At 51.5% G+C, this 69,604-nt stretch overlaps 8 annotated features.

The window, feature by feature from the left end:
• Positions 4,713-5,219: an enhancer, noted in NCBI's record as "H3K4me1 hESC enhancer chr18:76589119-76589625 (GRCh37/hg19 assembly coordinates)". NCBI's record gives its function as "activates a minimal SCP1, AML or CMV promoter by ChIP-STARR-seq in primed H9 embryonic stem cells {active_cell/tissue: H9 hESC(primed)}" and the evidence as "EXISTENCE:reporter gene assay evidence [ECO:0000049][PMID:30033119]".
• Positions 20,525-21,035: an enhancer, noted in NCBI's record as "H3K4me1 hESC enhancer chr18:76573303-76573813 (GRCh37/hg19 assembly coordinates)". NCBI's record gives its function as "activates a minimal SCP1, AML or CMV promoter by ChIP-STARR-seq in primed H9 embryonic stem cells {active_cell/tissue: H9 hESC(primed)}" and the evidence as "EXISTENCE:reporter gene assay evidence [ECO:0000049][PMID:30033119]".
• Positions 23,846-24,345: an enhancer, noted in NCBI's record as "H3K4me1 hESC enhancer chr18:76569993-76570492 (GRCh37/hg19 assembly coordinates)". NCBI's record gives its function as "activates a minimal SCP1, AML or CMV promoter by ChIP-STARR-seq in primed H9 embryonic stem cells {active_cell/tissue: H9 hESC(primed)}" and the evidence as "EXISTENCE:reporter gene assay evidence [ECO:0000049][PMID:30033119]".
• Positions 24,346-24,847: an enhancer, noted in NCBI's record as "H3K4me1 hESC enhancer chr18:76569491-76569992 (GRCh37/hg19 assembly coordinates)". NCBI's record gives its function as "activates a minimal SCP1, AML or CMV promoter by ChIP-STARR-seq in naive and primed H9 embryonic stem cells {active_cell/tissue: H9 hESC(naive and primed)}" and the evidence as "EXISTENCE:reporter gene assay evidence [ECO:0000049][PMID:30033119]".
• Positions 45,437-45,937: an enhancer, noted in NCBI's record as "H3K4me1 hESC enhancer chr18:76548401-76548901 (GRCh37/hg19 assembly coordinates)". NCBI's record gives its function as "activates a minimal SCP1, AML or CMV promoter by ChIP-STARR-seq in naive H9 embryonic stem cells {active_cell/tissue: H9 hESC(naive)}" and the evidence as "EXISTENCE:reporter gene assay evidence [ECO:0000049][PMID:30033119]".
• Positions 45,938-46,438: an enhancer, noted in NCBI's record as "H3K4me1 hESC enhancer chr18:76547900-76548400 (GRCh37/hg19 assembly coordinates)". NCBI's record gives its function as "activates a minimal SCP1, AML or CMV promoter by ChIP-STARR-seq in naive H9 embryonic stem cells {active_cell/tissue: H9 hESC(naive)}" and the evidence as "EXISTENCE:reporter gene assay evidence [ECO:0000049][PMID:30033119]".
• Positions 53,451-54,409: an enhancer, noted in NCBI's record as "H3K4me1 hESC enhancer chr18:76539929-76540887 (GRCh37/hg19 assembly coordinates)". NCBI's record gives its function as "activates a minimal SCP1, AML or CMV promoter by ChIP-STARR-seq in naive H9 embryonic stem cells {active_cell/tissue: H9 hESC(naive)}" and the evidence as "EXISTENCE:reporter gene assay evidence [ECO:0000049][PMID:30033119]".
• Positions 64,696-65,553: an enhancer, noted in NCBI's record as "H3K4me1 hESC enhancer chr18:76528785-76529642 (GRCh37/hg19 assembly coordinates)". NCBI's record gives its function as "activates a minimal SCP1, AML or CMV promoter by ChIP-STARR-seq in naive H9 embryonic stem cells {active_cell/tissue: H9 hESC(naive)}" and the evidence as "EXISTENCE:reporter gene assay evidence [ECO:0000049][PMID:30033119]".

Genomic DNA, 69,604 nt, shown 5'->3' with positions numbered 1-69,604 from the left:
CATGACTGTTTTACAAGAACCTTAAAGCTATAACTGTGTTAGCTAAGGCTGTCCAGAGAAGCTGAACCAATAGGATGTGTATGTATGGAGAGGAGAGAGAGAGAGAGAGAGAAATAATTTTAAGGGGTTGACTTACACGATTGTGGGGACGGGCAGTTCTGAAACCTGCAGTGCTGGTGGGCAGGCTGGACACCCGAGGAAGCACTGGCATTGCAGCTCGAGTCTGCAGGCTGTTTGCTGGCAGAGCACCCTCTTCCTGGAGGACCTCAGTCTTTGCTCTTTTTAAGTCCTTCAACTGATTGGATGAGGCCCACCACATTCTGAGGCGTGATCGACGTTGCTCAAAGTCTATTGGTTTAAACGCCAATCCCATCCAAAAAATGCCTTCAGAGCAACATCTAGAACGAAGTTTGAGGGAATACTGAGGTACCACGGCCTAGCCAAGTTGACACATAAAATTCACCATCACGATAACCCTTACAAAGCAGAGAAATTGTAAGACAAGTTTTTTAAACGACAAAGCTGCCTTATTCTTTCTTTCTGGCACCTTACCTATGTCTTTAAATATGTTTTTAAATAATTAATCATGGATAAATGAGATAAGATGAAATTTTAAAAACGGTTGTAGATTTAAGATGAATCAAATGAAGGTTACACCAGTCTGAAACGGCAGCGAGGAAAAGTGCTTGTGTCGTGGGGGCTCCGGCTGGGGAGAGGGTGCCGGGTTGGCTCTGAGCACTGCTGTGGCCCCTGCTGTAGGGCTCGGAGCAGGGCACTTCTCTGTGAGTCTGTTTCTGTCTGTAAAATTGATATAATGATATCACAGAGAATTCAAATCAACGTTTAATGGAAGTCGAATTGACAGCACCCCAATCTTTCCCTTCATTACAGTTGTACTAATTTCTAAACAGGTCTCAATTATAAAGGTGTGTGCTTGTCTTAGTTTTCTAATTGCCTTTAACATTGGGACCTGATGCCCAGGACCCAGCACAGCACTGCAGGGGTGCCGTCCCTCTCACCTTCCTGGCTTAGCTAAAGCCTCGAACTCCTAGAATCTGTTCCTAACCCACTTCCCTCTGGCCAGGTAGCACTGGACTCCTCTCCTGACATCCACACTCCCCTGACCCAACACAACCTTCCACGTGCAGCGTTTGAAGCTGAGTGTGACGCCTTACACAATGAGAATGGATGACTGGAAGTACAGGATTCCTGGGCCCTAAACAGTGTCCGTGAGCTGGGACCAGGAGTGGGAGACGCAGAGCTCTGAGGACCCTGACCCAGGAAAGGTCGAGCAAGTCAGCAAAGCAGGGGCAGGAGGCCAGTTCAGAGGCTGAGAAGAGAAGAAGGGAGCCCCAGGCAGGAGGCCAGTTCAAAGGCTGAGAAGAGAAGAAGGGAACCCCAGGCAGGAGGCCAGTTCAGAGGCTGAGAAGGGAAGGAGGGAGGGAGCCCCAGGCAGGAGGCCAGTTCAAAGGCTGAGAAGGGAAGGAGGGAGCCCCAGGCAGGAGGCCAGTTCAGAGGCTGAGAAGGGAAGGAGGGAGCCCCAGGCAGGAGGCCAGTTCAGAGGCTGAGAAGGGAAGGGGGGAGCTCCAGGCAGGAGGCCAGTTCAGAGGCTGAGAAGAGAAGGAGGGAGCACCAGGCAGGAGGCCAGTTCAGAGGCTGAGAAGAGAAGGAGGGAGCACCAGGCAGGAGGCCAGTTCAGAGGCTGAGAAGAGAAGGAGGGAGCACCAGGCAGGAGGCCAGTTCAGAGGCTGAGAAGAGAAGGAGGGAGCCCCAGGCAGGAGGCCAGTTCAGAGGCTGAGAAGGGAAGGAGGGAGCCCCAGGCAGGAGGCCAGTTCAAAGGCTGAGAAGGGAAGGAGGGAGCACCAGGCAGGAGGCCAGTTCAGAGGCTGAGAAGAGAAGGAGGGAGCCCCAGGCAGGAGGCCAGTTCAGAGGCTGAGAAGGGAAGGAGGGAGCACCAGGCAGGAGGCCAGTTCAGAGGCTGAGAAGAGAAGGAGGGAGCCCCAGGCAGGAGGCCAGTTCAAAGGCTGAGGAGGGAAGGAGGGTGGGAGCCCCAGGCAGGAGGCCAGTTCAGAGGCTGAGAAGGGAATGAGGGAGCACCAGGCAGGAGGCCAGTTCAGAGGCTGAGAAGGGAAGGAGGGAGCCCCAGGCAGGAGGCCAGTTCAAAGGCTGAGGAGGGAAGGAGGGTGGGAGCCCCAGGCAGGAGGCCAGTTCAGAGGCTGAGAAGAGAAGGAGGGAGCCCCAGGCAGGAGGCCAGTTCAGAGGCTGAGAAGAGAAGGAGGGAGCCCCAGGCAGGAGGCCAGTTCAGAGGCTGAGAAGGGAAGGAGGGAGCCCCAGGCAGCAGGCCAGTTCAGTGGCTGAGAAGGGAAGGAGGGAGCCCCAGGCAGGAGGCCAGTTCAAAGGCTGAGAAGAGAAGGAGGGAGCTCCAGCCGAGGAGGGCATGGGGGTGGAGAGTGTGAGTGTGAGGGGAGAAAATGTGTGTGTAGGTGAGTGTAGGTGTGTGTGTGTGGGGGGGGGACAGAAAACATGAGGGGTAGAGAGTGTGAGTGTAAGGACCTGAGGGTGCCTGTGGGTGGTGTGTAAGAATACACGTGTATGAGTGTGAGTGTATGGAGGACAGAAGTGTGTGTGAGTGTGTGTGTGTGCAGGCACCAGAAGCTGGGGTGGACAGGGAAGGACGTCAGGAGGCATTCAAGAAACAGAATTGACAGGCTGTGGCCATTCCTTGGATGGCAAACTGAGGATAAGGATGAAATAAATAACGGTGAAAAGAAATTCTGAGAAAAAAATACTAAAAGAAAACATAAAAATAGATAAAAGGCAAAATAAGAGTTAAGAGCAAATAAGATATAATGGAACAAAAAACTTAGAAGGTACAAAGCAAAAAGATAAAATAAGCTCAGAATAGTGATAAAAAGAAGAAATAGAATAATTTCAACAGCTGGGAAAGATCCAAGGTAGATGTAAGTGTAAAGCTAAATTTATGTCAATTTAAATTAATAGAAAATAGTAATAGTGTAACTTGTAAGAAAGGTAAAATGGAAACTGTAAAACAATAAACAGAAAGAAAGTGTGAGTGAAGGTGGGTGGGCCTGGGCCCTGGCAGGGACACCCACAGACTCTCCTGGAGGCCACCAAACCTTCTTCCCAGGTGGGACTTCTCGGCCACGGGGCTGTGCAGAGCCCTTAGGGAAATGATGGCAAGGCTCCAGCGGCTGAGCTCACGTTAGGTTTCATACTCCTTGGGCTAGGAGTGGGGAGGATGGGGCAGAGAGGTCATGGTGGGCAGCCCATGACGGGCAGCCAGTCTGTTCGCCCGACCTCCACACGCAGGGCAGCGAGATGTCTCCTCAGGCAGGTTTCTCAACTGGATCAGCCCACTGGAGGTCAGCAGCCAGGGAGCTTGGCAGAATATTCACCTCTTTCGCCTGCAGCCGTTCCTGGTCTCTCCAATTCCTCTGGGTTCTTTCTCAGCCTGGTACTGAAGGGAAAAAAAGAGAAGTGAGTTAAATTTCTAAACTCACTAAATTTTCAGATTATCCATAGGACAGTTTGAGAGAAAGAAGGATGAGAAGGATTCCCTGTGCAGGTCCAGAGTGAAGGGTGTGTGCTCTATTTGGGGACAGGAACCTGTCAGATGCGTTCCTCTCATTCTCACATAACAAACATTTCACACCATCCACCTCTCCGATTGCACCTGTGGCACGGTGGGCACTGAGGTGCATGGGCGGCCTTGGCCTTGCTGGTTGTGTGAGAACCTCAGGGCCACTTCTTTAGGTATCTTCCGCCACAGTAACTTGGCTATTGATTCATAGAGATATTCCACTTTTCGGCGCAGCTTTATCCTTTGTCAAATTGTGATTAGTTTGGTATTGAGTGCATGTGCAGCCACACGCAAGGTGTTTATGTAAATTTGAAAAGAGACTAGTCCTTTATAATCTGTTGAGGGCACAAGGCTTGCACACCTGCGACACACTCACACTCAATCACACTCATACATTCACACACACACACCCAGCAAGAACACAGAGCGATAGCATAACGAAGGGCAGGGTTGGACGGACCAGGCTTCCTGTTGGGTGGGCGTTCTAGAAGGGGCCAGAGGATACATCAAGGGTTTGAAATCGAAACAGGATCATTTGTGGAGAACAGGAGGACAAGATGGCAGACTCAGGCCCATCTGCCCTTGGCTTTCAGCTGCACTCATGCCAGGAGGTGACCTTAGACAACTCATAACCTCTCACATTTATTAAATAGGGTGATTACGGTGGCTTCCTCGACCGCTCCTTAGATCAGCCCTCCCTCTCACCAGCTACTCCTCAGTGTTTGCTGTGTGTCTGTTCACGAGTGGGTCTGTGGGGCTCAGAGTTGGGCCTCTGCTGTCCTTTTCTGTATCCCTAACTTCAAGAATGTGCATGGGCCGGATGCGGTGGCCCATGCCTGTCATCCCAGCATCCTGGGAGGCTGAGGTGGGAGGATCACTTGAGCCCAGGAGTTTGAGACCAGAGTGGGCAATATGGTGAAACCCCCTCTCTACAAAAAATACAAAAATTAGCCGGGCGTGTTGGCACACACCTCTGGTCCCAGCTAATCATGAGGCTGAAGTGGGAATCTCGCTTGAGCCTGGGAGATCAAGGCTGCAGTGAGCTGTGATTGCACCACTGCACCCCAGTCTGGGTGACAGAGCGAGACCTCGTCTCAAAATAAAATAAATAAATGAAACAACCAAATATGGCTGCTGCATGACAGGGTCCCAGTAAGTACCGGTTGATGGAATAACCAGATAGACGGGATGAAGTTTGCAAACCCTGGACATAGCTCACGCTCAGTGGATACTCGCAGATTTTGTTGTTGTCTGTGTATGGGATTACTGAGTTAGGCTATGGAAGACGGGGCTCTAATGAGATCCGCTGAAGTACAAGCCCCACAGACCAGGAAGCCGTTTTGTTCTTGGTGCATCCTGAGCCTGGCATGGAGCCTAGCCTGTGACGGGCGGGTGCCCAGGAAGTAACTGCCGAGTGAATGAACAGCGTGAGCCTCAAGCTGTCTTCTTGCTCAACACAGGACTGGGCAGCACTGGTCCTCTTGCCTCTCATGGGTTGCAGGCTGGTTCTCCCCATGCAGAACCGCCCTGGAATGCAGGGGACCAGCAAAGGCCACGGCGGGGAGTGTGCAGACGACTCAGCCTGTCCCAGAGCTCAGTGCACCTCCTTTGGCGCCTGCCGACGCAGCCTGTCCCAGAGCTCAGTGCACCTCCTTTGGCGCCTGCCGACGCAGCCTGTCCCAGAGCTCAGTGCACCTCCTTTGGCGCCTGCCTTTGAGAGTGCCGTGCCCCCCGCAGGGGCTCAAATTGGCTCTCAGAAAACCACACAAGGTGTCTTGAGCGGCCTCCAGTTCCTCAGTGCATTTATCTGTGTGGTGTCAGGGTGTGGATGGCTCTTTCCTCGTCGGCTCTGATATAAAACTTCACGATGCCAGTGACCCTTATTTGCACAATAATTTTATGCAGTCAGTGCCTGACTTGGTTAAGCAAACTGGGCATTCAGTAGCTGAGTGGCATCTCACCTGCCTGGGGGCCACTGCTCAGCATTCCTGTGTGCAGTGGTGGGCTTTTGTAAGAACTCAGTGAGTGGAGACCTCTGAAAACTCGTCCTGCTCTCTAAAAATTGGGAGAGCTTTTTTGCAAAGCAGTGAGTGAAAAGACATATTTTTGAAATCACTGCATTCTTAGACTTAAGCTACTATTTTTACAAATTGTCACGTGAGGCTGGAGCTACCTTGTTCTTTTCTTCTTTTGCTTGTTGAAAAATAATTTTTTCCTTGGCTTGCAAACACGAATTATAAAACATCAATTCTTTCCATTGCTTTTCTCAGAAGAAAAGAATCAGCAAAAGCAGATACCTTGTTAGGAACAGATTATGCATAAAAGGAAGGAACAAAGCATTGAGATAAAAAGCCCTTCACATCATTGAGATGCTTAAGTTAGCCTCTGGGATAAGGGCCTCTTAGGTCATTTCAAATGGGGGCCCATTCTTGGGACTCTCTGTGGGTTAAGAAATAAAACAACGCCCATTGTCCTGGTCCATTGTAACCACACTCGTGTTAACTTGGGTTAATTGAGACTTGTGCTCCCTTACATTTAGAAACTTTGTGCAGGGTATTTGAGTGTCTTGCTGTAGCTTTTAAATGTGCAAACTAGATAAAAGTTGCAGGTGGTAGCTTTACTCTCCCAGATAGAAAGAGAGCACGCTCAACAGGAAAAGTGTTCTCGGAAGTTCTGAAGTTCCACAGGTATAAAAGTCAACATAAGTTTTCAAGATGTTAAACATGGAATTATCATGCGACCCAGCGATTCCACACCTAGGTTTCCACCCATAGAAATGAAAACACTTGTACACAGGAAACTTGCACAGGAAAGTTCCCAGCAGCAGTATTCGTAGCAGTCAAAGGTGGGAACTCCCGAATGTCCATGGTGAGTGATTGGAGAAGCAAAGTGTGGTGCAGTCACATAACAGAGCATTGTTTGGCTGTAGAAACCAGCAAAGCACTGACGGGCTACGAGGTGGATAAATCTCGAAAACATTTTGTCGGAGGAAATAAGTCAGACACAGAAGACCCATATGATTCATTTACATATGGTGTCCAGAGTAACAAATGGGTAGAGATGGATGTGGATCGGCTGTTCCCTGGGGAGGTGGAATGGGGGTGGATATGAAGGCTAATAGGTATGAGCTGTTTTTGGGGTGATGAAAATATTCTAAAATCAGGATATGGTGATGGCTGCATAACTGAGAATACACTAAAAACACTGAATGGTGCACATTAGGCTGAACCTATGGTATGTAAATTCTATTTCAATAAAGCTGTTAAAACAAGAACACAGTCAACGCAAGTCAAGGGTGCTGTTCTCTGCTATCTGGGCCACAAGGCTGCATGTGTGCATGGAGCTCTGAGGCCTGTGCTTTGGAAGCGAGGAGGTGGCGCCTCTGCCTGGGCACCTCTGCGGGGTTGTTGCGTGGGGCCGGAAGAGGGAATTCCTCCCGGCCTTCTTCACCCCGGGAAGAGCTCCTCGTTCTGTTGATAATTTGAGGAATATTGTGCTCTGTGGCACCTTCCTGTCCAAACACGTTCACAGCCATTTTGATGGGCTTCTGGGTGAAGGAGAGAGGCCTCTCCAAACATTCCCAGGGGGACAGCTCACCCCACCTGGCTCAGGTGCCCACATGTAGATATAGATTGTGGAGGGTGACATCCTTCAATCAGCAGACTGAAAATGGGACTCAGAACTCTTGTGCTTGGGACAAAGAATCTGCAATTGGTTTTTGGAAAGAGCAAAATGAGGGTGGATTCAGTTGAGGTTACAGAGTGGGCCTCCCCCTGCTGACTCCCATGAGGTGGGAGCCAGGTGTCAGGTGCAGAGCTGGAGAAAAATGCACTGGAATGGGGCATCAGGTGCAGAGCTGGGGAGACATGCATTAGAGCCACAGCATAAGGAGCAGAGCTGGGGAGACATGCATTGGAGTCATGCCATCAGGAGCAGAGCTGGGGAGAAATGCATTGGAGTCGTGGCATCAGGAGCAGAGCCGGGAAGAAAGGCATTGGAGCTACGGTGTCACCAGGAGGGCCTGGAGCCCTCTCCCTCCTTCCACCCTTCTGGGGACATAAAGGACTTCAGGAATGCTCGATAGAGGGATGGTTTTGCAACATGACTGTGTAAACAGAGCTCAAGGATGGCTCTGCATTTGTCCTTCTTGATTCTGGTGTTGTCTTCACAACCAACACGAGCTGTGCATTTGCTAATGGATGCTTATGCTGAGGTTTGCATCTGTCAACAAAATCTGGGTTCCTAAGAGCATGGATATAAAACCAACATAAATTATCTTGACTTTGCAGTCACAGCTGTCCACAGGGTCCAAAGCCGATGCACAATCCCGGTCTCTGTCCTTTGCTCTGCCTTGTGGACTCCATACACCAGGGCTGTGGGTTTCTTTTCGAGGGGCTTAGGTGCAGAAGAGAAGCTGGAAGGGGCACGCAGTTCTCCAGCTGTCTCTGCAGAACCCGTCTGAGGCTGATGTCTGTCCTGAGGTTCAGAATGGCTGCCAAGCCACGGCTGAACCAGGGTGAGCATGGAGGAAACTTCCGGTTGGTTATGGGCATCTCACACTCTCCTTGCATCATTTGTGTGCTCATCATTTGCTGGCTGCTCACCTTTGAGAGGGGGTGGAATGGAGAAGAGAAGGTCCTGGGTCCAGAAGCTCTGGCGAGTCTCACCTGTGCTTTCTGTGGGAAATCCCACCTCCCAGCCCTTCCTGTTTTCTTTCTCTGCCCTTCCCACCTCTTCTGAGGGAAGAAAAGTGCAGGGAGGGGCCTTCTTTCTGAACTTCTGCAGTTTTCTTCTTTTCCTCATTGCTCCTTTTACTTTCATGTTATTTATTGACCACACAGTGTTTGGGCGTCTGAGGCCCTGCTTGCTGAGGGCTGGTCTGTCCTGTATTGTGGGGCCTAAGAGGAGCTCACTGTGTCCTGGGAAGATGCCTCTTTCATTGATTTTAACTGCTGTCTCTCAGGCTAGAAGAAGGCAGAACTGTCCCTGGAAATGAGTTGCAGGGTGATTTTTAAAAATGCTTACAAGAAGGATGAAGAGATAAAAGCTCATAAACTGAAAAGAAGTCACGTGCATGATGGAATGGCGGAATCTGTTCAGAATCACAGAGCTGCACCCTGCACTGTGGATCAGGGAAGTGTGTGCTCTGAGATGGACGTGGTCCTGTGCCTCCACCATCCTCCCTGCTCCCCACCTCCTGCCCTGGTTGCAGGGGATGTCTCTGTGCTCAGACACAGTCCACTCTGAGCCTGTATAGTTTCTTCCTCAGAAACAAACAATTTAGGCTGACCTAGAGTTTAATGTGTAAAAGAAGAGATGGTCGATGACCAGTGCCCCACTGTAGTAATAAAATGTCTAGACAGCAATTAACACTCATTTCCCCTAAGAATGTCACTGCGTCATCAGAAAATCTCGACTGCTTTAAAAGGAAGCAGTCTAGGTATATTTCATCATTAATCAATTTCTAAATCTGATCAGAATTTGCACAGATTGCAGTCGTAGGACCAGACCTGCCCCCACTCCCAGCACCTCTGGGCCCCTTACCTGGGGTCCGAGCGTCCCTCATCCTGGCAAACAGGGCTGGAGATTTGTTTGGGAATGGGGGGTCCGGGCGTCCCTCATCCTGGCAAACAGGGCTGGAGATCTGTTTGGGAATGGGGGGTCCGGGCGTCCCTTATTCTGGCAAACAGGGCTGGAGATTTGTTTGGGAATGCTGCCTGTTTGAAGGAGGCACTACTTTCGGTTTCTCCGTTTGCTTTCTGTTCAACTGCTAATCCTTTTGTACTTGGAGCTAGAAGCCAAGCCTGGGACCAGCTGGCAGGTGGTTTATCAGGACCACCTGAGTGCCCTGTCCTGCTCTGTGCCGGGTGGAGCCTCAGAGCAACCTGTCTGTGCCAGGCTCCCCCAGCAACATAACACCCCATTTCCTTTCTGCTCTGTTCCCTTCTAATCACCACCTGAAACTTCCCCAATTGCTTCTGTTCTCAGTTTCCACTTCTCATCCTTTCCCCTCCCCTCCCCGCACCCTTAAAGCACCTTTGATGACTGTTGCTGCTGGGGCTGTGCTCTGCTCACTCCGAAGGGCAGAGAGGAGAATTCTGTCTCTATTTTTTAGCAACCGAGCACTAGCAATCCAGAAATCCTCGGGTTTTTACTAAAGCAGAGACAAGAGAAAAAGAGAAGTCACTGGACTGTGAGGAGAGAGACGCCTTTCACAACACAAATCCAACAAGAACGTTTATTTCGCTTCGTGCTGACTACCAGTGCAACGCATCTCTGTTGGAAAAAAAAAGTGTAGGAATGTAGAAAACTACCAAGAAGGAAGTGACCATCCAGGGATATGAACCCTTGAGAACCTGGTGCATTGCCTTGAAGCCTGTTTATGTGCATATGTCTGCATTCCTCACGCTTTTGTAACATCGGGACCGTAGGTACCTGTGTAACCCTCTTAAGCGCAGAAGCACCTCCCATCACTGAGTATCCCTCTGTAGCATGGTTTTTAATGGTTATATGGTGAGGGACCATGCTCCAGATAATAGAAATGGCTTTGTACGCACTTGGGGAGCTCCCAGACTCTTTTCTGTTTAAACCACATAGACTCCTCCGTTTCCAAGTTGAGGCTGCAATAAAGTAAATAAAAAATGCAATGACACTTTACAAATGATGACATTGCTGCTGGTTTATGGACAACCCTTCTCTGAAAAGCTCAGCAACTTTATACCTCTCATGGCAGAGGCCACTGTAATTATTGAGCTTGGGACAATTGGACCCATTTCATAGATGGACAAACTAACCCACAGATTCCTATGAATAGAAATACATTTCTCCAAAGGGCTTTGTCCCCTGTCTCTCATTCCAAATACACACACATTGTGGCAGGAAGCATAACAGTAATGTGTGCAATAAATTATATGAAGTGTAATCGATATATATCAAATTATATAAAAAGTGTGCTTTTCAAAGCTGAAATAACAAATTATTTAAAATATGATCTTACATGTGAATGCAAATTTGGTTGTTGTTTGGTGACTTAGCTTTCAAATATCTAGCCTAATCCTCACACCCACTGCAGACTTTCAGGAGCGTGGTCCTCTCCGACCCCACTGAAGGGCAGGTCTTGGCCACATGCTTAGCTCTGGTTCCCATCTTTGAGGGGGAGGGACGGGAAGCAGTTCCTGTTGCTTTTATTCTCATCGTCACCTATGGGTCCTGCCACGTGCCGATGACTTTTTTTGGGGGTGATTTCTTCATAATTCAATAGTGTCTTTCAACATTTCACCACATGGCAGAGTTGTATGAATCACTTTGGGAGGTAGAGTAAGTGTGAAATATCATAGGTCAGTGCTGCCATGATCATGCAGAGGAGCTGATGAAAAAGAGCTTTTGAGAAAAAGGAGAGAAAAGAATCAGACAGGGATGCGAAAGTGACTCAGAGCCCGGGAAGGAGGCTTTGGGGTTTGGTTTCTGCTTTCATTTTTCCCGGACGTGGTGGTCACGCATCTGTGGTAAGTGCCTTGCTGAGAAATTGCTGGTGTGGAGCGAGCTAGTGGCCTCCTGTGGAAGTGATACAAGTTTGCCGGCCACCGTGGCATGGCTCCGTGGCTCTCAGGATGGCGCGGTGGCCCCAAAGGTTCTTCTGTGTTGTCTCCTGAGTCTGACTCGGCCTCAACCTCAGACAGTCGTTCCAGCTGTGGAGCCTGCCTGCACGGTTTCCTGAGACATTTACATAACTGTCCATTATTCCAGCCTCTGCCTTTCAATATTTGCCCCCTATGACCACCGCGCCGTGTATCCATCACTGCCTCCCAGCTTCAGAGTGATTGCTGTCTTGGAGACGTTCTTGAGCTTGTAAATAAACGCCAGGCATCAGGGCGCAGACAAGATGGAGCCTGTCCGAGCTGGGAGCCGGCAGCAGAGTTATAATTACAGTGGGGTGGTGCGAGGTGGATTCCTTCCCCCCATAGATTTAATTGTCATCAGCTGCCGAGGACAGGGTGCAGGAGACGAGGGGGGTGGGTGGGGGTTGGAAGGAGGCCCCGCCTGGGTGGCCTCTGCACCCCCTCTGATGAGCTCACCAGCGTGTCTCCCACAGGACAGCAGGACAGAGACACCAGCCCTGGGAAGCCACTAGGATTTCTGCAGAGGGCCGTTTCCACATCAGAAAACTGGGAACCCTTTGTGCACATAACGCTTGACACGAAGAAGGACCTCGGAGCCAAGTGGGAACCAACACTGTTTAAAGGCAGGAAGCAAAATCCTACAGTGTCCAAATGAAATGTGTGCTGCGAAAGGCGTAATCTGTGTGTGTTCTCTGCGGCTCACTCCCAGGTGTGCAAACTTGCAGAGTGGGGAACCTTGTTGCCTTCCCCCTACGCTAACTGCCTTTTCGTGACTTTTTCGCAGCTGGCAGTGAGGTGTGCGGGCTCATCTGTGGCCAAGTGCCCAGGAAAGAGAGGCAGCCCAGTAGATCGTGCTTCCCGTGAGGGAGACTCGCTGCTGCCAATGACAGACTCAAAACATCGTGACCCGGCCACAGGATCATGGGTGAGAACGGCTAGAATCAGAAAACGAGTGACTATCCTGTAGCCCCAGTCGGACTTGAGGTTCACATTTCTTGCATTTTTATGCTTAATGACAATAGTTTTATTAGTGAGAAGTGGCCTTCTGGAAGTAGAGTAGAATTCATTTTGCCCCCTGGAGGTGTGCATTTTGTGTCTGTGTGCACACACCCTGCTCTTCATCCGACTTTCTGAAGCGACAGGTCCAACTTGCTGTTTTCAGGGACAGGACAATTTTCCCACATGCATGAAAAGGCAACAGACCCAACGCTGAGCTCGGGCAGAACATCCTGGTTATCAGGACCCTGTGATTGCAAACGAACCCACAGACCTCTGCGTGTCATGCTGAGTATGTCTTGATGGGCACCAAGAACTAAAAGCCACTTTCCTAAACCTAAGACGGGGTTTCCAGCACAGCCTGTCATTCAGCCTCCGAGGGGGGCTGCCAAGGAGGGAGAGTGCTGGGGAGTTTCCTGCCTCGGCACTGGTGACTTCAGACACGTGTTTCCTCCGAGAGATTTGGGTGGAGACGCGAAAAGCACCTCTAAGTTCATGCACCCTGATAAAAGTGGGGTTTACCTGCTCACAAGCACATATAGCCACAGATGTTGCCAAGAGCCTCACACCCCACAATCACAGCCCAGTTAAAAATGGGCTTGGCTGATGGGAGGTTCTGAGTGAATGCAGTGTAGACAGGCAGGTCTCCTCCAAGCCTTCTGGGGGTGCAGCTTCCTGAACGGGTTGTGGAAGAACCAGAGAGTTAGGTCTGCTTCTGTCGCAGTGGGGCACCCAGACAGCGTCTTTCCCCGCAAGTAAAAGGGTTGCTCATAGCCCTGTTTTGTTGTTCGTGTTGCTTTGCCGATGCAGTGCTCACACCGAGCTTTGCTGGCCCGCTGGCTCTAAATTCTACAATTTCATCGCAGTTTCTCAGGGTTCCTGCTGAGCGCAGCAGGTCCTTGCAGTAAGCGAAATTTATATAGACTTCATGGACGCAGGGACAGTCTTCCACTGTGAATTTCCTCATCCAAGGACAAATATAAGGGCTCCTCCGTAAGGACTTGCAGGCTGCTGAACTTCTGCAGCTTGCTGGGATCCAACTTAACACCCGTCCCCACTTCCAGGCCTTGGGGAGGTGCCTGTGTACAGGGGGTGCTGGGTAGAGTCTGTAACAGAACGAAGACCTAAAGCAAAACACAGCTCCCGTTCTTAGAAATTAAAAAATCCCGTAAGATTGTCTGGTATCTGATGATCCCCAGCTCTTCAGTCATAGATGGTCATTATATTCCTACTGAAAAAGCCACAAAAGGGAAGGAATTAGATTCTAGATGCCTTTTAAAAAGCACTGTATCATGTTTCAATGAAAAAGAGAAGATTAAGAAAGCTGGGGAGTAAAGTAGGAAGCACAGGGCACAGGGTGTCAGAATGTCTCTGCTCATAAACAGAATGTCTGCCCACAAAGCCCGTGGGTGGGACGGGGCAGAAGTGATTGTGTTTCCAAATCAGAATTGGGTTAAATATTGCAGAAAAAAAAAGGGTAGGGAAAGCCATGCACGTGTAGCTGAACAGATTATAACCAGTGTCAGGGGCCGCCGTAATCTGCACTGCACAGGGCTTTTGCAGATCTGGTGCAGGTGAGAACAAACTGGCATTTTCCAAAGTTAAAAAAAAATTGCACATCTCAGATTTGGACCATTGTAACTACTGCTCTGACTAATAAGTCGGTAAAAAAAAAAAGTTTGCATTCTTTTTTCCCTTGCAGAGCTCTTCGCTCATCGCTGTGGGTGCCGGGACGTTGCATGTTTTTTCCCTTGCAGAGGCCATCGCTGTGGGCGCCAGGACATCTGTCCTTTGTGGGCATGTTGAGGCTTCTCTGTGAAGGACCCACATGTAAGTGGTCCCAGTGCCCTGACTTAGGATTGGAGGCAATTGACCCTCAGTGAGCTGGAAGGGAACCCGATCCTGAGGCTGCTGTGCCGTGGCCTGAATGGGTTTTCCTGGGTTTCTGGAACTGAATCAGCCAACGGTAATTGTAGCCCAGGAGCCTCTCTCCCCCTGTTTCTCCATTTATTGGGCATCTTCCTCGAGCTCGGCATTTTGTGAGGCTCTTTTAAAACATCCCACTGAATTCTTGTGAAATTTATGACGCGGGTGCTTTGTTTGTTAGGGTGTCCAGAGCGGGCAGCTGGGCGAGCCCCCCTTGCTGTACAAACACCTGCACTTCCTGCAGAGGGTCCCCTCCTCCCCCTCCTGCAGAGGGTCCCCTCCTCCCCGTCCTGCAGAGGGTCCCCTCCTCCACGTCCTGCAGAGGGTCCCCTCCTCCACGTCCTACAGAGGGTCCCCCTCTTCCCCGTCCTGCAGAGGGTCCCCTCCTCCACGTCCTACAGAGGGTCCCCCTCTTCCCCGTCCTGCAGAGGGTCTCCTCCTCCGCATCCTACAGAGGGTCCCCCTCTTCCCCGTCCTGCAGAGGGTCCCCTCCTCCCCGTCCTGCAGAGGGTCCCCTCCTCCCCGTCCTGCAGAGGGTCCCCTCCTCCCCGTCCTGCAGAGGGTCCCCTCCTCCACGTCCTACAGAGGGTCCCCCTCTTCCCCGTCCTGCAGAGGGTCCCCTCCTCCGCGTCCTACAGAGGGTCCCCCTCCTCCCCGTCCTGCAGAGGGTCCCCTCCTCCCCGTCCTGCAGAGGGTCCCCTCCTCCCCGTCCTGCAGAGGGTCCCCTCCTCCCCGTCCTGCAGAGGGTCCCCTCCTCCACGTCCTGCAGAGGGTCCCCTCCTCCCCATCCAAGCTGGACTGCTGAAGTGACTGCCAGCCTCCCACGGTCATCAGATTCTGCATCCCCCTGTACTGGACCTGCCCCCCCACCCCCCAGGGGCTCATCCCCCCTGTACTGGACCTGCCCCCCCACCCTCCAGGGGCTCATCCTCCCTGTACTGGACCTGCCCCCCCATCCCCCAGGGGCTCATCCCCCCTGTACTGGACCGGCTCCCCCACCCTCCAGGGGCTCCCTTCCTGTACTGGACCTGCCCCCCACCCCCCAGGGGCTCATCTTTGTGGAAGTTGATGGGGACGAATTCTGTCTGGGGCAAGCTGATGTTGACCAGCACATTGGGGGTGTTCCTGCACCTTTCTTAAAGGACTGGGTGACCAGGACCCCTAGGGCCCCTTGCACCAGCTCCTGGCCTGCATCTCCCTGGCCAGTCTCCATCCTTGGGGTCCTGGTGTTTCTGCACAAGGTTATCAGCCTCTGGGGTCCTGACTGTTCTCTCCTCTCCACAGGGAGTCAGGCTGCTTGTGGCAAGAGGCCCTGGCTTAATCTTCACAGGTGGAAGAGACCTGAGGGCTCATCTCACCTAACCCCAAATTTTCTAGACAACGTTCTGCTTGAGTTTCAGGAGGTGGATCTGGAGCCAGCAGCCCTCCTGTGAGAACACTGGCCTGAGCCCCTCAAGCCGCCCCTCGTCTCTGAATGGGGGTCATTTTGGCCCTTGGTGGGCAGCTTCTTGGGAGATGGTTTGGAAATGGAGGCAAGTTTTGGGGTCTGCAAAGGGGAGGGGACATATGTGGTGGCCCAGCCTGTCCTGCTGTAGGTAGACGCCCTCTCCGCTCACTCCAGAGTGGACTGTTTCAGACAATAGGGGTCCCACCAGACCCCTCAGAAAAGTCCATACACCTTCACATTTTGGCTGTAAATCATCTCAGTCCTATTCCACTTGACTTTTGACCTGAAGGACACAAACTGTCAGACTGGCCAGACCACCATTAGTGGAGGAATTCCTTCCTTTAATTGTAAAATCTAGAACTCACAGACAGTGTGGCTCTGGAAATGGATGGCCCCAGCTCCCAGGGACTCCAAGGCCCCCAGCTCCCAGGGACTCCAAGGCCCCAGCTCCCAGGGACTCCAAGGCCCCAGCTCCCAGGGACTCCAAGGCCCCCAGCTCCCAGGGACTCCGAGGGCCCAGATCCCAGGGACTCCGAGGCCCCAGATCCCAGGGACTCCGAGGCCCCAGATCCCAGGGACTCTGAGGCCCCAGATCCCAGGGACTCCAATGCTGGCACCTCCTCCTCAAGCTGAATGCACAGAGCACCCTCATTTCATGAAGAGCACGAAAGGCATTCTTCTTTTTGATCAAGTTTGGGTTTCAATTAAAAGCTGACCTTTTTGACAGATACTTTGTTGAATAAACGATTATACTACAACTTCTGCTATCTTCAGACATACATGGAAATGCACCGCACAGATCACACTGATGTGGACACGCCCACCTCCTGCCAGGTATTTTTGTTTTTCCTTTGACTGCCTTTGGACCATAGAAAATTCTGTCTCTTTCAATAAACTTAAATCATGGTAAGTTACAGTTTATGTATTAATCCTGTGCTTATATTTTAGGGTTGCAGAATTAGTTATGGAGTACACACACACACATATTTCTGTATATGTCAGTGTTTGTATAAACTTCTATTGAGCTTAGCAATTTTTATTTTTCTCTTGTGATACATCTTCAGGATTTGGTTTATTCTACGGTCTTGATGTCTATTTAAGGGGCATTTATACGACTGAATTCATCATATGCTTTTCCCCTAAAGCTTTCTCCCTAAAGAAAAACAACTACGATTTATTGAGTGATAATAGGGGTAACTATGTAGTTAATTGTTACAATAACTCTAAAAATTGTTATTGTTATAGAACTTCAATTTTATTCCTGCATATGAAATTTAAACCTATGTCTGTTAGGACTATGTCAGTCAAATACAATGTATCATTAGTTGGCAGAACTCATTTAAAAAATTGAGTTAATAACCTGCACGTAGGCTCAGAGAAGCGATCCCTGGTTTCTGTTTCCACTTCACCAATAGGACAACATTCCAGCACAACAGATGGAGAATGGTCAGGCAAAACCGGGGTGGGGGGGGCGAGAAATGAACGCCTGTCACCTGGAGGAGGCTCAGCTCCTGCACACAGTAGGCGCCCAGTGAATGCGCCTGGGTGAATGTGTGAAACTCTTCAGAAGATCAACCACAGCAGCATCAGGGGTCCCGCAGCAGGAAGCCCGGAGCACCCACAGACCGGGGGTCCCGCAGCGGGGAGCCCGGAGCACCCACAGACCGGGGGTCCCGCAGCGGGGAGCCCAGAGCACCCACAGACCGGGGGTCCCACAGCGGGGAGCCCGGAGCACCCACAGACCGGGGGTCCCGCAGCGGGGAGCCCGGAGCACCCACAGACCAGGGGTCTTTCAGGGATGCAGTGTGAGGATGGATGTAGTCTGAGATCAGGGGCATAAAATGTGAGGTCAAGACACAAAGTCAGCATCCAATCAGAGAGACAGGAACGTATGAAAGAAAGAGGCCAACGTCGAAGCTGTGAACTACGGGAGATACTGTCAGCCTGGTGGGCAGAAGGGCCACGCCCTGTGGCTTCCTTCCTGAGATAAACGATCAGCAGTGTGGGTTCTGGAAGGACAGGGCAGATTGGTAAGCTCCTTCTCCCAGGGAGCGTCCCCTGTTCCTGTAGACGCTGATGGTCTGGGACTACTCCCTCCCTCCCTTGGCTTGTAAATGGGAGATTTTGGAGACAGAAGTAGGGCAGCTATTCCCTTATGAGCAGAGCAGTTTATTGAATGTATTTTGACAGCAGCCTCTGGGTTCAAACGCTGGGTTCAAACGCTGGCTCTGCCACTAGACACATGACCCCTGTGAAAGCCACTGGCTGGTACATGCCTCAGTTTCTCCCTGTGTAAAGTCAGAACAGCTGTACCTGCTGTGTGGGGCAGCTGTGAGGACAGAGTGAGAGGACACCCAGAAAGAACCTGGGCTGAGACCCAGTGGGCGAGGGGTCACCGCCTGCTGCTGTCTGGTTCTGAAGTTGTGTCCATTGCAGCTGCTCGTGGTCATGATGTGGATGAGGAGCTGAGTCACGATGTGGACGAGGAGCTGAGTCGCGATGTGGACGAGGAGCTGAGTCGCGATGTGGACGAGGAGCTGAGTCCCGATGTGGACGAGGAGCTGAGTCGCGATGTGGATGAGGAGCTGAGTCTTCTTTTACCCCTTTAAAGGGGGAATGTGGGTTTCAGGAACACGTCAGCTTGGAGTCATTTCTGTGTCTGAATCTGCTTCATACACACGTCTCCAAATACTTAAAATGATTGAAAAAACCTTTGAATAAAAGCTTGGGAATTTCATCTTGGACATGAATTGGTCTCTGAAAAGAGTCTGGGGGTCTTCCCAAATTTTGGGGTGAGGCTGGGTGAGATGACCAAGGGGAAATCTGAGTAGTCAGAACTCTTTATCAGTGTTGGAGGAAAACTGTCAAATTCCTTCTGGTTCCCTCAGGAGATCCAGGGTTACTTCTTCCTCACTTGTAGTTTAGTTTCGAAGTCACTTGGAACTGGTGTTTAGAAGCACCTCAAGGCATTATTTTTACGGAATTAATTTTTCCTGCTGTCCATAAGTGTCCGAGCATCAGAGGGCTGCCTGGGATGGCTCCTGGGGCCCCTGCCCTGCTCTCTTCCCTTCCTTGTTCTTGTCCTCCTGTTGGCAGAACCTTCTAGATTCATGGGGCTTTCAGCCTCTTCCTTCCTCTCTGTTCAGCTAGAACAGAAACATATTCTGAAACACTAGGCAGCTGTCACAAAGCAGAAAACCATCTTTCCCCGCAATATCCCACTGCCAGAGCTGCACTGTGTGTTAACTGTCAGTCCAGGAAACTAATAGAACGTTTACAGTGATAGACTCCATTCAAAATTCTTTTTTTTTTTTACATACACTGCGGCAATGTGCAACTCTGTTTCCAAGCAATGTGGGTGATCTCTGTCCTTTTTAGAGAAAACACAAGTAAGAAATAAACCTTGCCTGCAAGACTTACCAGATTTAGCGTTGAAAAATAACATTTCCAGGCTATAGCCTGACGGGAGGTAGTGGCTCTTTTAAATTCTCTATATTGAGAAAGGCAAGAATTTTGAGTGAAAAAGAGCACATATTTTCCAGTTCTGAAATAGGGTAAAATACCAGTCTGCCAAGTGATCCTCTGAGCTCGGGTTTCCTTATCTATAAAAAAGAGGGCAAATATATCCCGATGTTGAACATTAAGCAAACGTCCTAGAGGGCACCCGGTGTCTGTGGGTCACGGGCAGTGGTGTGATTGTTATTATTGTGATGCCACGGATGCCCACATACAATTTCCCTGCGCGGCGTTCATTTCTAAGCCCTCTCTAGCAGCCGGAAGCACAGAAAGGCTGGACATTCAAATCTTTGCTGCTGGCTAGGGCGGGAGGAGGGAGTGGCCGTGACTGTTCTCCTGGGAGCGAGTGGCTCCGGGCCCTCCAGTTCCTGCTGTTTGGGAGGTAACATTTAAATGTATTTACATTCTATTCCTAATCAAGGATGTTCATCAAACCCATTTGGGCAACTTGATATTAAAAGAAGGACAGAGTAATCTTTATGGGAATCATGCTCTGCAGAAAGATGAAGTCAAGATTGTGGCATGCTTAGGCGGAAAACACTAACAAACCCTCCGACGGGCCAAGCCTCAGGATGCGGGGGAAGGAGTAACAAGGTGGCCCCGAGTGCTCACCGAAGCCTCGTCTCATTCTCAAGCCGTGCCCAGCCAGGCCACCCGTGAGCTGCGAGCCCATTAGGAAAACAGCTGCCTCCAAAGAATCCGGCTGCTGCTTACGTGAATGATCTGGAGAGAGGCACCATCATTCGCAGCAATGGGGCTTAAGTGTTTGCCGGGCAAGGGGAGAGTCCCGTGAGCGCCCTTTGAAGTGTCTTTTACTGAAGGTAAACATCTAAAGAACGTAAAAGCGGCTCTTCTTTCCAATGAGTCACTTTGTTGGAGCGGATGGGAGGGTGGGGGGCCTGGGGAAAGGAAAGCAATAAAGGAATCCTTATGACAGCAATTTGCACATTCACTGCTCTTTGATATGTTAACTAGATTTTTAAAAATGCAATTCTTTGTCTCCTAGAGGTCCTGGGCAGTGATGGCCATGGTGAGCCCTAGACGGGACTCCTCTTCCAATGGACAACCTCTGTGAACCTGTGACTTCGTCGAAAGTGATTTGAGTGAACCGCTGCTCCTATGGAAGGGAGGCTCCTTACTGCACCAGTGCAGTAATTGACAGGGGTGGGGGTGAGCGTGGGGACAACAACCAGCTGATCAAATGTGGGATCAGTGGGTGGTGAGCTCTCAGCTTCCACAAGGCCTCTGTGAATCTTGGATTTTTTTTTTTTAAAACAGAATTTTTCCATTCTGAAAATTAGCAATGCTGTAAAGTACGAGGCTTTAAGTACTTTATTCTATGTCATGGATATCATCTGAAGACCAAACAGCTCTGGATTTCCAAATTTAGCACTTTTTCCTCGCAAGGAGAGGCTGATCCATCCTGTTAAAATATCTGACTGGCATGTGGAATCCAGTAATTTACGTTACTGAAACGCGGTGTATGACAGAAGCCAACAGCAGGCTGCACAAATCAGAGAAAAGCCACGTCTTCAGGAAGTTGTTGAGTTGAGTCCGGAGGATTGTTTTCTGCAACTGTATCTGGTTGCTAAAACTCGAGCCACGACACACCTTTGAAACATCATTAGCTTCCCAATGGCAGATGAAATGAGGCCGATTTTCAAACTGCGCCCTCAGAGTTGGTATTTATCTCCCTTGCAGGCAATAGGAGCCAGGCCTTTGAGTAAAGAAACACCACCAGGCAAGTGGAATCGCAAAGAGATCTGCGTGTGTGCGAGAGAACAGGGCAGCGACCGGCATGGTTCCAGAAGGAGTCAGCGCCGGATGGAAGGAAGGCGGGCGCAGAGCCATGGCCACGCTGGCCCAGGGGTCGGGAGGAAAGGGAGGCGGGCGCAGAGCCACAGCCAGCCAGGCCTTCTCCATCCCCTGGGGCTTCCTCTCCCACTCCTCTGCAGCAGAGGGGTCGCAGGCCCGGCAGGTCGGGTCAGGGCCCCAGAGCTTGTGTGGTGCCCAGGGCACTGGACCTGCTCCCGGGGAGCTGCGTGCAAAAATCACATTTAAACAAGAGGTGCTTTGAATTCCCTATTTACTCAGGAAGCTTAGACATACTTTTAAAAGAACTTAGAGATAAATACTGTTTTGGGGAATAGAATCCCTTTGCAGTGCGCATGGTTATTCCTGGTTTATCGTTTTCTTACGTAGGCTTTCCATGCAGCAGCGTTTTCTTTCCCCTTCTCATATCTGAGGCATATTTCAGAAGGAGGTATACGGTAAATATCTTAAGTTCAGGATCCACATAGTTCATAAGGTAATTACTTATTGCTGTTAGATTTTAAGGTTTCGAATAATGTAACCTGTCTCCCTCCCTCCCTTTCTTCCTTCTTTCTATCCTTCCTTCCTTTCTTTTTCACTTCTTTTCTTTTTAAATCTTATTCTGACGTTAATCCTTTAAGTATCTAGAGCAGTCCTTTAACTATCCATGTAGAAATGTCATACTGTTGAATTAATGACTAACCTGGGTCATAAACAGGGCTCCTTGTTTTCCAGCCAGCTGGTCGTGTGCCCCCACAGATCAACCAAATTACCTGGTTAATCCGTGCCCTAATGCCTTCCATAAACATTTGCTGAGTGCCCACTATGTGTCAGGCACAGCCCTGCCCTTGGAAACACAGGAACAAGTGGGATCCAGTCCCTGTTCTCAAGGGGCTGATGGTCTAAAAGAGAGGGAGAAGTGGAAAGTGTTGGTAAAGTGGGCACGTGTGACAATAAAGATACTTGGTTTGGTGGAGCGAAAGGATGGAGTGACCCTTTCCTGGGGTGTGGGGGTGTCCAGACAGGGAGATGTTCTGCCTGGTCCTGAGTGGCACATGCTGGTGGGTTTCAGGACCGAAAGCAAGAGCGTGGGTCTCAGCAGCTGTGCAGACACTGTGCCTGCAGGGAGGAGGTGGGAGAAGGGGGGCCGGGAGGGAGCGGGCTGTGCCCACAGGCACCAGGAGCCCACAGCCCGCCCTGCTCTACACGCAGGACCCGGCTCCCTTGGCGTGTGGGGCCTCTGTGCAGGGAGATTCCTCTCTTCCTCCTGAAAGTGGCCCAATATTCTGAGCAGCTCACTGAAACACATGACTAAACACTACTTTAAAATGACCTTGTTTATAATTTTCCTTTCGACAGTCGGATAGCTTTCTGCTTATTTGCATGGGGGTGGTGCATGGTTCACAGGTTGCTGTGTCTGTGAACCTTCTCTTTCTGCTGATAGTGGGCTTTGATTAGAGGAGCTGCACTGCCTTCAGCCTAGAATCCCACCCTGCTGCATGAATGGCTTCTGAGCCAACTGCCGCTCTGTGCCCAGGAACTCCGACCTTATCCTCCCCGAAGAGCCCCACAGTGGTAAGGGGTGCAGGGCTCAGGTGCACCTGCTGGCGTGGCTCCAGCCTTGTCCTCTTCCTCTGAGGTGGCTGGGCAGGTGGTCCCCAAGAGTTGCATCCAGCTGTAAGGGTCTAGGATCATAGCGGGCTTTGGTATGTTTCCTTGAATGCAAATCTTTGGCAAATTCTTTTATTCCGGGGTCCCCCACCCCCTGGGCCATGGATGCATACTGGTCCATGGCCTGCTAGGAACCCAGTGGCCCAGCAGGAGATGAGCGGCGGGTGAGTGAGCAAAGCTTCCTCTATATTTATAGCCGCCACCTGTCACTCACATTACCACCTGAGCTCCACCTCCTGTCAGATCAGCGGTGGCATTAGAATCTCATAGGAGCGCGAACTCTGTCGTGAACTGCGCATGTGAGGGATCCAGGCTGTGCACTCCTCATGAGAATCTAATGCCTGATGACCTGTCACTGTCTCCCATCACCCCTAGATGGGACCGTCTAGGTGCAGGAAAACAAGCTCAGGGCCCTCACTGATTCTATGTTATGGTGAGTTGTAGAATTATTTTAATTATATGTTACAGTGTAATAATAATAATAGAAAGTACACAATAAATGTAATGAGCTTGAATCATCCTGAAACCACCCGCACTGCTCCCCATCCATGGAAACCCAGTCTCCATGAAACTGGTCCCTGGTGCCAAAAAGGTTGGGGACCACTGTTTTTATGAATGAAATTCTGGAACAATTCTCAGGTTGAAGAATTTGTGTACCTGTCAGGATAACACTTCATAAGTAAAGCTTAAAGCTGGCTTAAGCTCCCAGATAACTACTGTGGGCTCTTTCCCTTTCCCCGAGAGATGGCGTGTGTCACAGTACCTGGTGGCTCAAACCGTTAGTGAAGTACGACTATGTCAGGACGCTGCCCGGGACTGGATCACGGTCACCAAGCCGCCGGGGGCTCGGCGATTCTGCTCCTGGATGGCTGCATTTTCTCAGGCTTCCCGTAACACGCGCTGCTGTGTTCTGGACTCCAAGGTGCTGTCCAGGTACAGGGCGTTGTTTCAGAAGCAGTTCTAGGCAGTGACAAAAAGTGATGGAAAAAGCGGTACAGGCAATTTTGAGGTGGCGCCGTCTTGATCCACTCATGTGCCCTTTAAAGTTAAGATTATACATAAAACGTTTCTTACTAGAAGTCCCATTTCTCAGGACAATTTTTTCTTTTTCTTGAGATAGGGTCTTGCTCTGTCATCCAGGCTGGAGTGCAGTGGCACAGTCACAGCTCACTGCAGCCATGACCTCCTGGGCACAAGCCATCCTCCCACCTCAGCCTCCCAAGCAGTTGAGACTACAGGCCTGCACCACCAGGCCTGGCTAATTTTTGTATTTTTTGTAGAGGCGGAGTCTTGCTATGTTGCCCAGGCTGGTCTTGAACTCTTGGGCTCAAATGATCCTCCCGCCTTGGCCTCCCAAAGTGCTGGGATTGCAGGTAGGAGCCACCACATCTGGCCAGGACAATTTTTGAAAGCATCTGACTCAACTCTGGCCAATAAGTGTGTGAATATGCATGCACATGTGTGTGTGTGCATGTAGTGTCTGGGCCTGTGTATGTGTGAATGTGCACATATGTGTGCACCTGTGTGTGTGCATGCATGTGGTGTGTGTGAATGTGCACGTATGTGTGCATGTGTGTGTGCATGCGTGTGGTGTGTGCATGTGTGTGCATGTGTGTGGTGTGTGCATGTGTGTGTGCATGCGTGTGGTGTGTGTGCGTGCATGCATGTGGTGTGTGCGTGTGTGCGTGCATGTGTGTGTGCGTGCATGCGTGTGGTGTGTGCATGTGTGTTTGCGTGTGGTGTGTGCATGTGTGTGCATGCATGTGGTGTGTGCATGTGTGTGTGCATGCATGTGGTGTGAATGTGCACGTATGTGTGCATGTGTGTGCATGCGTGTGGTGTGTGCATGTGTGTGTGCATGCGTGTGGTGTGTGCATACGTGTGGTGTGTGCATGTGTGTGTGCATGTGTGTGGTGAGTGCATACGTGTGGTGTGTGCATGTTTGTGTGCATGCATGTGGTGTGTGCATGTGTGTGCGTGCATGTGTGTGGTGTGTGCATGTGTGTGGTGTGTGCATGTGCGCTACTGGGTTGGGTTGATTTAGCTGCATATTATCTACCTTTGTGTTGTTAGTTATTGAGAAAATAATTTCATCTCAGAAGTAAGAGCTTTACAGGAAGTCACACTGACAAGCTGATGAATATTGAGGTACCTTATAAATAGCCCCACTGCCATCACAAGAAGGGGGTATGCTATGCATCGTTGTGATTTGTGTGATATTCCGAGTCCTGGGAGATTGGGTAAGGCTCAGGATCTTAGGTGCAGTGTGGGGTCCTCTGAGTGGGGTCCTCTGTGGGCTGTCTCAGCTCCTGTTTGTGAAGTGGTGTGAGATCCTTAAAAGCGAGTTTCTGCTGATGTGACAGTGATGGCCATCAGGATTGCTGTCTGCCGTAGTTACTCTCGGGGAGTTTGTCTCTCCGTAATGACCACTTCTTCATGCCCACATTCTCATACTGGGAACAGCTGAGGAAACCTGAAGCAAAGTAAGACTAACCACTACAAATCCTGTTGGTAGTGAGCCCTTTTGGGTGGATAATTCCAAAGACTCTATTCTCCAAATAGCCTTTCCATTGGAGTTTGCAGATTTGAGTGATAGACAATGGAGAATTTATTTTTATTTTTTAGTTCAAATCTTCATTGCACCAAATAGCTATCAGATGGCTCTCTGTGGAAGATGGGATTAAAATGCAGGTCCTTGTTCAAGCAAGAGGAATAATCTCATTTAAATGGTTAAAGAATAAGCACAGCATGAATGCTGTTTCATCATTGTTAAGCCCAGCTTTGTCCTCATTACTGAAGAGAAGACACCTTAATTTTTGCTGTGAGAAGCCAAAGAATCAAGTGGTTGGTCAAATTAAGAAGAGGCCATCCATCCATCTATCCATCCATCTGTGCAACTGCTGGGGACTGAAGCAGCACGGCCGGGTACTGGTTACCAAAAGCAAACTTAATTGCCAATTATGGGATCACAGACACCTGAAAACCCTGGCGCCGGGAAGTTCACTGAGAAACACCTACCTCGGGTGTTTTAGTGAAGGAAACACTTACCTTGGGTGTTTTAGTGAATTTAAGGACTATAATAAAATTGAGGCAAAGGACAAATATTCTTTTGCACGTATGTGAAATCTCTAAGTGGTCTAAGGAATTAGAGTGAGCTGCAGGTGCTGTGTGTGTGTGTGTGTGTGTGTAAGGATCCTTATGAGGACAGTTAGGACTGTTCTAAAAGCTTTGCAGGGCATTTTTCCTGTTCTTTTTTTAGTGACTTGTTAGGAAGGGGCCCTGGTGGAGGCTCAGGGCCGGCCATTCAGCCCCCAGCTCAACCCATGCTTTCCTTCCTTATCTCTACAGAGGAATTCATCCATGCTCTGAGCCACAGGCCTTCCATGTAACGAAGGCCACACGTTTGCATAACACAAACACATGTCTTTATGCATCTATGTAAAATGCGCACTACCAACAATTGTTATGGGGGTAATTCTGCTCTATGAAGTTGTAGCCAACACTGAAATAGTGAATCTGGAGCCATTGCTCCTAGGGGAAATACAAGTTCAGGTTCCTGAGAGCCTCCAGTCACAACAGTTTCATCAGCCAGTCAATATATAATTTTGTTTAGTGTGTGTTTTTGTTTGAAGATGCTTTATTTAGTATCTACTGTTGATTCATTAGCATTGAACTCAGGGCCAGCAGCACTGTAGCTTGTGCTGAACGAAGCTTCTCTACATGCGTGTTTTCTCTACACCAGGCAGTGCTCCAGCACCGCACTTGGGGATGTTTTAAACAGTGAAGTCTGCAACAGCACTAAACAGATGGGGAAAGGACACTTGTTTGGAGTCTGACAGCTGAGAGAAGGCTGTGTGTCACCCTGCATGGCCTCAGCTGGGAGCGAGAGCATTGGTGACTCATTTTCTGCTGCTCTGTGCATGTCCTCCACTGACTGCAAAAGGGCCACAAGTATTGATTTTGGGGTTACAGATAAATTTTAGAGAGTGGGCACATTTGCAAATAAAGAATCCGCAGATAATGAGAACTGACCATATCTGATTATATGTAGGAAGTTCCTGAAAGGTAGGTGAGGTCAGATATTATTTCTGTATGTAAGGGAAACACTAAGTGCATATCTTGGCAAAGGCCAGTGGGAAGTAAGCTCACATGGTATAAAAGGCATCTCACATTCTGAGAGTTGGCAACATTGAGGATTTTGCTTCTGAACATTGCAGTTCTCTTCTTTCCCCATCTTTGCAAAGCCACTTCCAGCCTCTGCATTGGGGTTGCCATGTGACCCATTCAGGGAGAAATACTTATTTCTGATCTAAGCGGGTCTCCCAGACATTTACCAACGTTGTTTTCCGTTGCATTGACTCAGTTAAAAAACTGAGCCTGCCTGGCTCCTTCTCGATTCTGCATTTCCTCAAGGTTTGATGTCTGGTGTGGTTGTCAACTATTTTATAGCTAAGGAATAAGACAGAAAAGTACATAACTATGAATATCTGTGGGTTCTACTGAGCTCCCGTTACTGTTTGGATGTGAGTCTGAAGCAGATGCACAGGACAGCGACTCACATCCCTGTTAGTGACACAGTGGATTTTTCTGTTGATTTGTTATCGTTTTTTATTATTGGCATTAGCATTACTCTCCAAGATAATGAATATGCAATAGGAAAAATGTCCTGGCCTCATTGGCAGTGCATTATTTTTGAGAATCCAGCTCCGCAGCATTGAGTGGAGCCATTTCCATTTTACCCACATTCCATCAAGGGTTTGTCTTTTGCATCCCCGAGCAATTGCATAACTCTAATATTGACCTTAACTGAAGTCCTTTGTTTTCACCCTAACAGCCTGAAGCATTAAAAATGCGTGTTTACTTAATTTGTCCTGGCATGCAGTGTAATTACAAGCAGTTTGTTTTCTCTGTTGTAAAATATGGTCTGGAGAAGGAATAAAGGAATGTGGAAAATTAACATCGTGATGTACTGTATAGTGGAATAACACTAAAAACACTTAGCAGTGTTAGTACTGGAGGTGCTATTTGTGTTGTGTGCAAGAGCCATAAAGAATTAAATGCCTCCTTCTAAACTATATTTGCATGATTTTCAACTGCAGTAAAATTAATCTGATCTGCCTCTAAGAATAAGCAACACAACAACAACAAAATGAAAGACCCACAGCGTTGACTGGTGCTGTTGTACTCTGAAGTGATGCTTCTGTGTTTGTGCGACCCCACATTGGTTTAATGGGATTCACTGCAGGACAGCAATTCTTGGTGGAGTCCCAGAGGCGGCTGAAGGGCTTGTGCATCTGTGTGTGTGTCCCTGGGACTCCAGCAGGGGTGTCCTTTGGGCCAGTTTGAACCGGGTGTGTCCAGTTGGAAATGTGGTTGGCAGGGCCAAGCTTTGTCTCTTCCGGCTGTCCTGTTGCCCTCATCCCTGTTGGCTGGAAAGGTCTTGCCTTCTTGGCAGAGTTTACTGCTTCTCTGTCTTGTTCTTGCTGCAAAACGTTTTGTGATGCTCTGTATGAAGGATACTGTATAAATAATAAATTGCACTGTATCATTTATCCAACTTCAGGTGATCACAGAGAGAAACATAATAAGCCTCTTAAAAGAAAGTGAACCAACTCCCCCATTCGCCTGTGGGGCACGCCGGGACGTTGTCCACATGCCTGAGGGTCTGTGCACGTGTGGAAAGTGGCACTTTTGTAGTGAGGCAACACTTCTATTACACACTTCCTCCCAACCTCGATTTGTTAGTTTTAAATAGCCCAAGGGATCCGGGTGGCTGAGCGCCACTTCCTCCTTGGCATTTGTTCTTCAGCTGCTGACCTGCCTGAAAGTGGCCTTATTCAGGGAGGGTGGCTTTTAACATGGGCTGCTTTAAAAACCTGGGCTTCTGGGGCATCTGAGGCCTTCTGGACCTGCATTTGCTGTGAAACGACAGTGGAAGAGGCTCCTGAGTCCATCACACGCTCAACTTCTCTTGTGCAGAGGGTGGACCTCACAGATCCCCATGGGGAGACCCCATCCCCGAGGAAAGAGGCCTGCTCTGTCCCCTGAAAGAGCACATCCACTCTCCTCTCTCCTCGAGTGGCAGCCACAGGCTTTATCTGGCTTTATCCCCACACCGTCTGACTCCACTTCATCGTACTCAGGACGGTGAGGTGACTGCAAGGAAGGAGAATGCTTGTTAATATCAGCCAAAGAACAAGAGTCCCCTGAACCTGACAGTGGCAGGAAAGTCATCAGGACAGGTCAGGCTCAGCAAGGACCTTAAGAACAATTCCCTCTGTAATTTATGGCCTTTTGGGAATATAATCAATAGCATTCAAGAAAACCCATCACCCCGATGGCTCTCGCTGTTGGGAGGGTTTCCTGTCTTTGTCATGGTTGTGTTCTGTCTGCCATCCCTGGCTGTGGCCACCTCACTCCCCTCTCTCAGTGTAGGAGACACGTGTGTTTTATCCTCAGCGCTCTGTCTCCTCTGCTGATGTGCACAGCATCTGATGCCTCCTTGAATGTGTGTGTAAATGTGTTGGCCCATGAAGGCCTCAGCAAACGTTCCTGAGGCTGCCGCTGGACGAAGAGCGCCTTGGACATTGTCATCACACTGTAGACCCTAGCCCCATATTTATTTTATTCTTTGTTTTGTTTTGAGACAGAGTCTTGCTCTGTCACCCAGGCTGGAGTGCAGTGGCATGATCTTGGATCACTGCAACCTCCGCCTCCCTAGGTCAAGTGATTCTCCCACCTCAGCCTCCCGAGCAGCTGGGATTACAGGTGACTGCCACCACACCTAGCTAATTTTTGTATTTTTAGTAGAGACGGAGTTTCACTGTGTTGGCCTGGCTGGTCTCGAACTCCTGACCTCAGGTTATCCGCCCACCTCAGCCTCCCAGAGTGCAGGATTACACGTGTGAGCCACCACGCCCGGCCCATAGCCCATATTTAGTCACAAATTCCCACCAAGGGCCGGCTCTCAGGGGGCTCCCATGCTGGGCACTCCTGGCTGTCCACACGGTTTGGTTTTGGTGGCTGGCCATGAAAACAGAGGGTGCGGTAGCCTCGTCAGGCCGGCGGCCAGCCCCCTGCAGCCTCCCTCTGCCCCTGGCTGCCATTGGCATGAGGACAGCACAGGCGGAGTCCTGGGGCCAGCGTGGAGGAGGAGACCCCTGCCCGTGCTGTCTCGAAAGGGTCCAAAGAGCCACCAAGTGAGTGCTGGGCCTGGGGAGAGTCAGGAGGCCTGGCCCCGGGGGCCTGTACTGCAATTTGTAGAAACCCAGGGCACTGTTGGGATGGCCCCTGCCGAGGCTTCAGCTCATGGGGTGGGTCTGTGAGACCATGACTGCAGTTTGCTCAGCAGAGCTGGCAGGAGGGCTGCCCCAACAGAGGCAGTGGCTGCGGCTCAGCTGGACACACCTGAAGGGCCTTCTGGCGACGCAGCTTCAGGTCAGTGTCCTCTCCGTGTCATGGAGCAGATGGCCACACCGGGAACAGCGGGCCCTGTGGCCCCTCCCCAGATCCCACCTGGTCCCGCCAAGCTCATGACACTCCCCAGCTCGGTGGGACGTGTAGGCAGAGCATGTCTGGATGCCCCATGGCCCCAGAGTGCCTGGCTCTCCATCTCCTTCCACCCACAAGCTGCGTCCCCCTGGGCTGCTTTCTTCAACCTTCCCAATTCTCATCTTGGTCTTGGGCTTATTTTGAGTTTCATGCCAGGTGGATCCATCCTGGGCACTTCCTCGGAGCAGCTTCACTGGGGTCTGCATGGGGTTTCTGGCACGAGTATCCTGGGAGGAAAGGTGAGTGTGGACCCTTTGGTGGAGGGAGAGGCTGGAAGGAGAAAGACTTCTGTGGGGTGGGGCCTCCTGCCCTGAAGCCCTGAGGTTATACAGGTGGCCTCTGTATTCACCCGGGATTGGCCCCAAGACCTCCCTCGGATACCCAAAGCCTCGGATGCTCAAGTCCCTGATATAAAATGCTGTGACGTGGTGGGTCCTTCGTATCTGGGCTTTCAATCTAGGGCTATTGAATCCGAGGATATCAACCCAGAGGACAAGGAGGTCGTTGTGCCTGTGGCTTCCGCTCTGCGCCTGGCCATTGCTCCCTGGTTAATTTTCCTCACAGCCCTTGGAGCTGCCAGGCCCATCGGCCGACGGTCCATGTGCAGCGAGCAGGGGTGATGTGTGTCATTGCCGTGACACTCAGCTTGTTAAGGAGAAGCTGGCAAAGACTCTGATGAATGAATTAATGATTCCCAAGACGTGCTTTCCAGGGAGGTGACTGCTGGAGAGATAGACAACCTAAAACCCGCCATGCACCCCGCCCTGGGAGCCCCTTCTGCACTCTCCCATGGAGGCCCCTTTTGGGGTTGGTATTCTTAGTAGGCGAGTAAGAAACAAACACCACAGAGGCACAGATGATCTCTGTGTGCCCGGCTGGTGAGCTGGCTCAAGTCTCTGCATGTGGGTGCCTTTCTCACAGACGGGCCCTCTGAGGGATCTCAAGGGGTCATCCATAGAGAACCCGAGTTGGAGGAGAAGAAGCCAGATGGCTGGCCTCCACCCAGGGCCTATGTGTGGTTCACAGAAGAGTCGCACTTCTCCAGGTGGCAGAGGCCTGCCCTGCAGAGGACCATGAGGTCGTCAGGCAGAAGGGAAAAGCCGGTGAATTTTTTTTTGGCTGCTAACAGCTGGAGAGGGTGGATAGATTTTTGGCACGCTCTAAAAGGTTGTTCATCCATGTCCCTGCAAAGAACATGAACTCATTCTTTTTTATGGCTGCATAGTATTCCATGGTGTCTATGTGCCACATTTTCTTTATCTAATCTATCATTGATGGGCATTTGGGTTGGTTCCAAGTCTTTGCTATTGTAAACAGTGCTGCAATAAACATACATGTGCATGTGTCTTTATAGTAGAATGATTTATAATCCTTTGGGTATATATCCAGTAATGGGATTGCTAGGTCAAAGGGTATTTCTGCTTCTAGATCCCTGAGGAATCACCACACTGTCTTCCACAATGGTTGAACTAATTTACATTCCCACCAACAGTGTGAAAGCATTCCCATTTCTCCACAGCCTCGCCATCAAACATCCCATGTTCTCACTCATAAGTGGGAGTTGAACAATGAGAACACATGGACACAGGAAGGGGAGCATCACACACTGGGGCCTGTTGGGGGCGCAGGGGGCTAGGGGAGGGAGAGCATTAGGACAAATACCTAATGCATGTGGGGCTTAAAACCTAGATGACGGGTTGATAGGTGCAGCAAACCACCATGGCACATCTGTAGCTATGTAACAAACCTGCATGTTCTGCACATTTATCCCAGAACTTAAAGTAGAATAAAAAAAAAAAAGTTGTTTATCTGCCCCTTTAACTATTGCTGAGTCTCCCTGGGGCAATGTGGTCATATCTCATGAAAAGGAGTGTGACTGTCCTTCCATGGAAGAGGTGCGAGGGCTGTGTCTTTACTCTGCCCATCAACTGTGCCCCTCCAGCCTCCGTTTCCCCTCCCCCATCCCTTTCTCCTGTAAACACTGTCCCATGTCGCAGAACCACGTAAAGCTGTGGACGGTGATGGGATGGGCTTTTTAGGCAACCGAGCTGGCACTCCCCATCGCTTCCTGGGTTTGCCTGAAGGCATTTTGATTGTTTGAGGTTCCACAAACGGAGAAAGCCTTGTCTGAAGTTTGGGGGTTGTCACTTTAGCTTCACTTTTTGGTGTCTTGGGATAGCGGAAAGAATCTGGAAGAAACGACATTTGCGTGTGGATGAGATCACTCAAATACACAAACATCTGCAATTGGAGGGACAGGAATGAGTTTGTTGGAAGTGATGCTTCCTGCCATTTGATCTCACAGGTTCTCTTCAACTGAACAGAAAGGGCAGGATATCCAGGCTTTGCACAGAAAGCTGTGGTCGGAGGTGGGCCATGCCCACCAAATGCTCCAGGAGTGCCCCACACCTCCCAGCCTCCCTTGGCAATGAAGGTGGAGAAAAGGCAGTCATTGCCCTTTCAGGGAACGGGCAGGCAGGAGCTGGAGACCCTGCCTCTCCTCCCAGATGGTGATAAACATGGGATCCTGGGTGCCAGATGGAGCTGAGTGAGAAATTTCCATGCTCTGGGTGAAGCTGCTGAGATGTAGGGTGCTCGTGTTACTGCAGCACAGCCTACTCCACCCTGACTAATCTGAGGAATTGCCACTTCTCCTGCTGCCTCTCACTGTACCTCGTTCCTGCCCTACCCTCCATTGTGATACCAACTCCCCATTTTTGTCCCTGGAAACAACTTTAAATTTGTTGGTTGTTTTGGGTCAGGTAAGTTAATATCTGATAGCATCTGTGAGACCTCAGTGGCCAGAGAGAAGCACCCAGATGGCTCTTGTTGGCCTGGTTGTGTCCTGACAGGGTGGGTGACCGGGTTGTCCACGTGATGTGATGATCGTGTCTTGGTTCTGTACCTGTTGGGCCAGGCAGCCTCAGCAAGTGTCCTGGGGAATGTATGCCCTGCATCTGGTGAGTGAAGCTGGCCCCAGCCAAGTCCTAGCCACCCCCGGGCCTGGCGTTCTGTAACTCTGGGATCCGTTCTTCCTGCAGCCTGGGGGCCGGGGCAGTCACAGAGCAGTGGGGATGAAGCAGCTGGCTCCAGGCCTCCCAGCTGCCACCACAGCCTCCAGGAGACCACCCCTTTCCCATGCCAGGAGATTCTATTAATGTCATCCATTCAGGTGCTGGGTGAGACCAAGCAGACCTGGCACTGAGACATATTTCCAAGTTCAATGAGGTATCTTCCAGTTCGAATCCCACAACCTGTGCTATTTAAAGGAAACTGACCTATAAAAAGCAAAATAAAAATGTTCTGAAAATTAGATGACAGTGATTCGCATTTGTGTTAAAACTGATAAATAAAACAGAATTTTGTAGCCTGATTTGAAGATGTGGCTATTTGGTTATTAATTCTGTGAAAAGTGTATTTGGTAGGAGCACTGAAATTCGGCACCAATTCAGACTGCAGTAAGTGTGTTACTGAGGACACACAAGGAACCCAAGAGTCCTGAGGCGGGAAGAGGGAACGCAGCAGGTGGGACCAGGTCTGGTGTTGAAGAGACACAGTGGCCGACCAGTCAGCAAGGATGAGTGCAGGGAGGGAGTGAGGGAGGCTGGTCAGTAGGATGAGTGCAGGGAGGGAGTGAGGGAGGCTGGTCAGCAAGGTGAGTGCAGGGAGGGAGTGAGGGAGGCTGGTCAGTAGGATGAGTGCAGGGAGGGAGTGAGGGAGGCTGGTCAGCAAGGTGAGTGCAGGGAGGGAGTGAGGGAGGCTGGTCAGCAAGGTGAGTGCAGGGAGGGAGTGAGGGAGGCTGGTCAGTAGGATGAGTGCAGGGAGGGAGTGAGGGAGGCTGGTCAGCAAGGTGAGTGCAGGGAGGGAGCGACGGGGGCCAGGTGCCGGCCGTGGGGCTGCTACCCCTTGGCTGGTTAGGGAAGACATCATCGAGCTGAAATCCTGATGAATGGGGACTAATTAGAGGAGGAGAGTGAGAGAGGCACAGGCGGGGAGAGGAGATGGGAGTTAGGGGAGGTGGCGGCAGGTCCCAGAGTCTTAGTCACAAAGTGGAGACGGACATCCGGGATTTGGAGAGACAGCGGCTTAGTTGGGATGGACGAGTTTGAATATCAGCAGGTGGACACCTCCAAGGTCTCTTTCTTTCCTTTCCAAAGTCCACTGTGAGTCTGCAACGATCCGAGGCAGCTGTCCTTTGTGGGCGACTCTGTGCCCGGGTGGAGTTTCCGACCTTGGGAGTCCACATCTGCCTGAATGGGACGGCGGGACTCACACCTAGAGCCAGTGCTTTTTCCTAGAAGTGGCCGCACCACTTTCTTGAGGCCTGCATGCTGGAGCCGGCCAGCTGGCCCCGCTAAATGCAACGGAGGCTGGGGCGTGGCTTCCTGAGTTGTGGATGGACATGGGGAGAAGGACGGTTGTCCCCTAGGGCAGGTAGGGGCTTGGCTGTGCAGAAAGCAGTCATGCAGGAACTTGGGAAGTTGCTGAGATTTGTTAGCGAGTGCGTATGTGTGCGTGTGTGTGCGCATTGTGTGTGGTGGGACATCACTGAGATTTGTGAGCGAGTGTGTGTGTGCGCGCGCGCGTGTGCAGTGGGAAGTCACTGAGATTTGTGAGTCGTATGTGTGTGCGTGTGGTGGGGATGTCACTGATTTGTGAGCGAGTGTGTGTGCGTTGTGTGTGTGGTGGGACATCACTGACATTTGTGAGCGTGTATGTGTGTGTGAAGTTGCTGAGATTTGTGAGCAAGTGTGTGCGTGTGCTTGCATGTGTAGTGGGAGGTGCTGAGACTTATGCTGCTAGGATGAGCTGAGACACAGGTTTGAGGGTGCCTCTGGCTGAAGTATGGATTGAAGGGGTGGCTGTGCGTAAGGGGTCAGTCTAGAGGCCCCTGCCATATCGCAGGGTAATGAGGCTCATGGAAGCTGGAACCAGCAGTGTGGTGCTGGTGAAATGGATGGATCCTAGGGCCCTGATTTGCACCAGGGACGGACTGGGTGCTAGGAGCTGAGAGGCCCCCTTGGCGGAGCGCTGCCTTTGGTGGGAAGGAGGTAACTCCGGTTTGGGTTTGAGCTGAGGTCGCTTTATACTAGGGTGGTAAGGACAGCATTTCACCTCTAGCAGCCCCTCAAGAGTCCTGACCAACGCCTGGTGGGGAGGTGGTGTGGGGTAGGAGCAGAGTGCAGCCTCAGAGCGGGTCAGGCCCCCACGGGGCTCAGAGCCAGGCACCGACCCGCCGTCCTCCTGCATCGCCTTCCTCCCACTGCAGGCTGTGGGCAATAACACAGCGCCAGGTGAGCCAGGGACCCGCTGCTCAGTGGGTGCTCAATACATGCAACCTGTGGGGCCTGGAGGCCACGGACGTTTGCTGCGTTCATAATAACTTCCACAGCTAATGAGTCTCACAGCTTGTTTACTTCATTTTAAGAAACACTGATATTTCCCTTAATATAATTTACCCCACATTAACTTAAGCATGATGGGGTCTGTGTTTCGGATGCGCATGTGGAACTCTCATTAAAGCTAATTGGAGCTGTGTGCGTGCGTGGAAAACGCAGGGTCCTCCTGCCTCCCGCAGCAGAGAGGCCGGCTTGGGAGTCGCCGACTTGACAGGCTCTCCTTCAGGAGGTTCCCGCTCTGCTTTTGAAGAGGACGGGGGCCACCACTGAGTCTTGAAGCGATGTCAAGGGTAATGACCAAAAAAAAAAAAATCTGTAGTGACACAGTGTGGGGTCACAGAATTGGCAGAGCCACGGTTTTATGCTTTGCTCATTGATAATTATGAAAATCTTTTGGAGAGGAGAAAAATATTTCCTGAAAAATTTCAACAGACATCTTATCTTCACATAATTAATACACTACAGGAATAAAATTCCAGTGTAAAACGTAAACATGTTTTTATTTTGGCTTTCCGTGTAATTTACAATTATGCATCTATCACATAATAAATGACAGACAATGTTCGTAAAAGAACCCAGAGGCCTCGTGTAGCCCAGGCGGGAAATGGTAGCCTATAAAATATTGAGGGCGGCTTTCAGGTTAGTAGCAATGTGAAAATGCACGTAATCGAAGCGGGCACCATTAGTTAAGTTTCATATTCTATTCATATAAATATTTCAGGCTTCTCTCTTTTGCCATCCTATGACATTAGACACCTGCAGAGTAGCAGCATCTCTTTAAAATCCTGGATAAACTATGACACAGGCCTCCATGGAAATGATTTTCCCTTTAGTGATGGACTCATAGGCATTTTACTTAAAGTATCATTTCTCGGCCGGTCACTGTGGCTCACACCTTAACTGCAGCACTTTGGGAGGCTGAGGTGGGAAGATGGCTTGAGCTCAGGAGTTTGAGATCACCTTGGGCAACATGGTGAAACGCGTCTCTACCAAAAATGTAAAAATTTTCTGGTCACGGTGATGCACCCCTGGGGTCCCAGCTACTTTCGGAGGCTGAAGCACGAGGATGGCTTGAGCCCAGGAGGCGGAAGCTCTAGTGAGCCGAGATCTCACCACTGCACTCCAGCCACTGCGCTCCACTGGATCTGAGCAACAGATCCAGATCCCATCTCAAAAAAAAAAAAATTGTTTTTTTCCTTTTGTTTTAATTCACACCATAAATGTTTCATCTCCTCCTGCCTGTGCCGGGTGGCAATGCGGCTCTGACACTCATCACCGGCTGTCACATGCTCTGGGCTGCACGGCCACACAGCAGTTATGATTTCTGTAGCTTCCCTTCTGGGGGAATTTGAATTCTTTTGGAAATGATATTTTTGAGTGTTGATCTCAGAGTCACTGTGCCCGGTTTTGGAAACGTGGCCGGCTTCTGGGCAAACATTTAACACAGAGAGTGGCTCTGCCCTGGAAGGAGGCCTGTTGGCAGCACCAGCCGAAAGGATGCCCCGTGGTCCCTCGTGCCCAGGGCGGGCCCAGCTCTCCTCGGTCCGTGGTCAGTCACACGGGAAACCACACGTGGGCAGGGCTTGTTGGAAACATGCTTGCGGACGTCCTGGGAGCTGTGAGAGCCTCGGCGATGACGCGCTTTCGTCCCGCCTTCGTGTCCGCTTCCCTTTATGGGCTCATAAGGTCCTGGGAGCTGTGAGAGCCTCGGTGATGACGCGCTTCCGTCCCGCCTTAGTGTCCGCCTCCCTTTATGGGCTCATGAGGCCGTGAGCGCTGTGAGAGCCTCGGTGATGACGTGCTTCCGTCACGCCTTCTGTCCGCCGATGATGCGCTTCCGTCCCGCCTTCGTGTCCGCTTCCCTTTATGGGCTCATGAGGCCGTGAGCGCTGTGAGAGCCTCGGTGATGACGCGCTTCCGTCACGCCTTCTGTCCGCCGATGACGCGCTTCCGTCCCGCCTTCGTGTCCGCTTCCCTTTATGGGCTCATGAGGCCGTGAGCACAGTGAGAGCCTCGGTGATGACGTACTTCCGTCACGCCTTCTGTCCGCCGATGACGTGCTTCCGTCCCGCCTTCGTGTCCGCCTCCCTTTATGGGCTTATGAGTTTCTGCCTCAACTCCAGGCATTTTTTTTTCTTTTGCCTCTAGCCCAGTTTTAGAAAGGACTATGTCTTGGTCCTTCTTAATGGTATAAAAGATATCCTCAGCCCGCCAGATGCTCCTGCATTTGAGTGACGACACGCTTCTCTGGCTGTGACCAACTTTTCTCCCTTTCTTTTTAAATGACAGGACTTCTTGTTCAATACTTGCTGGATATGAAGTGAGTGGGATGGGAGTGACGTTCCACATGGAAAACGTGGGGACATGAGGAAGCCCCCGTGGTACAGCCGTGCCCCCAAGTCTCCCTGACCTTCGCATTTCCATCACCTTTTAATCTTACTGACTTATTCACTGATCTATACAGCTAGCACCCTGCCGTCGAGATGGGCAGGGTTTTTTTGATGGTGGCATCAGGAGAAAGTCTGCTGTTTGAGGAAAGACCAGAAGCCCGAAGCTTCAGCTGAAGTTTTGGTGGGAATTTGATCAGAGACTACTGGGGGCTCTTCTCTGCAGGCTCTCTCTCTCTCTTTCCCCCCACCCCAAATCAGGTGTTAACCTGTTTCTCTTCCAAGATAAAGTCCTGTGATGGTGATTCCTGCGGTTACGTTGGACAGACTAGGAAAATCAGCATGACTACAGCGGGAGGTTTTTGGACAGTTTAAAAAATTTTTTTGAAATAGTATTAGATTTACGCAAAAGTTGCAAAAATTGTACAGACAGTTCCCATGTGCCCTTCCCCTACCTGTCTGGTGTCAGCATCCTGCATGGCCATGGGAGGACTGTAGAATTAAGAAATTAGTATTTGCATAATGCTGTTGACTAAGTGGCAAGCTTTACTCTGATTTCACCAGTTTTCCCAACAAGGTCCTTTTTCTGTTTCAGGATCCAACCCAGTGCCTCCCATTGCATCCACTCCTCACACCACCGTCTCCATGGCGTGACAGTTCCTCAGTTTTTCTTTGTTGTTCATGACCTTCACCTTTTGGAAAGGTACTGGCCAGTCACTTTGCAAAATGTTCCTCAATTTGTGTTTGCTTGATGTTTTCTCCTGATTAAAGTGATGCATTTTGGGCAAGAACATCATAAAAGCAACGATGAATGATTTTCAACACATCATATCCAGAGGTGTGTGACGTAGAGGTGCCTTATCCTGGCGATGTTGCCCATGATTGCTTGGCGAGGTCTCCCAGGGTTACAAAGTTACTGTCTCTCCCTCTGTACTTAGTAAATAACTCCAGGAAGCAGAGATACTTTGAAAGTATTTAAATATTCTATTATATTTAAACTTTTGCTCACTGATTTTAGTATCTCTGGGTAGACTGCCCACAACAGTTCTAGTGTGGTTATCTAGTTCCCTCATTTCTTTTACATTTAATTGGAAATTCCAATAAGGAAGAATTTCCAAATTCCACTTGGAAATTCTCCATAAGGAAGCTCTGTCCCTTCCACCCATTATTTTACTTTATTTATTTCCATGTTGGAATTTGGAACATTTAGACTGATCTTACCATGAATTCACGTGGTTCCATGTATAAAGCTTGGCTGAAAATGTCCACTGGAATTAAACCTTTATATTGGGATTTATTTAGGACATCTTCATAGGTCTGGTATCATTTTATTTTCTCTTTGAATTCATGACATTTTGCCCATGTATGTGTCCACCTCAATGCGCCATTTTAAGACTGTTGACCACTTAAGACAGTATCTTGTGATTCAGCACCAGGTACTAATCAAAATTCTTTGAAATAATAACACAGGGTCAGTATAAATTCACATGTTTAAATATAGACAATGAAAAAAGTTCAGAGAAAGCAAACAATTTATTAGCGGAAGCTACTAATTCAAAAACGATGGAAAAAACATCTTTCCAGGCACTATATGTCTTCATGCTTCCGTCTTTCTGAAAAATGGTGCATGGATATTAAAGGAGGTTTTTGCAGAACGGGATGATTCGGATGTCTGTCTTATGCATGTAAATGTTTTACTGCAGCTGGTGTTAGCCAGGAAACCAAGATAGTTCTTTCTAAGCTTTAAATCAGTTGTTTTATAGAGCACAAAGAATTTTTTATTATAACATAATTCTGTGCATAAAATATCACATTAAAAGAAGAAGATAAAGTTTTGTACTTTCATTCTCCATTAATTTGACCAAAAACAATTTGCAGAGAAATATAACCAATCAGAATTCACTGCTGCAAGGCCAGTAGGACTTGAGGTCTAGGTCCAGGGGCAGCTAGGGGAAGTCCTTGGTGACCAGACCCCAGGGCCGTAGTGGGATATTTTGGTGGCTGCCATGAGAAGGCCGTTTTAACAGCGGGGAAAGCACTTGGGGGCTGACGGCTGTCAGAGTCATGCTCTGTATCAGATGCATCCCAGGCACAGACCCCTGCAGGCACCCCTGCTACACGGGTGTGGCTCCTGAGGACTCTGGGCTGCGTCCTCCAATGCCATGCTCTCTCCCTGGGGTGGCCCCATCTGGGACCAGCTGCCAGATGCTGACTCATGCAGGTTACTCATGCCTGGCCCACTTGCCTCGTGGGGAGATGCTGAAGGATCCTTAGGTTCAGGGGCCTCCTGGGTCGGGGCCTCTGCTCTGTGGCCCACCCTGCCCCACCTGCTGGCAGGAGCACGGCCTATATGCTTTTGGCTCTCCCATCTCAGGGTCTGAGTCCTGGGGAGTCTGGCCTATGACAGCTGGAGAGAAGATCCGGCTTTCTGAATATCCCAAAATGCCCTGTGAAGGGCCAGTCTCCACTCGCTCATATCCTGCATGTAGTGTAAGCAGGCTGAAACGATACACTTTGGGAATGAGAAATGTCTGCCCTGCACACGTGTGCTTGCTCTCCTTGGTGATTTCAGCTCATCTGATGCTCTCGTCAGAGAGCCTCAAGTGTCTACGCCTTTGAAAACCTGGCTGTCAGGATAATTAAAACTTCCTATCCTATTTTCCTCCTGCTTCGATGATGAATAGCAAATCAACTTTCTAGGAGACCAGCTCCTCAGGCACCGGCAGTCATCTCTGCTGCGATCTGGCCTGCACGGAAGCCCTCACTAATGGTTTTCAGCACTCCATTCCTTGTATTAGGGGAATAAATAATCACGTTTTATGCACAGAAAAGTTTAGGTGAAGCCTTAAGTCAGTACTCCAGAGGATGTGCCCAGAGAAGGCCAAGACCACGGACAGCTCCACGGCTGGAAAGAGGATGGGAAGGAAGCCCCCGCTGGAGATGGGCATGGATGCTTCCTTACATCTGCAGTCACCTTAGGGAGCCGGGACTCTCACTGCCCCATCTGCCTCTGAGAATGGTGTTAGTGTCGCTAATCACAGAGAAGCCCACCGAGACACAGGTACATGCTGTGAGCCACCCAGAGCCGGGAAGGTGTGGTTGCTGACGGGCCAGAAGCAATTCCTTGTTTCTATTTTAGTTTTAGGGGCCATGTCCTCCTTATTATAGCACTATGCTGTTCAGAAACAACGAACAAATGACAATCTGCTCCTCCCCATTCCTGTGTTGAAACCAGGCACTGCTCCGTACGTGCTCGGTATGTGTTGTGTGAAGCCTCCGAGGCACTCCTGGGTACTGATCATCACTGGAGGAGCCAGCATGCCCTTCCTGTGTGGGCAGGGAGGCTTGTGGTGCCTCTCACATGTCACCCGCTGTCTACACACCACCTGCTGTCCACACGCCATGCACCGTCCACACGCCACACGCCACCCACCACCCGCCGTCCTCATGCCACCCACCGTCCACAGGCCATGCACCATCCACAGGCCACCCACCATCTTCACGCCACTTGCCGTCCTCATGCCACCCGCCGTCCACAGGCCACGCACCATCCACATGCCACCCGCTGTCCTCACACCACTCGCCATCCTCAAGCCACCCGCCAATCTCACACCACCCGCCAGTCTCACGCCACCCGCTGCTCTCACACCACCTTGCCTGCTGAATCCACCTTGCCTGCTGAATGGCTTTCCAGAGGCAGAAGCTGTCTCCGCTTCTCTTTCCAGCCCTTTTGGGTTTAGCACCGGGTTGCCTACTTGGTAGGTGTTCATTAAGTGCTTGTGAAAAGTTTTGATGTACTTCAGAATTCAAATGTTCTAAACTGAGCAGCAGCTGTTTTTATGAAGATGTATTTGTTTAAAAAATGTTGACCAAAATTTGAGCAGGATGTCTGATTTCTCAGTTTACTGTGTGTGCTGTTTTGATTTTACTGGTGAGAATCTTATCCTGCAGGCATCAGGCTTGCAAATTGAGTGGCTGTGAGAGATTCTGTTCCCCGGGGTCCCACGATGCAGAGCGGGGCGACTGGAGGCTGTGCTGGGCCTGCTGAGGATGGGGCACCGCCAGCTGGGTGAGCCCCCGCCTGCTAAGCAGTGGCATTCACCAGCCCGTCTCCCAGTCTCCTTCAGGTTCCTGCTGCTTTGTTTCTCAAGGCGCCCTTGGCAGGATCTTCCAGGATGCTGGTTACAAATGCAGGCTCCTGGGGCCCCGTGCCTGGATCTGTGGAGACCCAACTGCAGGGTGGAGGAGCTGGGAGCCACATTCTTTTTAAAAAAATTTTTTTTTAAAAATTTTATTTATTTATTTATTGAGACAGAGTCTCGCTTTGTCGCCCAGGTGGGAGTGGAGTGGCGTGATCTCGGCTCACTGCAACCTCCACCTCCTGGGTTCAAGTGATTCTCCTCTGTCAGCCTCCTGAGTACCTGGGATTGCAGGCATGCACCACCACGCCCAGCTAATTTTTGTATTTTTAGTAGAGATGGGGTTTCACCATGTTGGTCAGGCTGGTCTTGAACTCCTGACCTCGTGATCCGCCCGCCTTGGCCTCCAAAAGTGATGGGATTACAGGCATGAGCCACTGCTCCATGAGCCTGGGAGCCGCATTCTTATTTGGCTCCCTGGGGCGATTCTTGTGCATGGAGAGGCTGTGGAGAGCGTGCCCAAACTCTTCTGAGTCTTTTCCACGCTCATTGCAGAGATGGCTTCAAAAATTTGGTTTCTTCCTCCATGGTATGAATCTGCTGCCCAGATAGGGAGGCATCTTGGTCAGCCCTTTGTGCCTCAGTGGAACCAGATGGCTCATCCTCACTTGTGGAATGGGAGTGGAGTTACATGTGTCACTTCTGGGCCAAAGCAGTGAAGAAGCTGTTGGCTATTCCCCTGTCTGTGTCTGAATGCAGAGAATGCCAGAGCCAGGAGGGGGTAAGCCCAGGATGTGAGGAGCCTCTGCCCTAGCGTGGCCGTGTGTACAGCACCGATGCTGATAGGAATAGCCATGATGGGTTGCTAGGTGAATGAGAAACAAGCTCTTCACTGGTGAAGCCAATGAAACTTGAGGACTTATTTGCTGTTGTTTTTGGAAGAGGGTGCAGGTGTAAGAGGAACCTCAGTCACAGTGGTGTGTGCAGTCTGCGGGTGGGCAGCAAGGAATTGACAATGTGCTGGAGGCTGGAGAGGCACAGTCAGTGCTGGCAGTGCCTTTGGGGAAACCACAGCTGCAAGGACTTGGACGGCGACCTCCACGCCTGCCGAGGTTCTGACGGAGCCGAGGCCCAGTGCGTGACAGCTGCCCGGGCCACTGCTGGCAGGTGCTACAGGAAGCATGAACTCGGCCATGGCTGGTGGATTTCAAGCAGAAATAGGAGACATGACAAGTTTAGAAATCAAGAGCCTTACAGAATTGGATGAAATGGTTGCGCCTGCATCCTAAAAAGAAAGAGATAAGATTGAAACATATTTTGAATTGCAAAGCCTTCTCTATTGAACCAAATGAGTCAGCCCTGCTCAAATCTGAGGCTGAGGGAGTGGCCCTCCCCACAGCTGGCGGGATTTGGGGATGGATGTGATCTGTGCCTGGGAACAGGGGTATACTCAGTTATTGGGTGAGCAGAAAGATAATGGCAGAGACAACTGACTGTCCCCCAGCGCTGTGCCCCTGTGGCCCACATCTCCCTGCCCCTCCTCCCGCTCCCCATCTGTGTGTCCACCTTTCTGGTGCTCCCGGCGGACTTGTGGCACAGGGATGCCTGTCACCTGTGGCTGAGGTGAGACCTGCAGGTGCAGGTGTGTCTCCTCCACCCTCTCCTGTGGCCTCATTGGTTGAATCAAGAGCAGTCTGGGGCCCTGCGGTAGGTCAGAGCCACCCATGAATGGGAGCAGAGGCCAGAGCCACACCCAATGACCAGAAGCAGCCACATGGGACCACAACTGAAAAGAACCTGGTGTTCAGCCAGTTGCCACTGAGGTTTGTGATGAGAGGCAGCGTCCCCCGCTCTTGCCTGCTACCTCCTTTCAGTGGCGGGGATGGGGATCTCACATTTGTCGCAATAAAGGCACGGACGTGGACCCTGGAGCTCCCAACGCCCTGGGTTCCTGCATTGCGGTGTCTCCTGGCTCTCTTGTTAAATTCTTTCCTGTCCTCATCTTTAATGTGGCATTTTCTCAAGTTTCTCCTGTCCACCTCCCTCCACAGCCCTCACTGTGGAATGACCTCAGGAGGGAGCAGGGCTGGGAGCAAGCAGGGTGGGGCCAAGATGGGCTTGTGAGTGCCGAGCCCCTTGGGAAGAGTTCTAGGTCATTGCGTGATGAACGTCAGGCGTCATCCTTGGTCTTGCTGGCTCCGCACCCTCGGAGTTCTTCTGACTGCCAAGCTCTGTGGGTGCTGGGTGCAGCGGGAGAGATTGGGAGCCTGGTTCCCGAGGGCTCGCCTTGCAGGGGAGGACGGGGGGTCACTGCCCTGCCACTGAGCAGTGAGGAGGCCTGGGGCAGGCTGAGAGCAGCCTCCTCTGATCACCAGGATGAGCCATGGCCACTTCAGGTGCTGCCCACTCCCGGTCTAGGCAGAGCGTGGTGTCGTGTGGTCTCTGGAGTGAACGAGGGGAACCGGGGAATGGGACATCTGTAAAAAGTTTTGTGAAAAAATGTGTTTTGTTTTTACTTTATGAGAAAAACAGATTACGAAGTTCTAAGGAATACATTAAATACTGGATTTGTTCAAAACCACCAAATAAAATATTTTATATTTCTGTTTTCATGAGAAACTTGAGCCAACTTCTGCCAACAGAACTTGTTTGCATTGGATTTAATGATGGAAATAGCTGTTTTCCTGGTGGTTTCCTGGCAGACAGCAAAATATTTGGACTTCATTATCAAATTATCAACAACAAATGCTAAATATAGATGTGATATATAGGTGTTCTAAGCCTTCTGGCCTATTTTAAATTTATCATAAAAACTTTTGAAGAAAAATAGAAACTGTAATTGGTGGAGAACCCAAAGCTGTAAGTTGATAAAATGGCACAGAGCCATTTTCCCGGGAGGAGTCGCGGGGCCGAGAGGTGGTGTCTGAGGCACCTTTCTTCGCACTGCAAGTATTTCTGCGGCATCCACAGTAACATGATTCTATTTTAGTATGTTGCATCTGTGAGGAAAAGATATAAAATCTGTTCTGGAGAATAGAGAGTTGAAGTTTTCTCTCTAATAGTGAGAGTTTTTATGAACTATTTGATTTCCTAAGAGGAAAATTATAACTTCAAAAACAAAACATATTTTTCAGGATGACTTCAAAGACTTTATGTATTTCATTTTGCTATTAATTTTACTTTGGGCAAATGGAATGATGTTCTGCATCTCTTCTCGGCACTCACTGTGCGTTATGGTTTGCATTTTATCACCAAACTGCAAATTAAATATTGTCTTTGTTGGGGAATGATTCCTCTGTAGCCCTGCTATATGACCTGCATGTTTTTTTTCCTGTAGAGCCTTGAATTTCTCCCTATTAGAAATCCAAAAAATCAAATTTATGTTCTACTGCTATATTTCGTTTTCTGTAGGGACTGCAGCATGAGGAGGCAACTGTAATACCTTTGAGCCTTTTATTTTCTAAAATAAAAGGATCACATCAGCCACTTTAAAAGATAAGATTCGGGCAATCTCCATGAGTAGCGTGCACAATTTGTGCTACTGGGGCTGGGCTGTGGGCTGGACGCTCCTCTCCCACAGTGACATTCTTGTTTGAATGCTCCACACCTCCTTTTTTCCTAGAGGCAACTTTGACCAGAAGTTCTAGAACACTTGGGAATAACTAAGTATAACAATAATGAATCACTCCAACGAAAATAACCTAAGAGAACATTCACCCCAATGTTAACCATGTCCCAAGCCTCCCCCAGCCAGTGTCTCCAGCTGTCCTGCCCTCCCTTCCTGCCCCGTCCTGTCCACACGTGGCCAATGAAGCTGGCTGTTCAGGCGGTGACCCAGGTGCAGGAGTGAGCGCGACCACACTGACCAGGCTTGCTGGGCACAACCAACAAGCAATTGCAACGGTGGCAGCCGGCCAGAGAGCAGGAGGAGGTGCAGGGGCACTGGGAGTGGGAATGGGGTCCTCGGCTTCTCTGAGAGGAGGCCGGGGAGGCTTAGCTGAGTGGCTGGATCTGAAGCCAACACGTGAGGGCCTCTGCAGGGGACACAGCAGTCGACTCCGGGGATGGAGGCCATTGTGTGAGGCGTGTCTCAGCTTTGTGGGGGGCGGGGGTCGGGGGGGCCTGCAGAGCCAGGAGGTGGATGGGAGTGGGGTGGCCATGGAGGAAAGGGTGGGCCAGGTTGTGCGGCCTCACAGGCTACAGTAATGGCTGTGGATGTCACCTCCGGGGCTCTGGGAAGCCACTGCAAGGTCACAGCCGAGTGTCAAGATGGGATCTGTGCTTTGGGGAGCTCACAGAAACGCCATGTGCAGGAGGCAGAGTGGACTCGAGGCAACCTATTAGGAGGCTGTGAGGTGCATGGCCCAGGAGCTCAGCCAGGTCCTGGAGCTGGGCTGGACGTTGGGCAAGGGAATTTGAGGAGCTGAGGGCAGCACCAGGCATGGCAGGATGGGCTCCATCCGGAAGGTGGGAGTTGGGAGACAGCAGGGGACGGGCAGGAGGGGCTGGGAGAGTGTGAGCCTGGTTCTGGGTATGGCAGAGTTTCAGTTATTGGGGGAAAAGCCTTATCGTTTGGTTAATAAACACATTTAGTTAAAGGAAGGAGGCACAGGTGCTCTCGGGTGCAGAGGCTGAGGGTCGGCACAGGTGCCCTCGGGTGCAGAGGCTGAGGGTCGGCACAGGTGCCCTCGGGTGCAGAGGCTGAGGGTCGGCACAGGTGCCCTCGGGTGCAGAGGCTGAGGGTCGGCGCAGGTGTCCTCGGGTGCAGAGGCTGAGGGTCGGCATAGATGCCCTCGGTGCAGAGGCTGAGGGTCGGCACAGGTGCCCTCGGGTGCAGAGGCTGAGGGTCGGCATAGATGCCCTCGGTGCAGAGGCTGAGGGTCGGCACAGGTGCCCTCGGGTGCAGAGGCTGAGGGTCGGCACAGGTGCCCTCGGGTGCAGAGGCTGAGGGTCGGCACAGGTGCCCTCGGGTGCAGAGGCTGAGGGTCGGCACAGATGCCCTCGGTGCAGAGGCTGAGGGTCGGCACAGGTGCCCTCGGGTGCAGAGGCTGAGGGTCGGCACAGGTGCCCTCGGGTGCAGAGGCTGAGGGTCGGCACAGGTGCCCTCGGGTGCAGAGGCTGAGGGTCGGCACAGGTGCCCTCGGGTGCAGAGGCTGAGGGTCGGCGCAGGTGCCCTCGGGTGCAGAGGCTGAGGGTCGGCGCAGGTGTCCTCGGGTGCAGAGGCTGAGGGTTGGCACAGGTGTCCTCGGGTGCAGAGGCTGAGGGTTGGCACAGGTGCCCTTGGGTGCAGAGGGTGAGAGTTGGCACAGGTGACCTCAGGTGCAGAGGCTGAGGGTCGCACCGGAACACCCAGGAGCGGGACAGGAGGGTTGGTGACTGGTGACAACGCAGCCGCCTTCCTTCCCTCTCCTGCACGTGTGGCGTGTGCGGGAGATTGGTATGTATATTTACATCCATGTGTACACATGCATGAACACGCACGGGTACATAACTAAGGAAGAAACAGATCTAAAGGGAGAGATTTCGTTTTTACAGGCCATGAAGGCAACCAGGAAAATGACATGAATATGAGTGTTATGACTGTGAGCTGTCTGTTTACTAAAATCCCAGCCCATCTCTTTGTCTTCCAGTTACACGGGTGTAGGAAGCCATAAATGTTTAATGGAACTGGGGGCCAGGAAGTAGCAGTGATGTAAGTTTTATCTCTCTGTGGTCAAAATACCATCAAATGCTAGCGGGGGTGGGAGCCCCCACGCTGTGATTTTGTATGTCTTTGCCTCATAGGTGGGATAGTTACTCTTCTTCTCCATTTTCTAAAGAATGAAACTCAAATTTCCCCTTTGAAAGTTTTTTCTTTAATGTTAAAATACACATATTTACTTCTGCACAAAATATGGGCTCAGTCCTCAATGGTGGGAATTATTTTAAGAAATCATACATGGCCTCATAGACTTTCCAAGGGGTAGAATATTTTCTAATCACATTTTCCTGAATAAGGGCACAGTTCGGGGTTTCTCTGGCTCATTTTTAGTTTCTCCAGGAGAGACAACAGAATTTCTCTCTGAAGACACTTTGAACAGTGCACAGTTGGGTGTACGCAGAGCTTCAGGGTGCTGCGGCACCCACTCCTCCCCAACTCCTCACTGCTGGGCCAAGGTATGTTGAGCAAGTGAGAAACTTCCTCAAAGAGTGTAACAGCTCCATTCTCCGATTTCTGAAATCTTTGCTTCTTCGTTCTTTCCAAAACATTACATGCCTTTTGTGATACCAACAATTTCATTGGAAACTCCCATTGTGAAAGCATTTGGGAGTTGCTTGAGGGAACAGTAATCGGCCATGTGATGGATGGTTGCCGGTGTGAAGGATGGAGCTGTGGAGGTTAAGGTCAAAGTAGGCGGCTCTTCCATCTCCAAGAACCTTATCTGAAGAGCTTCTGGGAACACTGCCACACAACAATATCTAGCACCTCAGTCATTTTCTTTTCTAAAATAACATTATGTTCTGAATTTAAAATAATTCAAGTTCATTTTAGAAAAGTTGGAAATTAGACATAAAAATGATAAAGGAGAATATCCCACTGTTAGATAATCCTGAGACAACCACTGTTAAAGTTTTGCGCTATTTTCTTACAGATATCTATACCTACCTGCACGTCCATACCTAAGACTATGGTATTCTGTCAAGTGTAAAACTTATGATTTATGCAGCAAAATTTGAAACACAAGGAATGTGGCATTGTGTCTTGTTTTTCCATATAATATTATACTGTGAACATTTTTGCATGTTATTAAATTTCCTTCACCAGCACAATTTTTCATGGTTACATAATATTCCTTCAGTGGTGAGTGGGAGTTGGCTTTTAGCAGCTTGGGGAAGAGAAAATGTGCATATCTTCAAAACTCTGTGTCCACCGATTCCATGGTCCTAACTGGCACCACAGACCTCGGCAATCACTACAAATCTGGGCTTTAAAAACTTTTTCGTTTTTCTTGAGCCGGGTGTCATGGCTCACGCCTGTAATCCTAGCACTTTGGGAGGCTGAGGTGGGTGGATTGCCTGAGCCCAGGAGTTCCAGACAAGCCTGGACAACATAGTGAGAGATCTTGTCTCTACTAAAAATAAAAAAAATTAGCCCGGAGTGGTAGTGCACACTGTAGTCCCAGCTACTCGGGAGGCTGAGGTGAGAGGATTGATTGAGCCCAGGAGGTTGAGGCTGCCGTGAGCCATGACCGCACCGCTGTGCCTCAGCCTGGGAGACAGATTGAGACCCTGTCTCAAAAATTTTTTTTTCCCAAAGGGACAATTAATAACCATTTATCAGCACATCACTGGTTCTGTTATAGAAATGTAGCTTAACTAATTTAAACATTTGCTTTTCTGAAATGTAGGATATTTCCAATGCTTTTATATTCTTATAATTGTGCAGATCTTGTACATAAATCTTTATCTGCATGTCTGATTGTTTTCTTAAGACAGAATTCTGAAAGTGGAATTTTAGACTCAAAGGATATAAGCATTTGTAAGGCCATAGACACATAGTTTCAAATTGCTACCCAGAAAGGTTGAGTATCTTTGTATTTATATGAGGAGGTACAAAAGTGTCTGTAATACCAAATCCTAGTCAACACCTATTATTGTTGCTTTTAACAATCTTTGCTAATTAGGAAGGAGAAAACGACATTTCACTGTTGCTTTAATTTGTATTTTTAAGTCGTTAACAAAGGTGAACGTTTAAAAAAAGTGTACATTGGCTGGGTACTCACTTCATAAGAGGGTTTCATGATGTTTTGTTAATTTGTCTGCTCCACGCAGAAGGCGCTTAGATTGTGTAGACTGCGTGTGAGTGACCTGACTCTTGGCAGATCCATTGGTGACTCTTCAAAGTCATTGAAGACTTTTCATAGAGTAAATATGGGTGTGATAAGTTCCTGCATCAATGATGAAGTCGTGCTCTCAGGATATACATCTTTCTCAGAAGCCTTGTAATTGGAGGTGGAATACAGTTATGTGGGAACCTTCTCTATCACATGAAGAGTCATTAAAAACAAGTGAAAACAATGTCAGATTGCTAGAACCAGGGACATGTGCCTCCAGGGTCTTAGGGCAGAAAGAGAAAAACAGGAACTGGGTAAAATAGAGTTGGGATAGGTGATTTGCCCACAGCCCAGGCAGCAGCTGCTGAGACTGTGAGTGCGTGTGTGTGTATGTGTGTAAGCATGCGTGTGGACATGTGTGCACCCATATGCATGTGTGTAGTGTGTGAATGTGTATATGTGCATATTTACATGTGTGGGTGTGTGCCTGTGTGTGCCTATGCGTGTGGATGTGCATGCACCCATGTGTGAGTGTGGAGTGTATGGGTACGAATGTGCCCATGTGTGTTTTCGTCACAGCGAGAAGTTTCCGGCTCCCAGCTTTGAAGAGGGCAATGAGGAGATTTCCGAAGTCTCCCCCATGGCCTGTCCCGCATTTTGGGGCCCTAGCAGTCCCTCGTGGATCCCTGCTGGCCTGTGGGAAGGGGGTCCCATAGCCCCCACGTGCCCTGCCCTGCCGGCTGCCTTCACTTCTGGGTAGCTGTGGCTGCCCAATCCCTGTTCCTGGGACTTCCTCTTTACCCACAATTGAAGGGGCTATAAGTGCTCGTGGTGGCCTCACAGTTCTTTATGGGAGGCTTGCAGGAAGTCAGAAGGAACCAGGCCGTTTCTGAAGCTGTCTGACCCTTCACTCATTCTCTGCATGGGGAGTGCAGAGAGGAGGCTGGCGTAGGGCGCAGGGGGGATGGCATCCCTAGAAGCACTGCCCGACCCTGAGACAACCTGTCTCTCAGAAAGGCCACCGCCTCCTCCCAGGCATGGGGCCGCCTGGGCTTCTCCCTCTACCTTGCCTACGTCCAGCAGGCCACAGAGCCCTGCGGTTCCACTTCCTCAGTCAGCTGTCCTTGCCACCCCTCAGGACCTGCACCTGGGTCTCCAGCCAGCCCACCCTCCGGTCTCTTTGTCCCAGGCTGCACCATGAAAGTTCACCGCTTAGAAAGTACCCACAGCCAGCGTTCAAGATGCCTCGCCATTGCCTTAGAAATAAAACCAGAACTGTCCTGAAGGCCTGTGGGGCCCAACATCGCACTGCTCCCTCGTGCCTGGACACCCGGGGCTCCCCAGCCTCCTCCTCTCTGGTGGCAGAACGCACATGTTCCTCTGTGATGAGCGGAGGCCTCGCCTGCACCCTCCCCTCCACCCCGGACACCTCTGTGATGAGCAGAGGGCTCCCCTCCATCCCCGGACACCTCTGTGATGAGCGGAGGCACCCCCTCCACCCCGGACACCTCTGTGATGAGCGGAGGCCTCCCCTCCACCCCGGACACCTCTGTGATGACCAGAGGGCTCCCCTCCATCCCCGGACACCTCTGTGATGAGCGGAGGCACCCCCTCCACCCCGGACACCTCTGTGATGAGCAGAGGGCTCCCCTCCATCCCCGGACACCGCTGTGATGAGCGGAGGCACCCCCTCCACCCCGGACACCTCTGTGATGAGCAGAGGGCTCCCCTCCATCCCCGGACACATCTGTGATGAGCGGAGGCCTCCCCTCCACCCCCGGACACCTCTGTGATGAGCAGAGGGCTCCCCTCCATCCCCGGACACCTCTGTGATGAGCGGAGGCCTCCCCTCCACCCCCGGACACCTCTGTGATGAGCAGAGGGCTCCCCTCCATCCCCGGACACCTCTGTGATGAGCGGAGGCCTCCCCTCCACCCCCGGACACCTCTGTGATGAGCGGAGGCCTCCCCTCCATCCCCGGACACCTCTGTGATGAGCGGAGGCACCCCCTCCACCCCGGACACCTCTGTGATGAGCAGAGGGCTCCCCTCCATCCCCGGTCACCTCTGTGATGAGCGGAGGCCTCCCCTCCACCCCGGACACCTCTGTGATGAGCGGAGGCCTCCCCTCCATCCCTGGACACCTCTGTGATGAGCAGAGGGCTCCCCTCCATCCCCGGACACCTCTGTGATGAGCGGAGGCCTCCCCTCCACCCCCGGACACCTCTGTGATGAGCGGAGGCCTCCCCTCCATCCCCGGACACCTCTGTGATGAGCGGAGGCACCCCCTCCACCCCGGACACCTCTGTGATGAGCAGAGGGCTCCCCTCCATCCCCGGTCACCTCTGTGATGAGCGGAGGCCTCCCCTCCACCCCGGACACCTCTGTGATGAGCAGAGGGCTCCCCTCCATCCCCGGACACCTCTGTGATGAGCAGAGGGCTCCCCTCCATCCCCGAACACCTCTGTGATGAGCGGAGGCCTCCCCTCCACCCCGGACACCTCTGTGATGACCAGAGGGCTCCCCTCCATCCCCGGACACCTCTGTGATGAGCGGAGGCACCCCCTCCATCCGCAATACCTCGGATAGGCCTCCCGAACCCTCCGTGTACCCACAGGACTCGCTGACGGACGGAGTCGCCGGTCCTCGCCTCCCGCGGCACGGTCACCCCTACGCTCGCAGTGCCTGGCCCGGTGTGGGCACTTCACAGATCTGCAGAGAGTGTGATTCCAAGCGCAGCTTTTCCCAACCATGACATTAAAATGCTGTTATGGGATTAAAACAGCCACGTGGAGTCCAGCGGAGAGCAGCGGCGCCGAAGCCGGAGGAGCTGCCGTCCTGTTCCACGGCCTGCGCTTTGAACTGGATCGGATCCTTCAGGAGCGGCTCCGCCTCACCCAGAGGACAGCGGGAAAGTGAGACACTTCGTCCCGAGCCTGGCAGCACAGGTCTGCCGTCGGAGAAAACCCCGCCTGAGAGTCCAGCCCACGTTTGTGGAGAACGTGGATCTTCAGCTTCCCCCGAGCACCTGGCACTGGGCGAAGCCGCGTCTGAATGAAAAGAGGGGACTGGAGCTGAGCATGCCTGAGCTTCCCCGACGGCACCAGCCCTTTCCCTGCAGGTCCGGAGCACTTCTGACGGAAGCCGGGGTCCGAGTGGGACCCCCTGCCCGGCACTGAGGGCACCTGGGCCTGTCGCAGTCAGGGTGCAGCTGCGCTGGCTGGCATCCGTGATTTTGGTGAGAAAGGAGCTAAACAGGTGACTCGTTCTTCACCTCACCGCGTGAGAAACATCCAGCCACGGGAACGCCTCGGAATGTGCTGAGGCACCACCTGCAGTTTCCATTTCCAGGGAAATCTGAGATGCCGGGTGGGCGCCTGCTGGACTCCGCATGAAAGGCCGGGGAGATGTGTGGGGCTTTCGCAGTGGATGGAACCACACTCCCGACGTGGACGCCAGATTTTGTGAGGCTGGGTTTTCCGTGGTTGCTGTGATAAGGATCAGGTGCTGAGTAAGAACCAGTGGAGAACAGGCAGTGAGGGCACCCTGAGACCCGAGGCTCGAGAACTCTGCCAGGTGTTAACAGTGGCACACAGCCCAGGATCCAGTGATTGTGGCTAAGGCACACACAGATGACACAACTATTTTTCTTTACAGTTATGTAGCTTTTTTTTTTTTTTTTTAATGTGGCCACTAAGTTGTTAAGACATAAATAAATACTTCCTGAGCTCTTTGGAGCTGTCTTAATAAATGAATTGATTCGGCGTTTCTCAGCACCTGGGGTGCCATGAACAAACCTCTGAGCACCGAGTCGTCTGTCTGGGCCCCTCTGCTGGAGTGCTGGCCTGGGTGGGCAGACAGATCTGCCTCGTGCTGGAGGCAGTCGCGGTCTCCGTCACTCTGAGAAGTTGGCTGTGAAAGCTGGCCCAAGAGCTGCTGGCTGCCGGGGAGCTGCGAGGAGGGCCCAGGAGATACTGTTTCAGCCTCTGCTCTCTGGGCCTCTCCTTCACTGACACGGATCACCTGTAGGAAGATGTGGCCACTGGAAGGTCTGGCGTGGCCAGGGCCACCCGACACCGTGCCTGGCCTCGGACGCTTGCCACGTGGCCAGCTCCTCCATCTGATCCTGCCGCGGTCTGGTTGCCTGGCGGCCTTCCCTCCAGTACTCAGGCTGATTGGCAGCGCTGGTCATGCCCTGCTCTCTGGGTCTGACGTCCAACACTGAGGTTGCAGACATATAAGAGGCGCTGGAGAGGAGCTGGATAGGCAGGAGCGTTTTCCGAGAGGCATGTCACCTCCCTGCAGGCGCCTCTTGGTGTATCCTTGGCCATTGCAGGAGTGGCGTTGGGAAGGAGACCTGGAAGGGGGCATCTCAGGTCCGGGGCTCAGAAGCCACTGCACCCTCGGAAGCCACTGCACCCTCTGACCCCAGCCTCCTCCAAGGTCACCATGAGCCATCTGGGGGTGCATCCATCACACTCACCAAACACTTTGCTTCCAGCTTTAAAATGGGTGACTTGCTTCTTAAAAATAAAAACGCCGACCCATGAAGACATCCTATGCACTTTGTCAGGGGTACATCTTCGGCTGAGGATTAGCCCAAGAGGGACAGAGGCCTTCTGGGGTCTGCCGCAGGGGGTGGGGGGACGTGCAATTCCTTCTCCCCAGACATTTCCTCTGGGTCGTGGAGCTTCCGTAAGGGTGGTGGGGATATCTGGCTACTGAAATGCTTGGGAATGGGATTTTAGTAAACTTTGAGAAGATACAAATAGGAATATGTTCAATTAAGTACAATCGACCATTGAACAACATAGGGGTTGGGAGCACCGACCCCCACGCAGCTGAAAGTTCAAGTGTAACGTTTAACCCCCTCCACGATGAGCTACAAATAGCCCTGGACCAGAAGCCTTGCTGAGAACATGAAGAGCCAACGTTTTGTACACTCATGGGTTTGTACAAAACCCATGTTTTGTACGCTCTGTGTTATATACTGGATTCTTACAATAAAGTAAGCTAGAGAAAAAAATGTTATTAAGAAACTCATGAGGAAGAAAAAACTCATCTACTGTTCATTAAGTGGAAGTGGCTGATCCTAAAGGTCTCCAACCTCGTCGTCTTCAAGTTGAGTAGGCTGGGGAGGAGAGAGGGTTGGTCTCACTGTCTCAGGGGTGGCAGACATGGAAGAAAATCTCCGTGTAAATGGACTTGTGCAGTTCAGACTCGAGTCGTTCAAGGGTCAACTGTAATTCCATCATCAGTAATTTTATTAAAATGGTGAAAATAGTCCAAATTCTTCCAACAAGACAGTTTAATTTTGTAATTAAAAATCCAGGCTGAGCCGGGTGTGATGGCTCACAACTAATCCCAGCACTTTGGGAGGCTGATGCCGGTGCATCATTTGAGGTCAGGAGTTCGAGACCAACCTGGTCAACATGGTGAAACCCTATCTCTACTAAAAATACAAAAATTAGCAGGGCGTGGTGGTGCATGCCCGTAATTTTAAAAATCAGTGGGATCAGAGTCAAAGATATGTACAGGCCATTTAAGAGAATGATCGACTTCTGGCCACCCGGTGCCTGCCTGCTGCGGTGGCGCTGTGCCGGGCCCAGGGGTCCCAGGGACTCCCGCCGTGCTGTCAGCCTTGGAATCTCAGTGGGGACCTGTTGTGTGGAAACTTCCGGACAACAGTCTTTCCCATGGAGAACCTACGTCTTCACAATGTTACCACTTCCCGTACCCCGCTGCTGGACTTCCCACCTCCGTCAGCATTTCAGGTGAGAACAGAAACCAGGGAGTGGGAGAGAGTCATTTGGATTAAATGCATATTTCATAGCAGAGACAAAAATTATCCCGAAACCATTAAATTTTGGGTTGACACTGGTTGGAAGAACTGATATAGTTAAATTAAAAAAAATTAAAATTATAGCATAAACTTTATTTCTATTTTAAAATATGCCAAATTGTATAATTTTGCTCAGAGATAACCAGAGCTAGAAAGTATCCATCCTTTGTTGCTCACAGTAACTGATTCCTTGGAAGCAAAGCCACTGCAGATGCCCACGCCCCCAAGACTGGGTCCAGGGGCCTGACACTCCCCTCGGGTAACAGCTGCGCCCAGGTGCTGGGCAAGGAGGGGGCCGAAGGGCACGCACAGTCTCCTACAGCCCGTCCTCCGGCTTCATGGAGGGCTCGGTGAACTCGGTGCATCTCTGTCAAAGCAAAGTGGGGCTCTCCTCGTGGTGCTGTGTCTAGGGTGGGGGTTGAGGAAAAGAAATTCTGGGAGGCCAGAGGTGAGAGCCCTGGGTGCCATCTTCTCTGAGTGGCCACTGCAGACGGGGATGGGTGCCGCCTTCTCTGAGTGGCCACTGCAGACGGGGGTCTCCCCACCTGCCGGGGAGCAGCTCCAGCCGCCGTCCCCTGACCTGTTCTGTGCACCAGCTCCAATCTCCCAGCCTCGCCCGTGAAGATGGAAAGACCAACTCTGCAACCTATGTAGACCAGTTTAAAGGTTTTAAAAAGGTGATGACAGGGTTTCCAAGAAGTCTATTTGGTGTGTGGATGTGGAGGAAGACAGGGGAAAGACTGAGGCCCTGAGTTTTCATCCAGAAGTGTCTCCTAAGAGCACCGCGTGCCACATGGAGCCAAATCCCAAGTCCTTGGTCATTCCAGGCTGACAAGGATCCTTCATCCAAATGCCGTGATCTGCTTATGGAACCAATCACGCCTCTCCAGAAATGCCCTGCGCACAGACACACCACAAGCCTTTGCAACCTTTTCTCTCTCTCGGTATTTTTGACTGCTCTAAGAACAAAATCCCCATTTCTCCAGGACCACCCCGCACTCTGTCACCGCCAGTTCCTCTCTGCAGCAAATGTCACCAGCCCTTTGCTAAAACGGCGTTGCTCACCAGGTCATCTGTTTACCTGTGTTCCCCATGCTGGAAACACAACCTGGCTATTGTGCTGATTAGCAGAGTCCAGTGTCCTCTCACCAACAGGCTGGGGTTTCCGTCCATTCAATTCAAATGACAGTGCCGTGGTGGGTCTTGAGGCGTTTCATAGAGGATTTTGCCATGCAGATATGCTTCATATTCATGAATAAACTCTGGAAGCAACAAAAGGGGTGGAGAAATGAGAATAAAATAAAAAGGAATCTTAGCATCATTGTGAAAAGTTTATGGTGGGTGGCTGGCATGGGAGTCTATAAACCAGAACTGGCTCCAACGAGCCCAACAAGAAGAGCGAGCACTTTCCTTCCTGCTGCTTATGAATTATTGTCGCTGAGCGCTCCAGTGTTTACTTCTTAGCATTGACCCTTTTGCAAAACTGTGATCCAAAGCTGCACTGCTATTAATTGGAAATGCCCCTGCCAGGCCTGGAGAAACGACTCTTCAGGAACAGAAGGAGGCGGCTCCCCAAAGGCCAGTTAGCTCTGCGATCTACCGAAGGGCGTCTGCACTGGCCTAGATTTTATTCAGAATTCACAGCCGGGGGACAGAAGGAAAAAAGAACAGGTTTCTTTCAGGTTGCTCTGTGCACTGGCATATATATAATTTAAATATTTACCCACTGGGAGAGGCTGTAGTGCTCGGGCCCACCGCTGCCAACGGGTACTAATCCTGGGGCGTGAGCCTCTTGCTGGCAGAGGCCTGTTTTATGCCGATTGAATAACACATACCACTTTTCTTGAGAAACCCCCACTATGATTTCAAAACACATCAGTTTCAATTAAACGCGAAGGAAAAAAATGTGCTCACTAATTCTGGGCTGCAGTTACTTATTGTGGAGCTGGCTGCTTTGAATTTGAAAAGAGTTTGATGGAGACTTAACCAAATGACATATAATCATGGAATATTTTTTTATTATACCTGGAGTGATAAAATTGCCAAATGGTGTACTGTGTGACTTTTAAAATAAATTACACCAAAACCTGTGTGCTGGAGTAAATCTAAGACGCAGCACTGCTGAGTACCATACTAGCCGAATGGCGTCCGAGAGGCTCAGCAACTGTTTTCCTGTCTGTGTGTGGCTTGATCTGTGGACCTTCCTGTGCACTTACTGTGGACCTGGGGGACTCCCCAGCCATGGCCCTTCTCTGCCCCTCTCCTCTGAAGAGGTGGGCTCAGGACAGGTGGTGTGGCTGGCTGCATCACGGGGGTGTGGGTGACCAGCTGGAGACAGATGAGCTCAGGGCCCAGGAGCCCAGTCTCCTTCCTCCTCCACATTTTTCCACCACAAGACTGTGGTGTGGAAGGGCCTGGTGCCCTTGTGATTGATGCTCTGCAAGTGTGCCAGCCTGGGAGAGATGCAGTGCTTCTCCTGGAGGGAGACCACACATTTACTTGCTCAAGGTCAATGTCATCCATTTCTGCAGAAGCACTTTGTCGTTATGCCCAGGGTTGATCATTTCTAATACTGCGCTTATTTTTAAAATTCCTTAGAAGAGTGAAAGTCCACGTAGACCTTGTTAACTTTAGTTGGTAACGACTAATCAGGAAGACGCATTTGTATTAGCATTGTGTTTACTGTTACAACAAAGGCAAGAACTTAGGTGCCAAAATGGTACTTGTCATTTGGATATGACTTCCACATATGTATATTCTTATCTGTAAAAATTACTCATATATATATATGCACACATACATCTATTTAAACATATATCTATCGCCTAGGAGGTAAAAATTTCCAAGTCAGTTTCACTCACCACTTAAAGTTGTCCCCATAGTTGGGTATGTATGGGTTTTTATCACAGAGAAATGAAGAAAAGGAATATTTTATAAGATACCTTTCTTTCTTCCCCTTCGTCTCCCCTCTCCTCCCCTCCCTTCCCCTCCCTTCCCTTTTCTTCCCTTCCATTCCCTTCCCTTCTTTCTTTCTTTCCTTCTTTTTCTTTCTTTCTTTCTCTGTCCCCCTCCATCACCCAGGCTGCACTGCAGTGGCGCGATCTCTGCTCACTGCAACCTCTGCCTCCCGGGTTCTAGTGATTCTCGTGCCTCAGTCTCCTCAGTAGCTGGTATTACAGGTGCCCACAACCACGCCCAGCTGATTTTTGTATTTTTAGTAGAGATGGAGTTTCACCATGTTGGCAAGGCTGGTCTCGAACTCCTGACCTCAGGTGATCCACCCCCATCAGCCTCCCAAAGTGCTGGGATTACAGGTGTGAGCCACTGTGCCCGGCCAGATACTTTTCAAGGTGGGTCAGACTGGTTTGCTGCAGGGTAACCGTCTTCAACATTAAAAAATATAAGAAGAGTGGAATTGGCCTAGGCTAGAAATCCCAGCTTGCTGGGGAGTTATCACACCTCCAGTCTCCCTATACAAACATCTCCCAGTCACCCGAGGGCCTTGCGGCTGCTGGTTTAGGGGTACTCATGCAGCTGTCCTCGCCGTCCCCACCCTCCTGCGAGCCTCCTGCACAGGCTCAGGTGCATCATGGATGGGTCTGGGGCTGCCTCTCTCGCACTTGGAGACTGCAGATTCCCGAGATGCTGCCTCAGACGCAGGGGCAAATGCGGAGGAGGTCCTCGGTTGTGCACCGGGGGAAGGACTGACGGTGTCGTCTTTTCTCCTGCAGTGACCGTCTCTGTCCTGGGTTAGCCTCCACGTTCCGGGGCTCCGGGAAGGCCGAGGTGCCTCTTAGGGGCTGTTCCACACCAACGCCCACTCTGAGCCTCGGGAGAGAGCGGGTGCCAGGGAACCTGGAAACATCGGTGGGGTTAAGAGCTGGGCTCAGTCTGCAGGCGTCCCAGGTTGAGGCTAACCTGAGGTCCCCAGAAACCTGAGAGGTGGCCCTGCCTCCCTGAGATGTGTTTTCTATAAAATTATCCTCGATGAAGAAGCCTGAAAGGAGAGAAACAATGCGGAAACAACCCTGGAGGACTCCCTGGGGCCGAGGGCTCTGGGGCGCCTGCCCTGTTGGAGGCGCCGTGCCTGCCCTGTTGGAGGCAACCTTGGGGCCCACTTATAGTGGAAAAGGTCTTCAAATGATCAGTTGAATGTTCAGGAACAGAATGCCTGTTTCTTCTTAGACAATTTGCTGGATGTAAATACTTCCTGTGCCGAGAATATTTTCAGTTTTGTTCTAGATAGCTGCTTGCACAGAGGCCATGTCCAATCTTATCTACACATCAACTGGAGGTTACTTTGTGTTTGTGAAAGGACTCACTGCAATGTTTCATAAAACGTGGGATGAAAGAGCTGCCACTCCCTGACTCCCTAAGCACACCCTGAAGGGAGATGATCCTTATCTTGGAATTCACTTACACTCTTAATTTCAGATGTGGTGGTCTGCACTCGGCAGGACGTGGGGGGTGGCGGGTGGGTGTCGTGTGACCAGGTGGGGTACAAGGAAGAGACTCCCTGTGTCCCCCACAGCCAGGCGGCTTTGGAGGGCTCCTGTTCCTCCTTCCCCTTCAGACTCAGCACCCCTGAGGTTTGGTGTTGCCCTCGGCGGGGTGTGTGCCTGTGTGTGTGAAGGTGCTGGTTTAACATTAGACGGATACAGAGGCTGTTCTCTAGCCCAGGCAGGTGAGGGCCGTGGGGGCTGGGGCTGGGCACTGGGTGGTGAACTCTGTGGTCCTGCTGGCCTGGCACACCCTGAGCCACCTGTGAAAGCCTGTCCCTCTCTCCATCCCTGCCCCTCACTCCCCTAGCTGCTGCTTCCCGCCCATTCACTAAGATCTGAGGAACATGACCATGGAGTTAGGAGGGCCTCCTGCCTGCCCAGGGGTTCCCTGGGAAAAGCCTGACCCTCTGCAGCGACAGGGAGTGGGGCTTCCCCAGAAAGGAGGTAAATTTGGAGCTGGGTACAGGGGCCAGCGCTGGGCCTCAGGAGCAAGGCAGGAGCTGGGGTTGCTGACAGGGGCCCACGAGGCTGTGGGGAAAGCCCAGGCTCCTGTGTGGCAAGTTCTCTCGTTTTCTTCCCTCCTCAGGTAAATCCTGCACAGTGTCCCAGGGCACCGTCAGGAGGGGCATGGGCCAGGCCATCAAAAGGGAGGGGTCTGTGCATGGGGCTCCTCACTGCCAGGGAAGGTGGTCCCGGAGTTCTGAGCTGGGAACTTTATGGGGTAGATAAGAAGGGCCCCTTTAGGAGGGTTTGAGCCCCTGCAGCAGGGCTGTGGGAGCTGAGTGTGCAGGGGAGGGTCCTGCTGGCCTCGGTGTGCTGCACCCTCCCCATGCAGCAACCCTGAGGCAAATGCACATGTGATTTCCAGTGCAATGGGTCATTTTTAACAGTAGGCCAAGGAGTAACCCCAACAGTGGCTCCTGGTGGAGGGTGTGTGTTTCGGTGCATTTGCAGACCACGTGACCGTCCGCTCCCACTGTGGATGCTGCAGACAGCCCATGGACCTACAGGGATGCCTGCCTGCCACTGCAGCTCTTCTTGAGACGGCCCAGAGGTGGGGGATGGGGACACAGCAGTGACCCTGAAGTTTAGGCAGTGAGCTTCATAGCCATCAACCGCCCTGCCTCCCAGGCTCCTCTGGCTCTGGGCGGCTGCCCAGGAGGTCATCGCCAAGCCTCGCATTCGGATGGGGTGAGCATCCTCCCAAGGCGCCTCAGATTCCTTTTGTTGCAACGCGTGGACCCCTGACATCAGGCGAGGGGGCCAGCCTGCCCTCAGGGCACTCCACCCGCCCACCTGCAGAGCTCCTTTTGCTGCAAAGCGTGGACCCCTGACACCGGGCACGTGGGCCACCCTGTCCTCAGGGCACACCACCCGCCCGGCCTGCAGAGCTGCCTCCCGCAGCTGCCCCATGGCAGGCAGTGCTGCACTCACACCCATCCTGGCCCCCTACAGTTGTAAAATAGCCTCCAGCCCACCTCTCTTTGCAGAGTGAGGACCAGCACAGAGTTCTGCCACCTCACCCTGTATTAACTGTCATGTGCCATGGGGTTAGTGGACACTGGACAATGTGGCCTCACATCAGTAGCCTCCAGAATTTGCCCTGAAGCTACCTGACAGGAGGGCCCCCCCGGGTATGAGGTGCAGTGAGCACCAGAGAGCAGCTGCTTATCGAACATTCTAATGATTTCAGCTGCCAGTGGGTCCCCGGGCCCCTGAATTCTGCAGACGCTTCTTTCAGGAAATAGCGATAGATAAATCATGCTTTTCCCTATGCTCAACTCATCTTCAGAGCTTTTCTGCCTCCCCATGACACAAAATGATGCAGCTGCATTTCGTGAAATGACGCCCTTCCTATTCCCTGCAGCTCCGTATTCCCTATTCCCTGCAGCTTCCTATTCCCTGCAGCTATTCCTTCCTATTCCCTGCAGCTTCCTATTCCCTGCAGCTCCCATGAAGAATTCTCTTTGGACCCGAGCTGTCCACCCTCAGGTCAGTGGAGTGTGAACCTCCAGGGACTAACACATCATCACTTCAGGGCACTGGCTGGGAGCACGCTCCCTTACGTTTTAAAACAAGGTGTCACACTGCCTAGAAGCCTGCTGGCATAAAGGCAGGTCTGTGCGCATGTGCTCCCTGTGTAGGAAGCTATACCTGGATCTGCTTCAGGTGACGCACACTCTTTAGGAACAACAGCAGTGACACAGCACTGGCAACGAAGGGCCGGCAGCCTCAGGACACAGCCAGGCCCTCTTCCTCGGGGCTGAGAGCCGCAACCCTGTCAGGGGCTAAGGTCATTGCTCAGACTGCAGAAAGACACCCGGTTATGGGAATTGGTGAAGTAGAATATGCTTCCCACCTTGCCGTGCACTCTGCCTGGGCAGGTGTGGGGACCGCTCACGGCACTGAGCCCCCCAGCCTGTGCATGGGGCCTGCACCCCTGTCTCGTCTCTTTCCTGCTGTCCTAGTAGAGGACATAAGACACCCATAGCTGAGCTGCTTCCTTCAACGCACGGTGAAGTGATTCGGCCTGCCCAGCCCTGTCTGAGTTCAGGTCACTCTAAACAAGAGGGTCAGGAGGCTCTGAGCACCTGTGAGTGCTGCCGGCAGCTGCCTCGAAAGCCTCGGCCCCTACCTTTCCCTGGGAGGCCGGGAGCCTGCAGGTGTCAGCAGTATTGGGGGGGACCCTGGAGCCCCAGAATATTGATGAGGGTGGCACGAATGTCACAGAGGCATTTTCTTATCATCTTTACTGGAAAACCACTCTTGGGCTACAGCTGTTAGCGCAGGTCGTGGGTCACAGTCTGAGGCCGAGGTCCAGCCCACTCTCTCTGGATTAAGTCCAGACAATTTTATTGAAAAAATTCTGCCCATTTCCTTAGTTACCTGGATGTCCGCCTCTGTCCTATGGTGCAGCGACACCCTCGGAGGGATGGAGACCAGAGAATCAGCCGAGACGCACAGCACGCCGCTGCCTCCTCCGGGACCACCAGGGAATTCCGAGCCTCAGGGGTACTTGGAAAGGTGATGGAATGATAGAACGACAGCAAGCGTGATCTCTGTTCTCTCACCCCAAGGAGCAGTAATGTGCCTCCCTCCCAGGCTGCCTTCATAGGACGAAGCCTCCTGACCCCACTGAGCTGGGCAGGCTGGCCCTGGGAGCGTGGATTTGAACCCCCAGTTGGTCGTCAAAGGGGAGGGACTCTGTTTCTGTCCCCGATTTGTTTTCGGGGCCTTCCAAAAGCCGGGCGTATGCCGGGTCTGTGTTCAGGCTATCTGCTGGAATAAGAGGCTGACTCACACAGGTTACTTACTTGGAGCTGCCCGAGGTGTTACAGAGACGGATGCAGTGTGTCCCGGGGGGGTGTTTGTTAGAGAAGGCAGCCACCAGGTTGAGGACAATGGCCAGGTGCAACCGCCTGAGGAGAGAAGGTGAAGGCTGCCCCCAGAGGGCTATTTGGTGTTTCCAAATTTGGTTCAGCATGGAATAGAAAACCTGATGCTCGTCTACCAGTTTCCCGCTTTTAAAAATTTTACAAAGTTAAAAAAAAACATTTAACTAAGTAAAAATTTCTCTGGACTCTTCTCGGGCCAGGGAGGAGCTGGTGGCCCTGTAGCGTCTGGGAGCTGCAGTTCCGGGGACCCGTGATGCAGACCAGCTCCCCTGACCGCAGGCTCTCCTGTATGTCCATGGCTGGGGCTGCCTTTTATTTTCATGGAAATGCACCGACAGTTTGGAGTGGAACACCCCAGCCTTTTGAGGCAGCCTGGAAAGGCACTCTGCTACTTTGTACAGCCGTAATTACAGCTGCTCACCGGGGCACGCAAGCTGCCTGTTAGGGAAGGCCGCCACCTGATTCCCGCCTCGGAGGCCTGAGGAGCGGTCTCCGCTCATTCTCCAATGGAGAGCGTTTTCTCCCCTGGCCCCCTCTTCCAACAAAATATTCCTTTTTCTAAAAGCCAAATTCCCAATAGGTAAATAGCAATTACAATTACAATTGCATACAAGTGATAAATCCTGAATTGCCTCTCAACGCAACAAGCAAAGGAGACTTGCCTTTTTCAAACACAATGATGATCACCGTCCCTGGGGCTGTCTTATGTTTTTAAAAAGTGATATTTGACATCGCTGGGAGCAATTTGTGGTTTAAAAGCACTGAGCAGCAAAGTGGCCCACCGCCGGGCACGACATTCCCAGGGCTGAGGCCCGAGCCCAGAGCCAGCCCATCTCCGTTGACAATACCTTTGCTTCCCTCAGTGTTCGAACATGGCTTATTCACAAAGCTCTGTTTACTCAGATGGGAGAAAGTGACTGACCAGATGTTCTGGTTTTTCAAATATCGGTTGGTGTCCCTGTGATTTCCCTGGGAGACTGGATTGTCCCGATGTCCCTGCTGAGAGCCGGGTGGTATAAATGTTGTGGGTGAGGTAAAGACTCTCCAGCCACCAGGGCACCAGGGCAGATCGAGGAGGAATCCCCCGGAGCCCAGCTCCTTCCGGCTGCCACGGATTGACAGGGGGGTGGTGCAGGCGGCATTTCTGATGCCCTTTGCTGTAAACGAAGCTACTTGCCTGTGCTGCTGAGGACACCCAGAGACAAGAAAGTCACAAGCAGGGGATGTGTGTCTTCCAGGGGGACCTGGATGTGGGTGGGGGGACTGGATGGACAGTCCCTGGGGCCCTGCCCTGCGGGCACAGCCCTGGTCCCTCCGTGCCAGGTGGCCTTCACACCTGGTGAGATGAAACTGCCTGTGTGACTTAAAGGCCAGATGTGGCTAACGAGCCCCCTGACTGTTTAACTGTAAACGCCCCTCGTCAGAGTAAACAAATATCTGTTTAATGTGGGATGAAGGCTCTGGGTCACGCGACTTCAGGTGAAGCCGGAATCAACAGCCCCATCCATTAGGCGGCCCTGCCCCCACCTGTCGGGTTCCGGCCGCGGCACAGGCCGCCTGTTTGTTTACCTGCAGAGCTGTTACAATATTTTGCTTTCAGAGGAGATCCGGAGGCCCCTGCCACACCTCTGACATTTCCCCACAGCAAAGCCCCTCGGCTCCGGTGCTGGGCGCATTGTTCTGCTCCACAGCCTGGGCCAGAAGATGAGTGGAGAAGCGCAGGATCCAGGCAGAAATTATTATTGATTTAATCACATAATCAGCAGCAAACACTTCAGGCTAAGATAGCAAATCCATAACAGCCTTCCCACACAACCACCTGAGAAATTTACCAGCAAACCATGGCACACACTTAGCAAACACGCGGGGCAGGGGTCACCTTCACTCAGAGGCCGGATATTGACATTCCTAAAGCTGAAATATGTTTTGAGTTAAGTGTTATCAATCAGTGATAAGAGTTGCACGTCTGTTAAACATAACTGCATTGGCAGGAGGATTATAGAATGCTTTCTTGCCATAATCTAGAAGCATCTTTCAGACAAAACTCGGCTCGAAATCAATTGTGTGCCAGGAGCTGCCTGCCGTGGCCATTCAGTGTCGTACAAAAGGGCAGAGCTTCTCCCTGTGATCCTTCCCCAGAACCGGTTTATCTAATGAGACCAGACCTTTAATTTCTTTTCACATCAAATGTGGAATCAATGGTCTGGATTCAGGAATGTCTGTAAACAGCCATGAAGCCATGTCCTTGGAGGGAAGCGCGTGCAGCCGTCCCAACCCCTGGCACAGCCATGCCCACGTATCCTCTTCACCTCCAGGTAACGGCTTCGGCAGACCCTCTGGCTCCTGGCGAATCTTGGCAGAGCAGCCCATGATGGGCACAGCCTCACCTGCAGAGAGGCCCAGGACGCGGCCTCACTCTGTATGGAAGCTGGCACACGTCAGTCATGTTGGGGTTCATTCTCCTCGAGTTCAGAACAAAGAACCCTCGTTAATAATCTTCAAAGGTGAACCACCTCAGGACAGCTGTGAATTCCAGGCAGTGTTGAGGGAAGCTGTAAGGAGAGGTCCGGGGAGCCTCAGCATGGTGGGGACCCAGTGCAGCCCTCCTCGGACCCATGTCCACAGGGAGAGGGTTGGACTCAAAAGCCGGCCCTGGCCATGACGCTGCCACCCTCAGGGCACTGCTGCTTGCCCGGAGCCCCTCAGAGCCAAGCTGGGGAGAGAATCCTGAGCTCCTGCAGGCTGTCACATCCCCGGAGGCACCTCCTAGCGTGGGTGAGGTGGCCACAGGCAGATCCCCAGGCCCTGGACATCAGCCGCTACCTGGGCCTGCATTTAGGGCTCAGGTGAAGCACAGGGGTGGAGACATCTGCCTGGCTTTTTCAGCGTCAGTGTTAGAGCAGAAACGCGTGGATTGCCAGCCTCACAGGCAGGCGGGAGCCAGGCACGGGGTGTGAAGGGAGTGTGCACTCTTGGGGACCCTCCCTGTCCCTGCACCTAGGTGATTGCAGCTGTCCATCCCCCATCCCACGGGTGCATGCCGACGGGTCACCGCTGACCCTCAGGGTGAGCTGGGCTCTGCTCTCCAGGTGGAGATATGGGGGCCGCTGACCCTCAGGGTGAGCCAGACCCTGCTCTCCAGGTGGAGATATGGGGCCCTCTGACTCTCAGGGTGAGCTGGGCCCTGCTCTCCAGGTGGAGATATGGGGGCTGCTGACCCTGAGGGTGAGCCGGGCCCTGCTCTTCAGGTGGAGATATGGGGGCTCCAGGGCTTCAGGAACTCGCTCAACATCATCTACAGAGAATGCCTGGAGGCAGCGGGATCAAGGGCCATAGGTTAGAGGTCACAGGGCGCAGGTCACAGGCGCCTAGGTGTCAGGCTCACAGGTTCCTGGCTTCTACCAAATTCTCTCCATGGCTTGCTTTCTAGTGCCCCTTTGTCCGCTGAAGACGGAGAGGTGCAGGTGTCACGTCGTGGGGCACAATGCGGAACATGAAGGCAGGATTCGCTGTGCTCTGGGATGTCTGTGTCTCACCGGCTGCCAGCTGGGCTGGGCCCCAGCTCCCTAATCCGACGTCAGGATTTTTCCCATAGTGAAGGTTACTTTATAGACGCTGCCCTCCTCCTTCCTTCACGGCCCCACGAAGACGCGATCCCTGTGGGCCCAGAGGAAAGCACTCCTGTCGGCCCCTCAGAGCTGCCTTGAGGATGCGGAGGCCACACCCTGGGAAGGTGGGGATAGAGGAAATCAGAGTGGGGAGGACGCTGAAGGGCACGGACAACTAGGGAGGAAGCAAGATGGGAGGAGAGGAGAGGAAACCCTGGATCCTCGCTCCAGCCCCGGTTAGGAGCAAAGGTGGATTCAGGGGCCTGGCACAGCCCTTCCCTCTTCCCCGGGAGATGGGAGCGCTGGAGTCTTTAGGGACAGCTCCAGCCTGGGTCAGATATCCCGGGCCTTCTGATTTCCAGGTGACCCAGTTCGCTTCTCCCCTTTTCTGTCCATGATCAAACGACTTTGGCAAAACAGGCCTAGGACCCCCACCTTTCCCTGGAGAAAACACTGAGGCCGCCCAGGTGAGTGGCGGTGCATGCCAGGCTGGCCCTCTTGCCCCATGCACTGCACCTGGGCATCACTCTTGTGTCTCTCTGAAGCCCATGGCCATGCTGTTTAAACTGTCTGCACACAAACAATGGCATTATCTGGAAAGTTTGAAAGAAAATGCAGAAAACCACAAAGTCCAGTCTAACAAATACTAAAAACTCCTTGGCCTCAGATAAAAGATGGTGACACTATTTGCCTTGAATCGTGATTTTAGGGGAATACTCTGTCTGTTCTTCCACCGGAACAGATGACTTCTCTAAGATGAGAAAGGAGGAGAACTCCGTGTATCTTGCACTCAGAGCTGCCATCTACACAGAGAGAAAACGAGGCAGGCATGCGAGGCTCTTATTTGCAGATGAGCGCTTATCTGCCAATGTCTGCCACATGGCCAGGCCGGTCCCACCCAGGTATTCAGCACCATTTAGGGGCTTTCGAGCCTAGACACAACATCTAGCTGGGAGCTGGCGATATACCTGAGATGGCCTCTGCCATGGTGCCCACGCTCCTCGCCTCGGGACCCCTTCCCGTTGCTGGCTTCAGGGTCATTTTTGACCTCCTGGCTTGTCAGGGGCTAATGCCGTGTGCAGACACCCCCACAACCGCGATGGCTTTCCAGCCCACACTGCTTTTCTCACTCAATCCCTGACCTGAGGAGGGGTCTTTGGCACCTGTTTTGCCTGGCGACTCGGGAGTCCTAAGCGATCCTTCCTAGCCGTGGGGTTAATCCTCCTTGGCTCGCACGACCCTCCCGACAGAAACTTCTGGAGACCCACCTTGTCTGTCTTTGGTGGACACCCATTCCCCAGAGCCAGAATTGAAGAGCCTGCTGGCCTCATCCTGACCCGTGCTCTGTCCTTGGGGAAATCAGCACCATTTCCTGACCCCACTCCTGTTGCTGTGTTTCGTTCGTCCTGCTCACATGGTCCACGTGTGTCAAACAGAACTCAGAGCAGCAATGGCTTTTCATAGTTCAAAGTCTGGGAGTGCCTCAGTCAGACCAGGCTTCCTGTTCATCCAGCTTCAAAGACACCAAAGCACTTTCCCAAACGTCACGGCTTTAAAAACTGTTTCTCAACTGAAACATTTCAGTAATGCAAATATTTTAAAGCTGCCAAGTGCAACTTTTTCTGCATTTGGGCGCTATGGCCTCCCTCCTCCATCACAGCCAGGCTCCCTCGTCTGCCTCCTGAGTGGTGGCACCTGCCTCCTGAGTGGTGGCCACTGGTCAAGGGTCAAGTGCCCGGGCTGCATATCCAGTCAGAAGGCGCTGCCCAGACCGGGCCACTGGTCAAAGACAGAGTGTGAAGGGGCAGCAGGGAGGGCTCTAAAGCCACACGGGAGACACCAAAGAGCCTGAGAGGAACACGTGGGGCTTCGTTCCACCATGGAGCAGGGAGACGGAGAGTGGCTCCCGGCGCTGCGTACCAGAGCATCTCTCTGGGGTGTGGACAGCTGCAGAAGCATCCAGGAGGGTTTTTATTACTTGGAATTTGTTTCAGCAAATAGATTTACTTCTGTGTGTCATCTTCCCCTATCAAATGGAAATAAGAAGTTGGGTTTCTAAACAATTTTGCTTCACTGTGTGGGGTGGAAAGGGGGTAATTTCTTTCCTCCCCATCCTAAGGGTCACGGCCAACAGCAAAATAACAAAGACAGGTTAACAAAGAGAAAAGCATAACACATTGGTTTGATCATAGTTTTGTGTGACACAGAAGCCTTCAGAGGGAAGACCCAAAGATACAGGGGCGGAAGTGGTCTGATTTTATGCGTAGGTTCAGTGAAGCAGGGACGGCCGTGTTCCTGCAATGGGATTGGCAGATGGGTGTGCTCCATGGTGCTGGACCGAGGGGAGCCCCCAAGGCCGTCTGTGCTCCGTGGTGCTGGA

This window comes from Homo sapiens, chromosome 18, assembly GCF_000001405.40.
Source record: "Homo sapiens chromosome 18, GRCh38.p14 Primary Assembly".
NCBI lineage: Eukaryota > Metazoa > Chordata > Mammalia > Primates > Hominidae > Homo > Homo sapiens.
Note: the sequence above shows the minus strand (reverse complement) of the source record. Positions and strands in the feature narration are given on the sequence as shown.